This window comes from Lygodium microphyllum, chromosome 7 (genome assembly GCF_053477565.2).
Source record: "Lygodium microphyllum isolate KBCC chromosome 7, Lygodium_microphyllum_v1.1.10, whole genome shotgun sequence".
Taxonomy (NCBI): domain Eukaryota; kingdom Viridiplantae; phylum Streptophyta; class Polypodiopsida; order Schizaeales; family Lygodiaceae; genus Lygodium; species Lygodium microphyllum.
This window is the reverse complement of record NC_141141.1, coordinates 107,359,777-107,420,852: the sequence shown is the minus strand read 5'-3', so window position 1 is coordinate 107,420,852 and position 61,076 is coordinate 107,359,777. Positions and strand designations below refer to the sequence as shown.

The 61,076-nt window shown below is 38.3% G+C and overlaps 1 protein-coding gene across 3 annotated transcripts; it reads left to right on the top strand.

Annotated features, from left to right (window-relative positions):
• Positions 1–24,357: 24,357 nt before the first annotated feature.
• On the top strand, positions 24,358–46,285 carry LOC148033803 (Calcium-binding EF-hand family protein). 3 transcript variants are annotated; one of them, XM_087681801.1, is made up of 5 exons: positions 24,358–25,648; positions 34,214–34,260; positions 45,189–45,361; positions 45,638–45,656; positions 45,744–46,285. In XM_087681801.1, the coding sequence occupies exons 1-5, from the start codon at positions 25,225–25,227 to the stop codon at positions 45,846–45,848; spliced, it is 768 nt and encodes a 255-aa protein (XP_087537927.1). In that variant the 5' UTR covers positions 24,358–25,224; the 3' UTR covers positions 45,849–46,285. The 3 variants fall into 3 exon arrangements, with proteins under 3 accessions (XP_087537927.1, XP_087537928.1, XP_087537929.1); XM_087681802.1 differs by having other exon boundaries at positions 45,189–45,404; XM_087681803.1 differs by lacking the exon at positions 45,638–45,656.
• The last annotated feature ends 14,791 nt before the right edge of the window (positions 46,286–61,076 follow it).

Genomic DNA, 61,076 nt, shown 5'->3' with positions numbered 1-61,076 from the left:
TTGGTTTAGTTATTCCTACACCTACCCATAAGTTGTCCCAAATATCCAAAACTTGTTTTAGAGCTTGTTCTTGATTGAGCAACCTCTCCACCATAGTAGTTATTGGAAACCTAGCCTATATTACTTTGATTGTTGTGTTTTCATATTCTAGTGATCTCACTATTGCCTCAAGTTTGTGCAATCTTTCATTGTCCCCACAAACCTGCATTTTGTTTCTAGGAAGGCTCTACAAGCTAGCATGATCGCATCTTGCTACATTTTAATCATTTGATAGACCACCTTGTTGTTGTCCAGCTTGGTCATTCTTGGAGTGTTGAGGCCATCATTCTTTCAACCACATCTACATTTTTAGTGCATCAATTTACACTACTATCATCGTCATCAAACATAATTAGAGCATTGTAAATTGTTGCTATTGACCACACCACTCTGAAAAACCATTGTCTAGTCCTAGTGACTTGGATGTTTGAGGTATTGTATCATGTACATTCTCATTCATGCATTACCATTCCATTCTATAAATTGTGTTTTGAGAGAGAGAGAGAGAGAGAGAGAGAGAGAGAGAGAGAGAGAGAGAGAGAGAGAGAGAGAGAGAGAGAGAGAGAGAGAGAGAGAGAGAGTGTGTGTGTGTGTGTGTGTGTGTTGGAAGCAAAATAATTTTGTAGAGGATCTAGAAAAAGTATGCCCATAGTGAATGGAACTACATAGAAGGCTATGGAAAAAATGCCTCTTAGAGGAAAAAAAGTGTGCAATGAGTTATATAGGAAAATGCAAAGCCCAATGGAGTATGATCAATCTACAAAGGGGAGTAAACCCAAAGCTTTGTGAAAATCATAAGGCAAAGATTTTGTGAAAAGATTTGCAAGGTTATCTTGCATTGGTAGATAGGCCAAGGCTATCTCTCCTATAGACAGCCTCTCCTTGATTTTATGATAATGCACCTAAATGTGCTTACTACAAGCATGGAATGCTAGGTTCCATACAGGTGGAAATACACTCTGACTATATTGATGATGGCAGTGGCAAATGACTTTTCAACACCCAAATTGGCTAAAAGTAGCTAACTACACTAAATTTTAGCTATGAAAGCTATCATGTACTTAGCTTCACAACTAGAAGTGGCCACAATGGGCTACTCCTTGCTTAAGTGAGATATGTGTGAGTTGCCAAAGAATGAAGTAAAAACCACTTGCTGTGCATAAGTTCATAACAACAAACCTTGTTAGAATTTAAAAAATAGGTAAGTTTGGCAGTAATGATCCCCCCTTGGAAAAAAGTAGACTAAGGTATTGTGTACCACTCAAATAGTACCACTCAAATAGTGAAAGATATAATTTACTTTTTGCTAATTCTGAGTGCTTGGACTACACATAAACTTGCTTGTTTGTGAGATTTTGAATCAAATGCCAAGCCTTGTAATATATATATGAATCAAGCATGCAACATCTTGCTGATAGAGAAAGACATCAGAGGAGTCTCTAGTATCTTCAAGGCTCAACTTTAAACTTGTCTCCATAGGAATAGCAATAGGCTTGCAATCTGGAAGATTGACTCTCTACAATAATGTCTCAACATTGGCTCAAATCTGATGTGTCAAAAGAAAAAAATTCAATTGTGCCTTAAAATCACAATGTGTTTCATTGGGACTAATAAGTAGCAATATTATTGATATAACCACAATGATTGGAGGCACATCGCTCTCATGGCTAACATATATGGTGCTCTTAGTTGGATTGTTCTAAAAGCACATGCAAACAAGTGTGCAAGTATTTTATCATACTAAGCATGAGGTGCTTGGTTTAGACTATACAATGTCTTTTACAAAATATGCACTTTGTTTTCTTGTCCCTTTTGAATGGAATCATGAGGTTGAATAAGGTATATTTTCTTATGCAAATTACCATTTAGAAATGTAGTTTTAATATCCAACCAATATACATTTCAACCATTGTGAGCTTCTAATGCACAGATGTTAGAAATTTTTGTCATATGGCAAGTGGAAGTAAAGGTTTCATCAAACTCAACACCCTTTTGTTGAGCATAACCCTTTATCACATCTAGCTCATAGAGATCAATACAACCATTTTGCTTACATTTCAACTTGTAAACCCACTTAGTACCAATAGTCTTTTTACCATGAGGCAAGTAACATAAGAACCAAGTGCCATTTTTGAAAATAGCAACCATCCAATTTTCTATATTTTCTACCACTTCAAATAAGTAGGTTGGTCCTTATCACATATGCTAGAAACAACCAATGCATAACAATCTAATGCATATGAGGCACTATGAGAGCCAAAATGAGTGTGACTAGACAAGGTGCATCCAATTTACAATCACATAATGTTTGCACTAACCATTTTGGCCTAGTGCTAAATTGCTCACTCTAAACTCTCTCATCAAGAAGTGCTTCATTCACATTTGCATTAGAAATAGATTAATCTTGTGGATTCATGAGAAACTTGAATAAACTGGAAAACTCCCTCATTTGGTGGCACATTTCATTAGCCCCACCACTAAAAAGAGGCAATACATTGTCATATATATCTTGCAAGTGTACATTTGTCTCCTTAGTACATGAAAGCACATGCTTCATAGTAGCTTCCACAAAGACACCGATCAAAATACACTTAGTTTATGGATGATATAACCTATAACCTTTATTTTTGTAATGTAACAAAATTGATACATTTCACATGCTTGTCATCCATTTTTTTGTGTTGTCACATTGGTACTACTACATAAACTAGGCAACCAAAAACACACAAGTGAAAAATAGATGGATTTTTTCCATGTCACTCCTCATATGGAGTGACAAACTACAATGCTTTGATGGGACACATATTTAGTATATAAGATGCATGTGTAATAGCCTTAAGCACTATGTGTCAAATCCTTATTTTTAATCATATATCATGCCATCTCCATACGATATCTATTGTTTCTCTTAACTACATCATTATGCTGTGGTGTATATGATACTATACATTGGTTGTTTATTCCATGTTTAGATAGAAATACATTAAAATCTTTAGACAAATCCCCCCTTCCTACATCGGCCAAAATGGAGAGTGCCCACTTTAGATCATAACATATTTTTGACTATACACAAAAATTGCCTGAAGCATAATACTTTAGACTAAGCTTTCAAAGGATATATCCATGCATACTTGGAGTAATCATCAACAAAAGTCACAGAGTATATGCAGTTGTCAAAAGTCAGTGTCTGCATTGGATCATAAACATCAACGTATAGAAAATGTAGTTTGTGAATAGCTCTCACTGAACCATCCTTTGGAAAGGTAGCATGCTACATCTACCCAATATATAGCCCTCAAAAATATGATATGATTTGTAGCTGCCTCAAGAGTAGGCAAGGAAGACACCATGTTAGATTTCTACAGGTGCAATAAACTAGCAAAATTCACATGACCAAAGCATGCATGCCAAATTTTTGAATATGCAATTATAGGTGTCATATGTTCCGCACATTTACTAATTATACAACCCACAAGATGGTGAACGAAATGCAATAATTGTATCACCGCATGAGAGATCATGATTCATTTGTGATCCACAATTGATAATCAAACCAATCATGGTAAGTCCAAAAATTGATAGCAAATGCTTTTTTATCTTTGGTATATAGAAAGCATTTGTAAGTAAAAGTATGACCATAAGTATTCAACATAATTTTGCCTAGCTCTTTTAATAGGATAAGGGGAGTTATTTGCACATGTGATAGTACTTCCCTTAGGGGCAAAGTCAAGAGAAGCGAACAAACTATAATGAGGAGTAATATGCTTAATGGCACTACTATCAAAGCACCACACATTTGAATATACAATAGATATGCAAGAATTATGTAAAGAAGGGTCATAACTACATTGCACACCAAATGCCAACTTTGTGCCTTGCACAATGTTTGCAAATTCTAAATTAAAAGAAGATGATCTAGAATAGCCATACTAGCCTATTTCTTCTTAGCCTCTTTCACAACTAGTTTAGAGCAATCCTTAATGACATAATCTATTGTCTTACAATACCTACAATAGATTTCATATGATTTTTGTTTCCATTCTTATTAGCCATTTTTGTTTGAAGAGTTTCTTTACTAGTAGAAAATCTAGCTTTTCTTTTACTTTTCTAACTAGTTACAAAATCTTGATCTAAAACATGCATGATGGGTCTATTTTGCCAAGATTAGACTTCTTATAGCAAAAAGGGAACACACCCATCAAATGGCAAGGCATTGGGATTTCTATTCATAATTAAATAGAGAATAGAGACAAAACTTTGATATGAATGAGGAAGACCATTGAGAACAATTTGCATAAGGAAATTGTTCGGAAAAATCTCATGTGTTGTAATTAGGTGCTCCTTAAGATGTTTGATTGTTTTTAAAAAACTTGTTCATAGAGTCACCCACTTAGTGTTGTAGAGTTTCTACTTTGACACCTCTCAACACACTGTGTTGTGTTCTCTCAAGATTCTTCTTCTCTCCAAGCTTTGTGCATACATTTCTACAACCCTAAATACCAACAATTTCAATGCAAACTTTTTAGGATTACTCCCTCACTTTTGTTGTGTGCCAATAGGTCCATGCATTCGTTTTTTATCCAATCATATGCAACAATGTAAAAGGACCAACATTGCTGAGAGCAATGAAAAATCGAAGTCATTGGGACAATCAACTCCATTGCTTTTGCATTCAAAATTTATACAAAATCATTATTTACTCATAAAGACCTATTATCATCATAATGTAACAAATCAAAATATTTCTTCATTGTATTAATATGACTTTCCAATCCGGCATTTAATACAATTTTTGTGCAAGTGTATTCAAAGTATCTTTAGCACTCTTGCATGAGCAAATGTGTGGGGTCATGGAACATTTCTACTACAGCATGAAATTCTTTAATTCCCTACTTTATGTTCTAGATCCCTTTTGAAACCAACACATGATGCATCATAGAAGCCCAAAGTGGATAGTTGGTTCTATCCAACTTGTCCTCAATAGCTAATATACAAAATACATCATTGTTGCAAGCCATGGTCATTGACTACATATGACCCAAAAGTTGTATATAGGAAAATTTGCATAGAACTAACATGTGCTATATAGCACAACACAGTAGAATATAAGAGCCCTTACCTAGTGACGACCACTATAACTATTGTCAAAAATTTTGTAAAGAGAGAAAAATAAGCCTACGTAGCTTTGGCAATGGTGCAAATAGAGCCCAAAATGAACCTAAATAAAAAATCCAACAACACCAACCCCAAAATACTTCCTTGCACTATTTGTTGACTTTTGACTACTTGGGTCTCATCCAAATTGGAGGAGATTGAAGCAGAGGGTGTTGATAACTTTTCACAAGAGGGCAAAGCCCACTATGATACCAATTATTGGATTTAGGGCAATAAGAATGCACCCACAAACCTTGGAGGAGAACAAGCTTGAGAGCACACAACACAGTGTATTGAGAGGTGTTAAAGTAGAAGATTTACAAAACTAAGTATGCCCTAGAGTGAATAGGCATATATAAAAGGCCATGGGAAGAAAACCTCCCAAAGAGAGAAACAAATGCCCCGATATTCATAAGTGTATTCATACATATCACTATTGAAATATGTAACAAGAATATTATTCCATAAGATTGACACATGCAAGGATACAACTCCCTTAAAGTTTTTGGATTTTCAATACGCCAGGCTTAAAAATGATCTTGCAATGTTTTTGTTGAAAGTACATTCGAGTAAAATGTCTTTCAATGCTAGAATCAAACTAGGAAGTGCACAAGTGAGTGAAAGATCATTACTTTTCTCAATGTCCTCATATTCTATCTCAATATGTGCATCATCCTCATCTTTACTTCTTAAGATTTTATATAACTTTGTGTAATTGGGATAGATAGCCTTTCTCATTACAACTCAAGGTGCAATAACAAAGGGATTGCTTAATATATGCAAGTTGGAGAAATGGTTAGACCAAATCATTGACCCTAGAAGTTTTGAGCCGATTCCTTTTCTTAGAGTGGTCAAGTTAGATACTTAGCAATTGTATAGCCATATAGAGACATATAACCAAGAACTTAGCTTCTTAAGTGTGCCCTCCAACTCCATTTTTAGTTCTCTAGGTATTGTGCACACCTTACTACATTCTAGCAAAACAATTCTTATTTTTGCAGTTGAAATGAATGCATCTTGACATATACGGTTTTGAATACATCGAAAGAGATACCACAAGCAATGAAGGGTTGGGTCATTTTAAAGTTGAGGAATCGACCTAGTTACCCTCCTATAATCACTAACAACAGTGCAAGCTCAAAGCACAATATGAGCATAGTGTGTGATATAGAAGGGAGTGAAGCTAGAGAGGAGATCAGTAGTGTGCCAACAATTGTTAGCCATAAGTATCACATCTTTTCCATATGGCCCATCAAAATAGAATAGTCACTTGGCAAAACCAAAACTTGAGTGGCCTCAAGCACAGCCTGAGCAAATAGATCAAATCACAACTCATTGTCCTAGAAGTCCTCCCCCTATGATTGAATCGTAGATCTTGTTGCTTGCCTTACCCTAGACCTTGATGTTGATTACCAAACCCCGCAAATCTTAAAGGGATAAGTGAAAGACAAAGTAAGAAACTCTTCTTCTAGCAAATTAGAGTCATGCTTTAGGGTAGAAACAAGCTAGATTTGGTAAGGGCATCCCCTTTGCAACATTCCACAACATTAGGGGAGATCAAGGAGCCTAATGAATAGTTGTGATTTGCATATGGCTCGAAACTTGGCTCTTGCAACTATTAATAGTGGTCTAGCTATAGCAAGCAACTACAATTGATATCTCAATAGAAATGGGTGATGTCATAGTGTCTCTTGTAGCACATGAAGACACCACACAATTTGTTGGCAAAAGAAGGGAAAGAAGGGGAAGAAAATTGATAAGGCTTTTGAAGACCCAAATATTAAGGCCATTTTAGCAGGGCTGGAAGCTTACTCAAATCAAGTCGACTTAAAGTAGAAAGCTCTAGAGCTATACCTCTAATATCTTCTTCACATACTTCTTCGTCTTGGGATTTCACATCCTACCCTAGTTGGTGTTCTTGATGCTCAAGATGAAGTGGAGAGAGCCATGGCAACACCCATTTGCAAGGGAGGAGCAAGGTCTAAGAGATATGAAGAGATCTTGGCCTAGTACTCCATGGAAACTCCAAAAGAAAGCTTGTAGGGAAGGAGAACACCTCTTCTCAAAAGTAACTGTGATTAAAGCCCTCACTAACTCCCGAGAGTCCTTCGTGGTGAGTTTATCTCTAACATATGATTAGGTGTTGAAAACAAAATGCCATTATGGATAAGAAATAATGTGCTAAATGCCAAAAAAAATGTGGGAGTTGGTACCATTGTACTGAGGGAAAAAAACTAATGATTATAAGCGGATCATAAGCCAAAGCACAACATAGATGGGTCTATTAGAATGTATAAAGAAAGGTTAGATTTAAAAAGCTATATACTTACTTATGTTAAAGACTATGAGGAGATATTTGATCCCCTTGCTAGGATGCCAATAGTTGCATATGTGATTAATATGGCTACAACAAAAGGATGCTCTCTACAACAAATTGATGTAAAGAATGTTTTTTGGTTGGTGTTTTCCAAGAGGAAGTTTACATGGTACAACCATCTAACCATAAGAATCCCACACATCCTAATTGTGTTTGCATGTTGAAAAATCCTTATATGGCTTAAAACAAGAACCATGGGTAGGTGTGGCAATTTTCACTCTAAGTTTGTTTAGGTTTGCATGTTAATAGATGATTCATCACATCTAAAGAAAGTTCATATTGAAGTGCTTGGTATTGCCATTTGTGTTAATGCTTTAATCATTACACATAATAATAATCATACCATACAAGAGAAGTAGATTTTGTTGACATGGACTTGGAAACATTTTATGTCATTGGAATTGAGGTAGTGTGACAAACTCATGAGGTTTAAATTTTTCAAAGATAGTATGGTTTGAATATCTTGCTAAAACATGGGGTTTGAATTTTATCATTGGACTACTGAGTAAGTTTATGATGGACCCAAGGAAGCCACACTTTCAGGTGTAACATAAGGGACATCTTTACATATGTGTAACATAATATGAGATTTTTTGTAGGTTAGGAGACATATGAGTTGCATGGCTACACTTTTGCAATTTGGGAATGTAACTTACCAATAGACATGCTTTTTCTTTTAGAATGTGGACGTGGACATAAATCAATAAGGAAAACTTATACTTCAGAGATATTCTCATATATGGTGGTAAGAAGCAACCCATATTTAGTGCAAAGTATAGACATGCACTTATACATACTACAACATTGTAAGGAAAAAGTCCAACAAAGTGACCGTTCGAGTTGGTTTCTTAGAGCACACAAGATAAAGAAGGTGATATATTCACAAAGGCCTCAATTGTAAGCAACCTCCATAAATTTCACAACTTAATGGAAGCATACTACATGGGACCAAACATGAGGGGTGTAATTGAGGTGTCAAGCTTTATACCCTTGTGGAGGAACCTCCACAAAGAAGGCACTGGTTGCATTTGCCACCACATGAAACTGTGGTGATTCTAATAATGATACTTGAAAGTGAAGGCAAGGATCTAGTCTCATGCTGATGTGTTCTCTTGTCTAGTAGAGTCTATTCCCCCTTGACACCCTTTGGGAGAGGTAGGAACCCTTGTAGAAGGAAAAACTTATTTATCCTTCTACATCTAAAGAGATATTTGCTCAGTTCTCCCTTGAGGCAAGAGTAAAACACAAGAGGAAGACATGTAGATCCCTTTGACAAAAAGATCCCAGGTAAGTAAGACAAGGTCAAGAAGACACCTCTTAACATAATTAAACAAGCAAGAAAAAGTGGCTAGGTATGTCCAATTTATTACGGGCAATGCCTTAGCATTGGATAGAGCAAAATGTCTTATCGAGACTAACCGTAAAAGGTGGTCCAACACTACTTTGGTCCAAATGATAATATGTGCCATGTCACAGAGACCTACATGCAACAACTTCCTTATCACATGCACCATGTTCCCACTTCTCGACATATGAATCCATTGCCCCATCTTGCACACCAATATTTTTGCTCTAAGTGCAATGTGCCTACCATAATAGCCCATATGAAAGCAACCACTTGTAGCATAGCATCCAACAACCTTCAATTAGCTACCGATCCAATAGTCAACTACATTCCAATCCAAGCACCTAAAATGTGGGCTCATCAAGCTCAATTGGCTTGAGCTACAATTCGATTTTAGCGATGCATTATTTGGCTATTCATACACTGCACACCTTCAACCACCTCAGTCAGTGCACCATTTTGGGCAATGGACCTAATTAGGTACCACACCCACCTCTTCATCCTTTGACAACTTGGACAAGCGCATGCAATGTTGGCCATGGATTACCAAATATTAGATCACTAACCCTAATGATGGTTAAGGAGCCTTGTAGTTGATCACACCTACATGTTAGGGAAGTGAAGGAGTCCTTTAAAAGTACCCCATGGACACATTTTGTGCTACATATCATGTGATCATAACACTTTAGACTCTTGGCAATTATTTCCACATAGACACAATGGTGTGGGTTGATGTTATGTGACATAAGCTCTCATTGCTCCATGTCTGAAGGGTGAGTCTTTGGTTGGGACGTCAATTGGGTGTCCATTCCATTTTGTCTTGTGTCATGTTATTTGTGTAGGTTGTAGATCTATGTGGGCATTTCAAGAGGCAAAAGTGGTTGGGACAAGGCATTTGCTACTATGAAGATGAATAAAACTATGTGGGGAATGCAACAGAAGGAAGAGAATGGCACTAAGCAGTAGGTCGATTGGTACTTCCAAGGGGAATAATGAAGAGGCTTTTATATCTCTTTGATAGACTCAACACTATAGAAAAATGGATGGGACTGTATTTGAAACAAGAGGGCAACTATGGTGGAGTGTGTGGAAGTGATGTTTGATGCTGCTAATGCAGGATGTGTGCAGCATGGCTTTGAGCTAATGCAATGCAAGATTGTAGAAAGCTTTTTATTTGGTTGCAGGGGAGGTTGTCTATTGATCTATTGTTATCCTATGCCTAAATGGTGGAGCTATGGTAGGATTCGGTTACAAATTGTTGGACAAGATCTACTCTTTTGCATGTGTAGCACAGTAAGGTTTTGATCAAGAGTCAAGAAGCTAATTTACTAAGGCTTTACTCATGAATTGTTGGATGAGGTCTACTTCTTGTAGGAGTCGAACTAGTTAGATGGCAAAGGCAGTCTCTGCCTTGCCATTGTATTGTTACTAGAAGCCACATGATAGGGGAAGGTCACCATACTAGCTTATACGTCTCAGTTCAGGAACTGGCATACTTTTGTGTGGCTCACTTTCCAACTCAAGTCAAGCAAATCCTACAAGCTACTCAGTGCATCTCCTTCCAAAGTTAGAGATTCAATTGATTGGTAAACGTAAGAGTGTGATAAAAATTGTGTCCTATCATTGATTAGGTCAATTTGCATGATAGACTATAATCATGGATTCCTCTTCATCGAATTCAAGTTCCTCCTTAGCTCTGTCCAAAGTTGCATGGTCTCTAGTGTCCCTTTGAGATGCGATGGATGATCTATTTTGAGACTGTCCCTTCAGTCCTTTGGCTGATTGCCTAGCTACTGCTGCTTCAAGCTTGGCATGCAAATTGCTTATCACAACTTCAGTTTAGATGGAGCCATACATTCCAACAATAGTTGCCTCCAAGGCACACGGAAAATTAAGGCAGGATCCATTACCTTTGAGCTTGAAGGTAGCTCTGTCATAAGCAAGGGTTGCTCCTTGAGTAGTGTCAAAAGTGCATGTATATCTACATAGAGGTTTGTATTTCTATAAAAGGTGTTGGTATTGGAGACAAAGTTTTGATCTGGTCCCTTGTAGAGAGTTTGCAGGAATGCTTTGTGCCTTACAAGGGAGGTAAAGCTAATTCTCAAAGCTTTTGGCACTGCTGCAAAGGTTATTGAGAAGTGCACAGCACAGCTGTGTGTTCTTGCTCAAGATTGCAATCAACCCGATGCTAGTAAACTTGTGTAGGCTATACACTTAGAGCACAATGTGAACTTGATCTCTATTCCAAGTTCCCAAAAGCTTGGCAAAGGGGCATCAGATTCTTTTGATGGACTTGGTATATTTTGCGATAGAAGGTTGACCCATAAAGCTTTTCGTGGACTTGGTGCTCTTGATCTCTAATATGTAAGCTTTTCTGCAACAAGGGCATCGACCATCCTCCAAATTTGGTATATTCTGTAAATGAATTTGCAGATAGAGTACCAATGATAGGGTGTAGCCTTGATCTTAAGGGGCCTAGAATGAAGTGTCTGCCTTAAGGGCCCTGCAATGGACTGTTAGATTTTGCAACTTAGACTTTCTTTAAAGATATCTAATGATCTGAGAACCTCAAGGGGCAATCAACATCTTAATAATTAATACATCACACAATGCTCTTTCCAACGAGGGGACCCTGAATTGGCTACTTATCAAGAGGATACAGGGTCTGAACAAGAAAGATATGTTGAGGTAGCCTCCTATATCTCATAGTAGGAAATAGGTCAAGGGGATTATCTAACAAAGGGATCTTCAGCAACAGGACGACTTGCAAGGAAATTCTACATGGGAGCCTTCTATAATCCAAGAGCAATAGGAGATAGTTCACCACTTGAAGACTAGCAATTTCATGAACAGTCCACTTCGATCTGGTTTATACTGGTCCAAGAGTTCTGCTACTGTAGTAGGGTTGTGAAGTTGAGGTTCACATCAATCTCAAGGGTAGATTTATGATGGTACGGTCTTGATAAGTGACACTGATGCTGCATCACAAGGCTACTAAAAGAGACTGAAAGGTGGTGGGTCCATTGGAAGAGAAGACATTCACATAAATCACATGGAAGATGCCAAGTGCTAAATTGTTCTAGTTACATAAATAATCTGAGAAAGAAGTTTGGTGAATGGTGGTGAATCCAAATTGGTTTGCCCAAGGGTTGCACTGATGCTAGCAATCATCATAGTGTAGTAAAAGTTTTGTTCCCAAACTTCTCTGTGTACAGTTCTGGTTTTGAGCATTCAAGTCTTCCATTTTCTTTTAGTCATCTGTCAAGAGTCTAAGATCATGCTGAGCTAAAAGAATGGTGTGAATACTTTATGGCATTTGGACATTATCAGTGTTGGAGAGTCACTCTTGATACATTTACAAGTATTTGGTCTATGCTATGGAGATTTTTCGACAATTCTTTTTACTTATAGTGAAGTGATGGGAATTTATGTTTCTTTCTAGCTTACTCTTCTATACTTTTATTGTTATAGACATCATTGGAAGTGAGGGCATGCCAGAAGTACATTGATCCCTTGGGGTACCTCCATCTTCTATAGGTGCAGTACAGGGGCCTTGCTTGAGCCTATTTGCTTTGGGTTATCATTAACTGAGGTGTAGAAAAAATCCTTGCTATAGCCATTCTCAGGAAGCCCCACTCATGAGAATCCAATTAGTGAGTAGTGAGTAAGCAGCTAGATAAACTTAGACATGGCTCATAGTTCTAGCTCCAATTCTCAGTGTTGGCACCCCAAACTAAATGCATTGAATGCTACTCTATGGCAACAACAAGTTATTAGGGTTGAAAGATACAACGGATTAATGGAGGCACACAACAAACTTATGTTTAAGATGGACAAATTGATCTTAGCCATCTCAGCCCACTAACACTCAAGCCAAGGCAACCAATGACAAACTTGTAGCCCCCTTACAACTGCAGTTGCTCAAATGGCTACAATTACAAGGATGGATCAACATGATTATGAGCAACAACATGGGCATTCTCATGGAAATTATGAGTACGATGACAAGTTGCATGGGTCCAATATACAAAGGTAGCAACATGTGCTTGGTCAGCATGCATATGATGATTGTGCATATTATGAGCAATATCATGCTTTTGATAACTATGCACATTCTTATAAGCTTCATTATGGTCACGAGTATGGACAACCATTTGGGCAACCTCATGTCCACCACGGGCAGCATCATGCAAATGTATATGAGTATGTACTTGGGAAGCAACATCACTATCAGCAATGGAGTAATCAATATCAATAGCCACATAATTATTACTATGAGTAACATGAGCATCCTTATGCGCAACGTGAAGCCTCCCATGGACAATGCCTTGATGAGAGCATCTCACCATAGCCTTATGAGGAGGAGACCCTTCAGTCCAACGCTCTTGACTTTGCCTGCCTAGTAGTAGCCCATGCAACACCTAGGGGTTGATGTAGTTAATACAATGGTGATTGCAACCTCATCTACTCTAGCCCTACATAGCAGAGTGGTTCTTGATGAGTTTATAGACGAGTTAGTGCATGCTACCATCATGCGGGTCATTGAGGATCTTGCACCACAATTAGTGCTTGAGAATGATACCATGGATCACTTCTATGATACAGTGGATGTATTGAATCACAATTATCCTTTTGACCCCGGTGGTAGTGCGGAGACCCACGCTTATATGGATGATCATGATGCTTATCATGCAGGTTACCCATTTGATCCCGTGAAAACAAAGTAGTGCTCAGTCAATTCCATGCTTTTAGCCTTGTAATAAGTCCTGCTTTTGGTTTTTGAGGACAAAAACATTTTAAGTGGTGATAGAATGTAAAGAAGGGGAAATATAAGTACCTGAGGAAAATAGAGAAAACATCGACTACATGACCATGTATATAAGATATATGGGGTTTCAATTTTTGGACTATCAATTAATACAAATACCCTTTCATCTTTATCTTTTTATCCTTCAGCTTTCATGGCTTCCTCTCCCACTCTCCTCTTCTTGGTATTCTCTCTCCTTCCTGTCTTTCTCTCTCTTATCCTAGTATTTCTCTCTCCTCTTCTTGTCTCTTCTCCCTCTTTCTCTCTCATCACTTTAGTCTTCTTCCTTCTCTCTCTTTGGTCTTCTTCATTACAGAGAAACAACCAAAATGAGAGAGAGAGAGAGAGAGAGAGAGAGAGGAAAAAATCATATGTCATTAAAGGCCACAATTAACAAGAACTTGTTTTGTGAAATTAAATAATAATCTGATTGCAACAAATCCTTCTACTTATGAAATGATAGAGAAAGAGAAAGAGACAGAAACAAAGACAAAGGATGAAGAGATAGAGAAGGACAACGAGTGGCACATAAGAGAGAGGAGAGGCCCAAAAAATAGCTCGTGCACAAATAAGTTATAACTACCTTCAGAAGATTTGAAAGGTCAAAATTATTTCAGAAATTGATTTTTAAATTCGAAACATTAGTATTCCTATTTCAAAAACTATGAAAAATCATCAGTTAAAGTTATCAATATGGGCATAGGGTAGTCACAATTAAAACAATATAACTACCTTAGTGTAGAAGATGTGAAAAATAATACATGTAGATAATGAACAAAATAATTGACTATAAATAAGCACCATAAACAAGCCACTGCACAAATAATGTACACAATTACAATCTACTATGAAAGTGCTTATCATGAAAAATGATTTAGATAGTGACTTCACATGTAATGCACAAATGATGCATTAGACGCATACAATTGGCTTATCGATCGTACTTGGATCCAATTAAATAGGAAAATTAGCAAGCAAATCTAGGGTATTCCTATGGGCTTCTCTTGTTCACATTTATGGTGTAACCTATACTTGTTTTAGTTTTAATATAAATTGTACCAAAGACTAGCAATTCAACAAGGATGGGATATCCTAAAATGGTTCCCCCATTGTTTTCATTTCTACGACGATCTTCTTCTTATCAATGACGTTCCAAACCCCTTAATCTTCTTCAACACAACCATACAAATTATGGATTCTATATTCTATATCTATCCAAAAGACTTCATCAATCTTGATTACTTTGATACCATGTTCATAATAATAAATAATCATCGCACATTCTTATCTATATGTAATGGGAGCTCACGCTCAACCACTAAGACCCACGGACTGCTTATTGCTTCAAGTGTTTCAAGCAAGCACAAATGGCTATCTCTCACCTAGCTAACGCACCTTCAATCCTATGGGGGTGTAGTGAGCTTACCTTGATGCCCGAATGAGTAGCCTCCTCCCTCAAGCAAGCCGGTAGCTCCACGATTCAAGATGCGAGCTCAAGCAACGTCAAGCCTCCTCCTTTGAGCTCCAACCTCCATAACCACACGCGCGAGACAAGAGAAGAGAAGAGAAGAAGAAGAAGAAGAGAGAAGATGATGGAGAGCTTCTTGTTCGAGATCCCTCACCCTCACACACTCACTCTCTCACTCCCTCACTCCCTCACACTCCTCTCAAGGACACACAAGCAAGCAAGAATGAGAGAAGAAGAGACCACTTTTGCCACACACCAAAGAATGATCTCCTCATTCACTTTTCAGGTGTATGTACAAGCTTTAAATCCCTTGGGCACCCATCCCCTTTTTAACATGACGGGAAACTTGCCAAGGTCCTCTTTCCCTATTCCCTTCTGGTTGCCTTTATCCCTTCACCTATGTCCGTTTAGACTCTACAACTTGCACAAGAGAGAGCCTGGCGCTCTTATAAAATGAATTACATTGCGCCTTGCACTTTCCTTATGAGAGCCCTCGGAGGTTCTCCTTCATCCTTGAGAGAGCATCCTTCATCCTTTAGAGGACCTCCTTCATCTTTGAGAGGACCTCCTTGATCCTTGAGAGAGCCTTGCTAGAACATTCAGTGGTCTCCCATGTTTTTTTGAGCTTGCCTTATCCTCCACTTTTCCTGTATGGGCAAAATGAACTTCTTCATTCACTTTTTGACTTGGGCTTCCTTGGCAGAAAGTGTTTCATTCAGAAGGGCTTGGTTGCATGGTCTGTGTCTGTGACATGTCTTGTAACATTGTAACACTACACAACTTTTATCAACATGGAAATGATGATCTCCAAGGATAATTATCTATTAAACAGATTTAGCAAAAAATATCATCTCCCTTTTGAACCTATAAGATTTATTCATAGAGAAAGTAAGAAATCCTCAAACTAGGTACATAAAATCATTCTATCACAAATCCATTCCTATTTATACATGACTAACTCAATATGAAAAAAAAGCCAGTTCTACTTCATTTTCTCTCTCCTACCACTCAAACCAAACCTCTACCACTCTGATCCACTGCGAATTGAAGTTTCCAACAAGCATTTTCCATCAAATCAGCAAGGAGGGGAGAGATCCAAGCATCAAATCATCAAACACAAGTGCTTGAAAGCATAATGTCTATTGATACTTATCAAGTGTTATTTAACACTACATTCCTTGTGTCTCTTCACACAATTAAATCTTCTATTGCTCAAATCTAAGAGTTGTGGTGCTGATTTGATGCTCCAACATGGGCAAAGACTCTCCAACTGTTTGGTTGAAAGGGGTTGGGTTCCACATCTAGCAAACTCGCATCAAGCTCATCCTAATGAAGAAGGGTCTTTGGGCCATTACCAATGGCAAGGAGAAGAAGCCTCGGGATGTGGGCCTTGCAGTTCCTTGGCAAAATAATGATGACAAAGCACATGTCATCATTAAGCTAGAATTGGATGACAGCTATATCCACCATGTAGATACCTGTGAAACCGTCCATTAAAATGACAATAAAGAAATTTTATAATAATAGGTTTGAGAAAGCTAAAACATAGAGATTGGTGATATCTTACTTAAAAAAAGACTTCTCGAGACTCATGTTTGACATCTCCGATCTAAGCATTCTCCTCCAAGGTGCACATAGGAGGGACCATACTAATAGAGACACCTACCCACCTCTAGTTCTCCCTCCAGTTGTAGATTAGGTTCGATACTTTCATGCCTGTCTCTTGCTTGATTCAATTATTTTAAGTTTCCATGCCAATATTTTACAAAAAAGATGAAAGGAGATGGATCCTCTATTATACACATAAAGTTCCAATTCCATAAAACATACATCACACCCTTTACAACATCTTATGAGAAAATCCAACAAAATTCTATCCATCACTATAGGACTTAATTCTAGTAACATTCTAAACCATCCTACTAATTTTATATGACTATTATTCTAAATTTTACCTTAGAACATATTAGTAGAAATTCCCACAATTTACTCAAAGTGGTTTAACAATCTGTGCCACAAGAGCCTAGACTAGTTGAACACTTGAGCACACATAAAGTTGATTATCTCCACATTATCTACTAGCTAAAACAAAATATTCACTAGTTTAAACAACTAGTTCAGTATCCTTCACACTTGCGACTAGCTATGAAATTTTGTGAATTCTCAAAAATAAAAAGCAAAAGAAGAATCTAGAATAACTAACAATAACAAAGAGACTCTCAAACGCACATGAATATTAATATATTTATTTCCATACATTAAGCTATCTTATAGGGTAAGTGTAGGATGTTATGATAACTAACTATGTTTATATACCTATTAAAAAATCTCCTAAAGTTATCTAAGGGTGAACTTGTAATAGGATGAGGACTTAGAACTTTTTTTTTTTCAATTTGTGCTTGTATATCCACCCTTCTTCAAATCAATCCAACTTAGAAAATTTACTAAGCTAATCTATCGAGCAAATGACCCACCAACAACTAGGTGATTTTTGTAATCTCACCTATTTGAGCATGTGTAAAGCTAGCACAAGCATGAATGAAAAAAAGTCCCCACGTCGTATCCAATGTGAAGAAAGTCATATGGAACACCTTAGGTTTGCACGTGGATAGATGAGGCTTACTAGAGAAGATAGTGCAAATAGCCACACATAGATTATAATAAGGGGGTGGATATAGCCATTTTCTTAATGCTCACTTTAGCTGCTAAAAGATAGATAATGAGAGAATGTCCTACATGAATAGCTCACCCATAGAGAAAAAGAGGGCTATTTTTATGTAGTGAAAAGTGTGAATTATAAGGACAATATGTAAAGCTCGAAAACATATACATTTGACTTAGAAAAATGGAGTACAAGGGAACATTTTCTATATTTGTTAATTTAAAGAAGGCATCCAAACTAAGTCATACATATCAAAATCATTTTAGTGACAACCATCGTCAACACGAAGTCTTGCCAATGGAATCTACGAATCTGGCCATGTGCTCACCAAGACTACTATGCAGGGGTTACCACATAATGATGGACTTGTGTAACTATTTCTGACATCTAGATGGTTGTCTTCTAGCATAACTGAATATTCTTCATTATTACTCCATAACCATCTCCTTATTGTATACAACCTCTCATCCCTCTCTACGTCCCATCCCCCCTTGTTCCTCTCCATAATACTATCATCCCTCATCCCTTTCCTTCTTGGCATAGCTTATCCACTTCCTTCAAAGCATAGCTTCTCCTTCAATCAATCAAACCAATACATGGACTGCTTTGGCTCAGAGGGTAGTCTCTTTCTCCAAAAACAATGGAATTTTCCTTTTTAAGCAATGAAGCTCTTCATACATTTGTTTTGTGGCCTTCGATCCTAATTTTTTAAGCCTTTATGAACTAATTTTATCTTATTTTTTAAAGGTACAAATCCCTCCCATTCCCCCTTAATTTCTAGTTTTATTTGTAAATACACTTTTTCATTAAAAAGTTACAACCTTCCAAGTAGGAACTTAATAAATATTTAAATTTACCTACTAATCTTTATCATTTTTAATCACTAAGGATTTGTTAACTAATCTCACAACAGACTCCAAAGAACTTAATCAATGATTAAAATCACTGTTGATGATTTCAGTGATGAGCGGAAATTTTCAAAAAGCCAAGCTTTCAAGCTTGGGCTATGGCTACCAGCAGGGTACACAGTTAGGGTTTTGCTCTATGTGAGTAGTAGGGATAGAATTAGTCCAAATCCTTTTAGAGTTAAAAGGCCCACTTGGGGATCTACTAAAGCTCCATGACAGTCGCCATCATTGCATCGCTTACAGATCATGCCAGGCCACTTAACTTCACGTTGCCTAGACTACACCTATTTTTGGGAAGAGCTGCAATGTCATGCTCCTCGTTGCCCAATGTTGAGGTCTTATGTGATGTCTTGAACCGCCTTGAGTTGGGAAGTACCTCTCGAAAAGAAAACAAGGCAAAATATGCTCTCTTTTGTTCTTCCTAGGTCCTTCAACAGAGGTGGGTATGGCAAGCAACTATGGAGGTGAAGAAGTATGGTGAGAAGATGGCATGCTCATGTGCACTCTTGGGGAGGTCACTCATGAATAATACATATGCATCACATGGGTTCAAAATAAGGTATTTTTAATTACCATTTTTATATATTTTTAACATACAGAAAGGTGTAATATAAAGGGATTATTTACAAATTCAATAGAAAAGGGTTGTATTTTATTCAGGAAAAATTCAAAGATAATGATATTTATAAATAGATCTTGAACGCATGTGATATAGATGATATACACATAGTGAATCCCTCGAGTTTGCACTTAGTGGAAAATGGAGTTCACGAAAGCTTTTTGGATCAAAGATGGCTCTGATACCATGTTGCAATATCAGAGTGAGAGCAAGAGAGAGTGTACACAAGAGGGAGAGAGAGAGCTCAAGTACAAGAAGATCTTACTTAATGAGTTGTTCATAAGTACAATTGGTACACTCTCCTCTACATTGAGAGTGACCTCTAGGCTGTTTAAATAGCCTTTGGATGGCTAGGGTTAGGGTTGTCCCCTTCCCTTTGGTTCATTCACACCTTGCTACCCTTATCCACCCTTGTACACATAGGGTTCACATGCCTATCTCTCAACACAGGAGAATGATTTGGAGTTCAAAGGAGAGACAACATTAGAAAATGTAAGGGAACTCAAGATTCAAGTTGAAAAAGCAAGGTGGAGGATCAAAAAGTTAACTTAAGGAACCAAAATAAAGCCAAGAGGAGGCAAGATCTACCATGGCTATAGTAAAAAACAATCTAAAATGAATTTTGAGTCAAATATTCTATACATAGTTCCAATAGACATGTAGAGACCCTGTTACACTTCAACAAAATTCTATATCTTTGGGTTGCTTTGTCATCCAAATAGAGACATAAAAGCTTTATATGTGGTAAACTTTGTAATCTAAAGAAGCCAAAGAGCTAAACATCTTGCATTGAGATGATGTTTTAAGTTGCTTCTCTTGTAAATATAACTAACTTTTAGGTAAGGGCAAAATAAGCTGGGTGGGTATACATTGATGTTGTCACTACGAAAGCCTTAGAAATAGGCAAGGATATGCACGTCGAATTTGCTAAATTAGGATTGGACATTTAATTTTGTGTAGGTAGCATCCTGGTTAATATGCATGTGTTGAATGTAGCTCAATGGTTGAAGCACACCAGCTCTTTGAATGGTTGCCAAACTCCATGGCATAGGATTTCTCAAGTCTACTCTTATAAGAATCTTCACCTCATTCCCATAAGGATTAACTTGTAAAAAGGGTTCCTAATTGACTCTAAGTTCTTCTAACAAGGTTTCTAGCATTGGTGATGGGTAGCTGCTTATGTGAGACAACTTGAGTCAAAGTGGACCCATGTTACAATTGATTCAAAGAGAGTGAGAAATGAGGGAGTGTTAGATGCATCAACCCCTCTATTCATAAGGTAAAGCCAGTGAGTATGCCAAATCAAAGGCTTTATAGGATGCTGGCAAAATGCTTTTTGAGATGCCATTTCAAAATATTGTTTCATGGACTATGATGATCTCCATCATAGGCCCAAATTTGGAACAATGATTTATGTGCTAAAAGGAATTGGTGCATAGGAGCTCTAGACCAAGCTGGAAATGTTTATGGCCAAATAGTTGGAAATGGTGTGGATGTTAAGATAGGGATAGGAAATGTCATCACTGATATATACATGAGGCTAAAAATCTATTGAATAATGTGCACTTAGTAGGTTGAACATCACAAGATGCCAGCAATACTATATGAACCACATTCAAACACGAACTATATCCAATTCATATTACCTTTGCCACATGATGATGGAATAAATATTTCTTTAGCTAAACAATTGGCATTGAGCATTAGATGCAAAAAGCCAAATGAGCTTAGTGCATTAGGTTGGCATTGAGCACCAAGAGCAAAAGACAGGAGCTTAGCGCATCAAGTTCCACCATTGATTATTCTCTCACGATGCTCCAAACAAGGAGCTATGATAGAGGCTCACCATGGGCATAGAAGTTCATTATTTGTGTAGTGATTGTGGATCACTTCATGAAATACATCATATTTATGATTGGTTAAAATACAAATTTTGGAATGCACTAATCTTATGATACAATGAACATGCCCTAAGTGAAAAAGCTATTGACAGGTTTCAACAAATGCTAGTGAAGGACATATGTCTTGAATTTATTTATTTTATTCAAATTTTCAAGGCTATTGACACTAGAAAAGCTTCAAAAACAAGCCAAGCAATACATGTTGAGGTAGGCAAGCAAGGGCTGACCAAGACCTTCATGTCAGTAGTGCACTTTTCTATACGTATTTTGAGGAGATTTTGAGTGCAACTTGCTTGTAGAAGTATGGCACGTGGTTTGATTGCCTCCTAGATCATGCAAGGATTCTTACCAAATACAATCAGGTAATAAAAAGTGATTACACAATTCTCTTCAAATGTAATCAATAAGAAATGAAAACACATACACACACACACACACACAGAGAGATTTAGTCCATACCATTCTTCTAGAAAGAAAAATCAACCTCATGATAACAAAATTTTAACATCCTTACACAAACAGAGGCATATTTCACTTTTAGAAAGGAAAGTCGACTTGATCATACCAACTTTTTATATTCTTATACAAAGGTACACAGAGAGAGAGAGAGAGAGAGAGAGAGAGAGAGAGAGAGAGAGAGAGAGAGAGAGAGAGAGAGAGAGTGTGTGTGTGTGTGTATGCGTGCGATGATACGTTATATTAAATACCTAGGTTGACATGTGCAGCTCAATAAAGGAGTTAGTTATCATCATTCTTCGCAAGACATGATCGACAGCTAGTTATCATCATGTTGACTTCATGTTGTTGGCATGCAAGGATGAGAATAGTGCTTGACAAAGCCGTTGTAACTTGTATTTCTTCTGTAGATGGATCGTTCTTTTGCAAGTTGACATCATGGTGTTGCATTGTGACTATACTATAGAAAACACACATTGTTAGTCTTCCAACGATGCTTTTACATTCTCTTGCCCAAGATGATTCAATTTTTTGTAGATGGATCGTTTTTTGTGAGTTGATAGTGATGCTGCATTGTGACTATACCATACGATACGTGCATTGTTAGTCTTCCAATAATGCTTTCACATTTTGTTGCCCAAGATGATTCGAATTTTTCTATGTCGTACCAAGTTGCAGCAAAACCGTTTTAGTGATATTTTTCTAGAAGCCATAGTTTTCCTTTTTCTAGAAGTCCTAAAGAATGCATTGTGACTTTGTTTCTTTGTTGCGTCCATTGATGCTGATGAGAACAATATGTTTTTATCATAAAATTGCAGTACACTTATTCACAAGAAAACATGCTATACTTTGTAATTCTATTTAAAAAAACATAGTTTATTTTTTCGACGGGCAAGGATGATGATTTTTTTCTTCTTAATAGTAATTCTAATTCTAATAAAATAAATAAATGAAATCAATAAGCAATAATAATATTTCAAAAATAAAAAAAACTAAATGAAATGAGAAAACATGCTATATAATATGCCAAAGAGTTTGCACAAATCTCTTTGTAATTAAATAATTATGGGAGAAGGTACCATTCTTCCATCCATTTAAAATATCTGATTTGTTGAAGTTTTATGTTTTCATTTTTTTCAATACGTTCAAAAGTTCGTTACACTTTTGTTTTTGCCATATGTTCAAAAGATCATTTTCTTTCGTTCTCGTTTCACTACTATTTACTAATCCTAAAAAAGACTAATGACCAAGATTTGAATCTAACCTTAATAAAATAAAAAGATGAGGGACATAAATAACCAACTATCTGTGAGATAGGCAGCTCTAAATTCGAACTAAGTAAGAGAAAACAAGCTGACATATCTTATGAGTCTTATGGAGACATGTCGTTGCTTTTTAAGTCTAATATAGACTTCGGAGGTTGTAAGATTTCTTTGTAAAGTTTGAGCGAAATCAAGCATATGAATGCAATGCAGACAAAGCACAACCATTGACTAGTTAAATTCAGGAGAATACACACTTTAGTTAGGATATCCCTCTCTGCTTTCATGTAACCCCCTGATTTTTCTCCATAATCTTGTCCTTTCTCATGACTTTCATTGCAAAAATTCACAAACGTGCCTTGGCCAACCACTCTCAGAAGCTTGAAATCCTGAGGCCCAAGCTTCTCTACATCAGTGCTGATCGGAGCTGTTGATGAGCTCGCAGCTGTTCCTGTAGTTCCTCCATCAAGACCGCCATCGCTGGTGCTTTCATCTGAGCCACTTAAGGAAATGCGTGGTGGTGATATACTAACATCAGGCTTCTCCTCCTTGATGAAGCGCTTGGTATTGATCAGGGATTTTTGGGAATCAGAGTCATCCCATGAATGAAACAATGATGATTGTCGAATGATGCTGGACCGAGGGGATGGTCGGACAAAGGAACGAGAATGAGTGCAAAGCACAGCATGATCTCTGCCTGCAACCATTTCCGAGACGCATCATGTAGAGGAGCTCTCTGACTCCGAGATCGCAGAGCTGCGGATGTGGGGCAGGTGTGGGTCCCCGAATACATCATTGAAGTCAAATTCTCCGCCATGGCAGGCATGTCTCGGTCCATTATCGTCTCCATATGATTGAGGAGTAAGAATTGTGACTTTTGTGAGGTACGCTGGCTTCAATTTGCGCTCCCGAGCAGGGGCAGTCGTACCTGCCATAGCTAGAGGAAAAAAAATGCAGAGGGTAAGCTGCGGAGGGCGGCAACGGTGTGCACGATCCTTGCAAAGAGGGGGATGGCGCCGGAGGATGCATGCGAGAGGAAGGGCAAGGCGTAGAAGAGGTTCTTGAGGGAGGACCCAAAGAAGGGGGAAGCGGAAGGGTGTGGCAAGAGAGAGAGAGAGAGAGAGCTCGGAAGCAGATCAGACTCATGAAAGGGTTCTGAGATGAGAGGAAGGCAGTGGTGCGCAGGAAGAAAAACAGGGGAGGAGTGAAAGGAACGAGCAAGGAGGAGAAAGCCCAGACCCAAAAAGCGAGAGAAGAAAGAACAGAGAGAAGAGCGTCTCTGAAATTTTACCCCAAGAGGTTTTCCTTCTTTAACTTTAAAAAATAAATAAAAAAGATAATTACAAAACGTCACATAGCTGCAGCTGTACAAATTACGTTTAAATCTTTGGTCGAACCGCCCAGTGTGGAGCGACCCTTACGTTTTGCGCACATGGGAACGTGTGGAGAAATTCCAGTGGCGGTGCGATCATCGATGATCGATGAGAGAGAGGAGAGAGAGAGAGAGAGAGGTGTGTCGACTTGCAAGTTGCAAGAGGGAAGGCGAGAAGTGAGAGAGTATACAGAGAGAGAGAGAGAGAGAGAGCTTCGTGTCCCTCTGTGACGTCGCTGTGATGTCGTCGTCCCGGCAACTCATGGACTTCCTGCGATCCGCGTTCCGAAGCTTCCTGCGGGCTGCTCAACTCTGTGCCCTCGCCTGCTCCACCTGCCTCTTCCCAAGAAATCGGGCGCTCATCGCTGTCTGAGAAAGAGACTCCACTCCTGAGAGACATACTCGACAACACCATTTCTTCGACAACAGCATTTCTTCGTAACATCCAATCCATCCATCATCCATTCACTCACTCCTCCGCTCCTTTTCTGGCTGCGTAGTCCACGATTCTGGAGCATTTTCAGCGAGGATCATCAGGAGCCTGATTGCTTAGGCCCTGCAGGGGTATTTACTGCTTCAGGCCTCTTACTGAGGTGCTTATCGAATGCAATCGGCTACTAGGGTTTTCAGGAGCCACTGTAGAGGCAAAAATTATTTCTTAGCACACGAAAGGCTTCCTTTCCGTACGTTCATCTAGTCAGCAAATAAGTGGGCTAAAGTCACATCATTGCTAGGAGAAGTACAGTTTTGGACAGCTGATCGCAGGTTAAGGATCGCATCCAGTTTTGCAGGAGCTAACAGTCAAGCACACCCACCAAGAAAATAGGCAATCAAAGGACCCTACAGCCGAAGCCATGCATAGCCCTAATGGCTACTCTCCCGCTCCTTCTGCCCCTCCCATGCCATCTAGTTATGTTGAATCTACGTCAAGCAGTTACTCGGAACCTGCTAACTTCGACGGGAAATTCTCATACTCACAGCCATATTTTGCTCCTTACCAGCAACCTACCAGTATGCCGTCCAATACCAACGTCCCTGGCTGCTGTTCTATGAGCTATCCTTCTCATCAACAGTTCTATGGCAGGCAATCACCTTTCCCAGCTGGAACTGATCCAGAGATCGTACAGGCATTTCTATCTGCTGACAGAGATGGAAATGGTGCAGTGGATGCATTTGAATTGCAGATCGCACTATCTGCTACACAATCCTTCAGATCTGTCAGCCTGCGGACTGTTCGCTTGATGATTCACCTGTTTGGTTCAAGGAACTCCACATTAGGTAAACTTGAAAATGACTGATGCTTCTTTTCATGAGCTAAGCTCTCTTTGTTTTCAATGTGTTACTAAGAGCTAGGATACTTTGTCAATGAGCTTTGTAAAGATAATTTGCAAATGCTGCTAAAGGGTTTGCATTATTGTTTCTTTGACCTTGTCTACTAGTATCTTTAGTAGTGGTGTATTGCCATTGAAATTTTGAAGGGATTGTTTGAATTGTGTAACATACTTGTTAAAACACTCTTCAGTTCAGAAAACATTTCACAAGCTGGTAGTTACTTTGCTTGATTTTTCAAATGTATCAAAGGGTTTGTATCATGTTTTGTTAGGTTCAAGTTTGATCTTTTAATTTTGATTTTGATCTCTAGGTTGTTCATATGTTGTTAGTGGCGCTTTATAAGATTGAAGGGACAGTTGAACTCTTCAAGATGTTTGTTGAAATATGCTTCAATCTAGAGATGATCTTATTAGTATGATCATATATTGGTGTTGAAGCCCTTTTGAGATTAATAGATTCTCGTTGATGATATAGTGTTGGTTGGTTCCATTATCCAAGAGTGTTGGGATTCACATTTTAAGTAATGGCCTCAAGGTTTTCCACAAACCAGAGAGTTCACACTTATCAAAAACCTTATTGTGGAGCTCATAATTTATGCAAGTTATTTAAGCTAGGTGAATGAGAACTTTAGATTGATAGTACAACATAGAATATACTAGTAATATTATATACCTTGGAGTTATTTTGGTGTGAATGTACCCTATCATTGGACACTTTGTAATTCTCTTGTTTCGAGGGGGTTTTCAAATGTCAACACCACTTTTGGTGCAGATTATAACCTTAGGGCTTCTAATTTTATACATTTTGCACCAATGAAAGTACACACTACAGGCAAACTATGTGGTCTCAATCTCTGTTCCTTCCCCCCCCCCCCCCCCCCCCCCCCAAAAAAAAAAACCCAGAAAAGACAGCCTCGAATCCTATGTTTGGTATTGGAGTGGAAGACACCGATGCATCTTAAGTCTTTTGCCCACATGCTCTCTCTCTTTCTATTGTTTCTCTTTTGCTGCACACAAATTTGGAAGCACTTTGAAAAACACTGAGAGGGAACAGGTTTGTGGGCAATTGGTAGAGTGGAATCACTCGCATGCCATTTCCATATTTTGCATGCTACAAAAGCATCGTCAACCAAACCATGGTAGCAACGAGATCCTCTTCCGTCCATTCTATTAGGTGAACCGTTGAACTTAGGGTGTTTTGTTAAGAATTCTTGAGTGGCATGGTTTTCTTCTGTGGTCATCTTGAGGATCTCCTTGTTTGCTGGATTTTCCACCCCTCCTGGCTCCCTTCGCCTCATCTGAAACCAAGTAAGAATATAGTGTCATCTTGCCTTTTCTTGCTCTAGCTTTTATCTTGTCAAAATTTTTTGCCATCTTGTTAGATCAACAAGTCATTCTATTTTTAGCTCGTTAAACTAGATATTAAATTCAATGACAAAAATACGAATCCAATAGTGGAGATAGAATGCTCTGTTAGCATAATACATCTTATTGGTTGTGCAAGCATTTCAGTGGCCAAGCAATTTGACACATTATTATGGTATGTGAAACCAGCCTTCCTTCTTGGACATGGTGGTAATTCCCTTATTAGACACTTAATTACAACAATAAAGACATTGGACATTGACACTCCTTTTGGTATTTCTTTAACTTCAATTGCCAGTGGATTGATTACAAGTCAAGATTCTACAGGTCTTCCTACAGTCGCCAGCTCTAGATTGGTTCCTATCTGTTGTCCTAGCCTACAATGGTTTGTGTTCTATGTAGAAAATTGACTAGCACCCCCTTCTCTCTCTCTCTCTCTCTCTCTCTCTCTCTCTCCGTCTGTCAAGTGGTAGCCTTCTAAATCCATTTTTTAGCATTACCCAGCCATTAAATTAATTTTGAAAATGAAATAATTCTAAAAATTAATTTAAACCCTTTTGACCTTGTCTAAAATTAAATGTGCCTTTTGCAACATGGAGTAGTCCGCAAAATTTGTTAATCCTTAGATTGGCATTAGTTTATCAATTAATGCTAGTGCCTTGTGTCACCATTAACACTTATTGGCCAACCAATTGTCCTAGGGTCAAAACTGACACCAACTGACCACCAAAACCCAGTTGGTATAACTTATCACAACTTTTGGCCGTGACACCCATTGCATCTTGAGGGTCCTTGGCGTGTTATCATGAAATAACTGCCATGTGCTAAACAACATTGAACATTTGATTAATAATTTAATCAAATGTTATTAGCAAGATTAAGACATCTCAAAATTTCATGTTCTTGTGATAGACCTAATGAGGTCATTATGCCTTGAAGGCCTTGTATCTTGCCCAAGAGCAATATTTTCAACTTGCTCTCCATGATTTGAGACTTCTCCAAGATCAGACATTGCATTCCCTTCTTCCCCATATGAATGTCCATACTAAGAGGTAATACCATTGCTTAAAACATCTCATTGTATGAAGACATATTGCTGTAATTTCTTAGTTGAGAGCGAAAATCAGCACTAGCTCAAAGCTTTGGATTGCCATTAGGTGCTTCGAGCCCACCAAATCAGAGGATTGAGTGGTATCTGGACAATGGAATCATGAAACTAGCCTTTCTTCTTGGATAGGATGGTAATTCCTTGATGAAGCATTCAATTATAACAATCAACGAACAAAAATAAATTGAAATGCACAATTTATTTCGTGAGGGCATGTATTTTGAAACCTCACTTAATATGTGGATTAATTTTTAATCACATGATTAAGTAAATGTTGCACATGTGAGGTGCAACTGGGGTTAGAGTAAATTTATGAGCTCGAGATCTGAGAAAATCGCAAGATGTTAAAGGCAAAAGTTGCTATAAGTTATGTTGCACAGGTACTTGGTGGTATCTGGTGTCAATTGTTGTCCTAGGTCATTCATTTGGCCATAAGTGTCAGTTGGTGACAATAGAGATCTGGCGTTTAATGGTACCTAACATTGATCTAATGGTCAAAGATGGCACAGAGAGATTTGGGAGTGGAAGATGCCTAGCCAATTTAATTATTGACCAATCATTATTTTTTTGGGCACCGTAATAATTATTAGATTAATTTTCAGTAATTAAAGGATGAAAATTAATATTTAATGATGGATAATGTTGGAAAAACCATTTGGGAAGGCTGCCACTTGGCAAACTTGCCTATACAGGTTGGTAAAAGGCTGAAGAAGAGGAAAAACGAGATGATTCTTGCTGTAGCAAAGGAGGGGAGAGCTATGAGCAGCCATGGCCAGCCTATTTTCAGCCATTGCAGCCAGCTACGAGTGAGTTTTGAGGAGGCGTTTGCAAATTTGGACCCTCCATAGCTGGGTGATTGCATCCAGGTACAAGGTGACAGTTGATTTGGATGTCTCAGCTGTAGGCGATAGCATTTAATGCTGTTGTGGCAGGGCAGTAGCATTTGATTGATTTTCAGTCATTCTTTGGGACAAAACTCTGAATTTTCTCTCTCTATAGCTTTCTCTCTCATCTTCCAGCCATTTCACAGCTTTGCTCTGAAGATCTCAACATTTGGACCCTTGGAGGTTGAGAAATTCCAAATTTCTTTGCCGTTGATCCTAATTTATAGTAGAAATTAGGGTTTAGCAGTAGCCTTGGGAAGTGTGCTAAAAATTGGAAGCTCCAAGACTTGGATTTTTCAAGGCTGAAGGTGAATTTTAGCTAAATTCAGGCGGAGGACTAGCTAGCCATTGAAGTTGGGGCATTTCCATCGTCTATGAAGTGGGTGAAGGCCAATTAAGTGTCCAAATCAGGGGGCAAATCAGATTGAAGACTTGCTAGTTACTTTGGACAGCAAGGGGAGTTTGGATTGCGAAGCGGATCAGGAGAATCCCATTGTAAATCAACTTTTTCTTCAATAAAGCTAAAGAAATACCAAAAGGGGCACGAATTTTGGGGCCAATCGGGTGTGCATTGTTTAAGATCAGTAGTTAAATTTGTATTTTCAGATTTGCATTTATAGTTAGTTGCTCTAATTAAGTTGTAGTCAGGGATTTACCACCCATCCATGGAAGGAAGGCTGGTTTCAATTTACCTTAATGATCTTGGACATTGGACACTGCGTTGGCCCCAAAACTGGTGCCCCTTTCGGTATTTCTTTAACTTCAATTGCCAATGGATGATTACAAGCCGAGATTCTACAATCTCCTTGGCTAATCTAAAGACCCTTTGTTGTTCCAACTATCAGCAAATAAATTGGGCAATTTGCCCGTTGAATTTCACCCAGGACTTGGTCTAATTGGACCCCAATTGGCCAAACATTGCCCCAAATTTACAATGGATGGCTTGGCATATGAAATCCCTAGCAACACCATAAATTGCAGGTGTTGATATCAGTGTACGATGCCTTCTACTGATGGCTCGGCTCTTGAGGTGACTGTGAAACCCTAATTTTTGCAGAGATCGAGGGTCTACAATAGAATTCTCTTTGCTCTCTACCAAATCTAGTTGAGATCTGTGCCAAATGGTTGAGAAATGCTAAGATCTCTTGAGAATGGGCTGGAATAGGTGAGAGAATGGTAGAGGGGGAGAGAGAATTCAGAATTTAAGGCAAGAAAATCCTTGAATCAGCTTGCAGCCTGCACCAATCAGCATTTAATGCTGTCGCTTGCTGCGCTTGGAGCCTCTAGAATGCTGTTGTCTATTGGTGAATGCTGTCACCTGCTGCTAATGAAGGTCTTCGTATAGCCACCAGCTCTAGATTGGCTCATTGTCTGTCCTAGCCTCCAATGGTTGTGTTCTATGGCATAAAATTGACCAGCAGCCCCTACTCTCTCTTTCTTAGGCTTCAAAACCAATTGAATGGTTGAGACCTAGCGCCCAAAAACGTTTTCTTAGTTTGCATTGCCATTTTTGCGAAGTGGCAGTCTTCTAAACCCCATTTTCTAGCGTTATCCAACCATTAAGTTAATTTTCAAAATTAGATATTCTAAGAATTAATTTCAACCCTATTGACCTTGCCCAAAAATACTTATTGGCGAACCAATTGCCCTAGGGTCAAAACTGACACCAATTGACTACTGAAACCTAGTTGCCATAACTTATCACAACTTTTGGCTTTGACACCTACTATATCCTCGGGTTCCTTGGCTTGTTACCATGAAATAACTGCCATGTGCATCACATGTGCCAAACAACCTTGCACATTTGATTAATTACTTAATTAAATGTTATTGGCAAGATTAAAGCATCTCAAAATTTCACGTCCCACTTGATGATCTCATTATGCCTTGCATATTTTCTAACAACAACATTTTCAGCTTGTGGTCCATGGTTTGAGCCTTGCCCAAGATCAGACATTGCATTTTCTTCTTTCCCATATGGATGTCCATACTAAGAGGTATCATCATTGCTTGATTCCATCTCACTGTATGAAGATATTCCTGTAATTTCTTAGCTGAGAGCAAAAATCAGCACTAGCTCAAAGCTTTGGCTTGCAATCACGTGCCTCGAGCCCACCAAATTAGAGGATTGAGTAGTATCGTGGCAATGGAACCATAAAACCGGCCTTCCTTCCCAAATAGGGTGGTAATTCCTTGATAAAGTACTTAATTACAACAATCGGCGAACAAACACAAATTGAAATGCACAATTTATCTTAATAATCTTGGACACTAGACACCTTGGTGGCCCCAAAACTGGTGCCCCTTTCGGTATTTCTTTAACTTCAATTGCCAATGGATTGATTACAAGCGAGATTCTCCAATCTTCTTGGCTAATCCAAGGACCCTTTGTTGTTCCAACAATCAGCAAACAAATTAGGCAATTTGCCCCTTGAATTTCACCTAGGATTATGATTAGTTGGGTTTGAGCTTTTGCCTTGATTTTGAGATCAAATTCTGATCAATTTCAGCTCAGTTTTTGATCAGTTTGAGAACCGTTGATGGTCACTTTTGGAATCGGTTTTGTATTAGTTTTTGCATTAGTTACTGGTCAATTTTTGCAATCAATTTGTTGTCACTTGCAGCAGTTTGTGATCAGTTCTCAGATCAGCAAGTGATTGGTTTATGATCAGATTATGGTCAGTTTTCAATGGTTTTCAATTGGTTCTATGGACAACAACATGTTAGTAAATGCCACTTGACAATTTCATCCATGGTTTATGTTGACAATACCCTTTACTAGGGTTGTGGAGTTAGAACAGTTGAGAAACATGAGTTATGGATGCATCCAATGGGTTTCTAGCAATAGTTTTGGGCTAATTCTTTGTATTATCTGATGTTTATGCTGGCTGAAAATCTTCAGCAAGGTTTGGGGCATATGGTATGGTTGGACAATAGTGGCTAATGTTGTGACTATGATGCGGTATGGAATTTCTAGTGCAATATGCTTTTTCTTTGGCACGATGCAATGCAATCAAGGACAATTGCAGGGATTTCAAGGGGAGGTCTGTCATGCGGATGTGTGTCATGAGGACATGTATTTTTGAAACCTCACTTAACATGTGGATTAATTTTTAATCACATGGTTAAGAAAATGTTGCACATGTGAGGTGTAACTGCGGTTAGAGTAAATTTACGAGCACGGAACTCCAGGAAATCACGGGATATCAAAGACAAAAGTTGCTACAAGTTATGTTGCACAGGTATTTGGTGATATCTGGTGCCAGTTGTTGGCCTAGGTCATTCATTTGGCTATAAGTGTCAATTGGTGACACTAGAGAAGTGGTGTTTAATGGCACCTAACACCAATCTGATGGTCAAAGATGGGGCAGCGACACGTGGGAATGGAAGTTGTCTAGCCAATTTAATTATTGGCTAGTCAGATTATTTTTGTGGATACCAAAATAATTACTAGATTGATTTTTAGTATTTAAAGATTGGCAATTGATATTTAATTGTGGATAATGTTGGAAAAACCATTTGGTAAGGCTGCCATTTGGTAAACTTGCCCATGAAGACTTGTGGGAGGCTGAAGAAGAGGAAAAACATGACCATTCTGTTGTTGTGAATGGTGAGGAGCTGTTGGAGCTGATTGGGATTGTTTTTTCTACATTTTCCAGCAGGAAAGAGCACGTTGGCTGCAGGCGACAGCTCTTGGGGATCTCCAAATTGCAGTTGACAGTATCTAGGCTTCTGGTGGCAGCATTGATTGTAGGCGATAGCAAGGAGAGGGTTCCCAGCAACAAGCTACAGCATCTACAGGTTATTGAGACACGGGGGCAGTAGTAAATGACTGATTTTCTTTAGTTCTTTGCGAAGAAAGTCCGAATTTTCTCTCTCATCTCCAAGCCTTTCTATAGCGTTGCTTTGAAGATTATAGCATTGAGATTACTAGAGGTTGAGAAATTTTAGATTTCTCCGATGTAAACCCTAATCTGAACAAAAATTAGGGTTTAGTAGTAGCCTCGAGAAGTGTATTAGAAATTGGAAGCTCCAAGACTTGGATTCAACGGGGTAAATCTGTTTTTAGTCAAATTCAAGTGGAGGGACAAGCAAATCAATGAATTTTGGGCATTTTTCATCTCCATCAAAGCGGGTGAAGGCCAATTGATTACCGAAATTGAGGGGCAAATCAGTTTGAAGACTTGCCAGTCATTTTGGACAGCAAGGGGAGTTGGAATACCGAAAGGGATTGGGAAAATCCCATTGTACATCAACTTCTTCTTCAATTAAGTTAATGAAATATGGAAAGGGGCACCAATTTTGGGGCGATAGGGTGTCCATTGTCCAAGATTGTGAGTTAATTTGCATGTCTCAGTTTTGTAATAAATGTTGTTGCTGTAACTAAGTTGTACCTAGGGAATTACTATCCATCCATGGAAGGAAGGCTGGTTTTAACGTGAAATTTTGAGATGCTTCAATCTTGCTAATAACATTTGATTAAGTTATCAATGATGTTGGCAGGAGAACAAAGATGACTCGTTTCCATTTACCACATTTCTAGATAGTCACAAGGGTTACATAGTCGCTTAAAATTTGAAAATAGGAAGATGAGACCGATTTGGTTGATAATGAGAACTTGATGAAGTACAGTTGATTCTTCCCTACTATATGGTGATAACACTTGAAGGACTAGGATTTAGGGACACAAACCAAAATGTATCTTGGGTTATCAAGAGTGGAGTGGCTCTTCAAAGGATGTACAGCCAAGTGGAAACATGAACTTGAGGATGGCTCTGATTGGGAGTGAGTGAGTTTGATGCGATGTATTTTCAGATGAATTTTAGATTTTCTTGTTGTTTAGTGGTTTAGGCTAGCTTGGACTTTGAATACAGGCATTGAACACTGACTAGGATGATTCCATTGTTAGGTAAATGCTTAAACCTGGTAAATGCTGCTACATTGATGGTGTCTGCCTTGTTTATTCATGTGCCTTTTATATTCTTAATCTGACTTATTTAGAATGTTCATTAAGTGATTTTTTCTTAGCATTCTTTGATTGTGCTTATAAGAATTTCAAAAGGGAATTGTAATATGCATTTGGATATGCGATATAGCTTTTTTATGGGATTCTTACTAAGTTTTCTTGTGGACTCATCCATTATTTAATATGCAGGACCAATGGAATTTGTGGCATTATGGAAAGCTCTGAAGGAGTGGAAGGTATTTTATGTACAATATTTATCATGTTTCAAATTGTTTTCCCCTTTATGCTGTTAGCTATATGTCTACATCATGGCTCCTCCTGAATGTAGGAGTTGCTGAGCCGCCCTAATGATGCCATGTTATAAACAAATGGGCACACACTTGTAGGTTCTCCACTTGAGCTTTGGTATATTGAAACCACTCAAAGCTTAGGGTAAGGTGCTTCCAGAAAGATAAATGTAGCTAGTAAGGCTCAGAGTCCCTTACTATCTTGCCTCAGAGTCTTTTGGTGACTGTGTCTGAACATGTGGTCTATTTGCCTATACTTTCAAAGAGCTCGTCTACTGTAGTGATGCACAATCCAGCTTTCAACAGATTTTACACTGCTTGAACAGATCTCCAGAAGAAATAATGCAATGGGTCACCTGCTACCAGCAGCAATTCGTAAAAAAATAGGCTTTCAAGATACTGAGATTGAAAATGCAGTAAGAGAAACAGTTGTGTAGGGTGCACATGGTTTTTGTGACAAATATGGAGATGATAAGAGCATGGAAGCTCAAAATGCAAGCTTTGATAGCACGTGGGAAAACTAGGAAGTAGTAGACTATGCAAGAATTGAGGGATTGATGGGTTCACATTCACACTTTTGCAAGAGAAGGCAAGATGTGAGCAATGTAAGAACATGCCTGATTTTGAATGTAGAAGGTTCACGAGAGGGTTATGTAGGAAACAATGATTGAAACTCTATGAAACCCTATCTATCAAGTGCTAGGATAATGACTGGGCATCCAAATTTAACCAATCCATGCTCAAAAAGAGGCTAGGATATTCCAATGTCCAGCCAAACTTTGGCTCAGTTTGCATGTTGATTGTTAGCAGATCGTCCCTTGGACATGCATGTGGCAGGCAGACAGCCTGTTGGGCAGGTGGAGTGCAGTGCAGGCAGATCGGGCAGCAGGTCACAGGTGGTGTTTTTATGGCAGTAGGTCGGGCGTTTTCAGCAGGCCAACCTGATTATTTCTGCTGGCTATTTATAGCCTGCCTGGCCATGTGATCATGTACATTCTTGTCAAAGAGATTGTTGCTATGTTTGTTGTGTTCTTCTATTGTTTTGGTGTGAAAGCTTCCTTATCTACAGGCACATTTCACCTTCTAGCTGGAGAAGGGTTTTTCCCCATGTGTATGCCAACCTTGGGTGTGGTTCTATAGTAGCTTAGAGATTGTACTATCTTTTATTCATTCTCACATAGTGGATGACATTCTAACACCCTCTCTCTTCTCTTGCTACTCACTGTGCACGCGCACAAGTAGCTGAGTATTGACCTGACAGTGGTACAAAGCTACCTTCTCCTCTGCCACGTAGCTCGTGTGCTCCTGCTGCCACTACCACCATTGAGTATAAGCTTGGCCCTTAATACTTCCATCTTATGCTAGGTGTTGCAGAAGTTTACGTGGCACCTTCAGCCCTGGCTTGTTGTGGGGAATGTACTGGTTGCGTTTGCCTGTTTGTGAGTTGATCACTTGCTTGCTTATGATTTGATGTTGCCTGCATCGTTGCTTGCTTGTCATTCCTTGCATTGTACTTGCTCTCACTTGTTGATGCCATCATCGTCACCTGCCCTGTGCTTGCGTACTTCTCATCACATGCCACCTTGCCTTTCGCCACATCTGTTAGCCGATAGGAACAAATAGACCTTCAAATCATTTCTGCCGCTCATTTGATGCTACCAACCTTACTTGCCACATCTCCAACCATTGCCCTCAATCAGCTGTTGACAGTCTGACATCACTCGACAGCTCTCCTCTTGCTATTCACCGTGTGTATGCATGTGTGCATGTGTGTAGCTGAGCGTTAACCTAACAGTGGTATCGGAGGTACGTTCTCAGCCGCCACTTAGCTCTTGTACTGCCACTACAAGAGCCTCCATTGAGTCTCAACTATGCCATTAATCTCTACTTCCTTCCTACCCAACTTGTGGTAGAAGTTTGCGTGGCACCTTCAGCCTTGCTTGGCTGTGTAGAATGTGCTTGTTTGCTTTGTTTGCTTGCAGTTGCTCTCTTGCTTGCTCATGATTTGATGCTACCATTATCGTTGCTCGCTTGCCATTGCTTGCATTGTTTAGTTGATGATGAAGGCTATATTGGAGTCATATGATCTTGTGGAGTTGGTGACGAGAAAGATCAAGTGTCCAATGGTTAAGGATCCCAAAACTCTTTCTACCTCTAAGAAAGTTGATTTGGAGAAGACCCAAGCGGCATTGGGACAAGTTGAATGCGCACATTTGCTCGTTTATCATTCTCTCATGCACACTGGTAGTCAGTACAAATGTGAATCATATGATGGATGCATTTCATGGTTGCATTTGGAGTAACTTTACAACTAGGTATAGATACACACCATGGATTCCAACAAGTTTGTATCCATGAAGGATCACATTAACAAGTTGCAAATAATGGGCTTTATTCTTCTTTAATTTCTTTTGGACGGACTGATGCCATCACATGGGAAGAGTTGGTGCCAGTGATATTGGATAAGGAGGACAATTTCAAGCTACACTCTCCATCAAAGGGGAATTTGAAGACTTTGATTGGCCAAAATTCAAGCATAAAGAAGAAGAGATAGGCTATTGGAAGAAGAATTTTTCAGATAAGGACACGAAAGAGGACAAGAAGGAGACTTCCAAGAAGGATTCCGAGCCTTCAAGAGCAACAATTGCTCCAACCTTATCAGCATTTCTTCATTTAGAGGTGTTAGAGACATCTTCAGCAAAGGATTCAGCATTGATGGTACCCATGTTGAGTAACCAAAGTCATTACAATTTACACGCAGTAGCAAATAATTGTACCATGTTAATTCGTAAATTTGGCCTCCATTTACAACCCGAAATGCTTTATTTGTATTTTATGGTTTGCTATAGATTCTACCTTTAAATAGGGCATGGACATTATTGTCTTTAACAATCACACTCATTCTTTAGTCGGTCTCCCTCTTCACCAATTACTGATCACCTTTACCTCTCCAATGCCTTGTGGATGCTATCCCTTGGGAGTGGCCTATGTGCTGCCTTCTGGAGCTGATTTGCTGCTGCCTATCACACATGGATTTGCCACCTTGACTCCGTTGGTTGTTGCCTAGCCTACCATCCTGTTTCAGGAGCTGCCTATTGCCCGTTCTTCAGCCTACAGCCCGAGGTGATTTGATCATTGCTTGTTGATATGCGTTTTGTGTAGCCATAGTTATTACCTTGTTGTCTATCATCATCATCATTGTCTTTTTCATTAGGTGGCCCTTCTTCTTGTTGGCGATTTGCATAGTTGTTAGGTATGAAGGTACGATATGATAAAATATGGTACTAAATAGTACCTTATGATTTTATAAGGTACGGTATGATATTAGTACGAAATAAAACTTATTAAAAAAATCATTAAATTGTAATAAATGTTTAAAGTGGAAATAGCCATTTCATTACAATTTACAAAATAAGATGAATACATGAGGGTGGCCCTTGCAATTGCATGCACTGTGTGTAACATACGATGCATCATATAACTAGAGTCTAAAGACTAGTATATGCATGGATAATGGATCATAGTGGCATGATAGTTGATATAAAATAGAGAGAGACCTATGAATCTATAGACTATGAAGAGGCATTACTAAAGTTGACTCCTCGATGTCAGATGATGAGACACTCTCATACTCATCCTCATTGATGAGGTTACCATCATCATCAAATGATGGCTCCCTAGGTGCCGATTGTGTAGGCAAGGGGGGATGTCGTCATGAGGCACAGGATGGGAGCTACTAGAGCCTCTCCTTACATATGTTTGCAAGTCACTTGAGCCACCCTCCCCGATGTCAAAGGGTGCAAATGACCACGCCCTTGCTACCACCTACTCGAACTCCTCGCCCATGAGCATGCTAACTGCAAGTGTCACAAGTAACTGCTGCTATAAGCTCTCTATAGAGCTCTGCAAAGATTATCTCCTTCTCATCCATCTTTTGATGTATACTCGGAAGAGTGTTACCCATCAAGTTAAATGTATGAACATTTACCTACACAATGTACATATGATTGTAAATGCTAAAGTCTAAAGTGTAAAGTATAAGCTTTAAAGTTTAAAACAATAGATTTCATATTTTATAGTTAAGTGTTTACGTGCTTTGGACTACCGATGCTCATCATAGCTCTCATCGTGCGTAAGTTAGTACGGCAATAGACTAGCCGCTCTAATTATCGTGTGCTAAGTTTGCGAATCTTTGTATGAATGAGAAAATAGGCGCTCCAGTTTCTCTCACATGTACTAGAAGAGCAATCTTGAGGAATGACTCTCATGGCTAAGGGTTGAAGGGTCTCCAATGCGTATCCAAAGTTTTGCCAACAAAAATAAAGGCTTCACAAGTGACTTGCACATACACTCCTCCAACACTACATTGTGGTCATCCACAGGGATCACACGAGTCAAATAAGTAAGCTGGTCCAAATTGAGCTCTCTATCATCCATGACCGTTGGCGACTTGTAGATTGGATGTACCAATGCAGCAAAACCATAGATGGGCTTATGCATCCATGTCCATCTCTTCTCTGTTATCTTTGGAACTTATGCACGTTGTGTCTCTATGATCACCGTGGAAGCCATAGTTATCTGGAACAGGGAACGGGAACGGGAACGGGATCCCTTGGAACGGGGGGAATGTCCAAGATTGGGGAACGGGAACAGGGGGAACGACACATGTCTTAAGTGTCTCAAATATGCTTTGCATGACACAAATTGCCCCAAAGAATGTCCCTCTAATTGCCCCAATACCCCTCAATGCTTGAAATTGATCCAAATGTCCTAAAATTGACTCGATTACCCCCATAACTCCAAATTGCCTTGAATTGCCTCAATTATCCAAATTTCCCTTGAAATTAGATAATATAAATGGATGAATACCTTGGAATTGAGGATAGGCTGAAATTTGATTGTGATTTGCAAGAGTTGATAATGCATCAAATTTGAACTTTGCATAGACTCCTAATTGTCTTGACACTTTGAATCTTCAACCCGAGAGAGAGAGAGAGAGAGAGAGAGAGAGAGAGAGAGAGAGAGAGTAGTGTGTGCACATTAGGCAAGAAAAAACCAGAAAAAACGTCAATTTTTAGTCAACAGGCCTGGAACGGCCGTTCCAAACTGGGAACGGTAGGGAACATTCCCTGGCCGTTTCACCTCCTTGGAGGGTTTGGAACGCGTTAGGCCGTTCTTACAGGCCGGAATGGCTGTTCCTTGTTTCTATGGTGTAAGCACTTGCCTCCACTAATGTTGCTTTAAAGAAGTGAATGAGAAAGCCCATAAATGGCCCTTGGCAATCACTCATATGTAACACCCTATAAAAGGGAGTGAGGACAATGACAATGACAATGAGATAGACTTTCTGCCAAAACTGCTCATTAAGGCACAAGCGATGCATGGCTTTGGCCTCTATCTCATACTCATCCCACTCATTCCATAGAGTGGACACCACTATGTGGCGCAAGGCAGACGACACCTCATAAAGATGTTTGAGCAACCACCATATGTAAGTAAACCGGTTCGAAGAAGGCTTCTTCAACTCAAGTGTACTATGCTCAAGATACATTGCAAGCACCTTTACCTTTACCGTGAAGAAGTTGACAATTCATGTAGCTTTGTGGACCACTGCCTTCACCCACTTGAGCTTCCCAATATCTTCCATGAGCAAGTCCAAACAATGACTTGCACATGGAGTCCACAAAATCGTGGGAAACTTGGCCTCAAGTAAATGGCCCATGCTTTGATAATTCGATGCATTGTCGGTAACAACTTGCACCGCATTCAAGGGGCCCACCTATAACCACAAATTATAGATAGGTAACAATACTTGGAGGTTAGAAAGAGAGAGAAAGTTGAGTCTTTCAAGTTTCAAGATTCAAGAATCAATACTTGGAGGCTAGAAAGAGAAGGAGAGAGTTGAGCCTTTCAAGCTTCAAGATTTAAGAATCAAGAGAGATAGAGGTTTGGGGGGAAGAGAGAATCGAGATAGGTATTAGAGAGAATAGGGAGATAGATAGTTCTGCATAAATTATAATGAAAGAAAGTGAAACAAATTTAAAAGGCAATGTATACCTCAAGGATAGCTTGCTAAATGTGGCGGTAGATGAATGTGCCTATCGTTTTCCTCCCCCACTTGCTGGTGTCTATGGCTTGCAAAAAGTAAGTGCCGAGCGGACATGAGACTAGTATGTTGATGATACCTCGTTTCTTATGATGACTCCATTCGTCGGTGAGAATGGAGCAACCATATTTTATCCATGCGGCCCGAATAGGCTTTATCAATCCTCTCCTCCTCTTCATCAATCTTTTTCATCCTCATGTTGTTAGATGTGACACCGATCCATCCTTCACATGGACCCACATTGACAATGGCTTTAACGATATTCTTCCATTGCTCTTGCTTTAGGACATTGAATGCAAGATTGCACTCAATCACTGTGTGTAAAATTTCAATGTCCATAATTCTCTAAGAAAGGCAACCGATCCACGCACATGTTCGGGAGTTTGAGAGAGAGGATTGTCTCACAAGTGCCAGATGAGCCTTCACTCTTTGTCTTTTGCTAGCGGAGCTAGATGCGGACTCGGAGCCCCCACCACCAATGGTAGAGGCCTCTCCCGCATTGGTTGAAGATAACGCTCACATTCGATGCTTCCTCATTAGTAGGCATAGGAGTTGGTCGTGATACACTACTTCCTCCTCTTGTGGATCCACCTCTCATCTTGGCGAGAATCTCATCCACGATACTTTGAAGAATTTTCTTGCATGGAGCAACTTGCCCCCTTGTCTTGAAAAGATGTTGGAGAAGTCGGGTTGCACCACTTGTACAATGCTTCTTGCAATATGTGCATGTCCAATGGTGGGAGTTGGACTTCTTTGTGTCCTTCTCCACATGAATGGTGTGAAGGCCTCGTGCTTCTCATGAGTCATGGTGCCAATGTTGGATGGAGAGGCTTGAGAGAGAGAGAGAGAGAGAGAGAGAGAGAGAGAGAGAGAGTCTTGACTTGAAAGTTAAAAGAGAGGGAGAGGGTTGGGGTAAAGTTGAAAGAGCAAGAGCGAGAGAGGGGATGTGAGAGGCTTGAGCCTTGAGCCTTGATAGGGTGCGGGAAAGAAGAGAGAGTGAGAGGCTAGAGCTTCACGAATCACAAATCAATTCAAGATCCAAGGGAGGGAGATGAGAATGGCAAATGCTTTGCTGAATTGGTGTGGAAGCATGGAGGAGAGGAGCACCTTTTTTAGAGAGAAGGGTCAAACAGTCAAAGAGGGGTCAATAGTCAAATAGGGCTGCTAGCTGGATGGAATCGAAGGGGGGCTAGGGGAGGAGTGCATAGTTGGAAAAGGTGGTGGGCTGAAGTATCCAAGGCTTCCCACCCCACTAAAGTGCCACACAAGATGACATGGGCCTAGAAACACATAGGTAGGATGCGCCAGACACGGTGGCCAAGAATGGCTTGTTTTATTATACGATTTTGTACGGATACGTATCGTATCATACGGTACAAATTGTAGTACTATAGGACATATGGATGCAATTATGGCGACCTGTTTTCATATTGGACAAACTTGCATTTTGGTGCTCCAGCTGCTGCCTATCTCCACATGTGGCTCATACCAGCCATAGTATGTTGAGATGGCGTTTCGGGCAGCTTGAAATGGAATGATTTTTTCTGCCTGAAATGAAAATGCAGAAACATGTCCATAGTGTTTTTGGTCTCCTCCACTCTCTCTTGTCCACGTAGTTGTTAGCTCTCTCTTGCTGCTGCTGTTGCTCCTTATTTTTCCTCCTCCTCTTCCCTATTACTCTCCCAATGCTCATTGTTTGTAACTCACTATTTTATGTACTTCAATCTTGTAATGATTATGTATGATGCTAGTTGTAACATGTTTAAACTTCATGAATTGTGTGACATAAAGGCTTGAAAACACAAGCTAATCAAGTGCTATGATGACTTAGCAGATGGAGACCTCCAAAACAGTAAAGTGATAGCTGAAAATAGGCCGCTTAGGGTTGGATAGTGATGGGCTATAGTCGGTGATAGTTGGACAACAAATTTGTACGGTAGAGTGAGTGACCTGCACAAAAGGATGAGACTGAATGGTGGGCAGTCTTGTCTATTGATTAATTAAGTGCAGGATGAGACTGAATGGTGGGCAGTCTTGTCTATTGAATTAGGACTGAATGGTGGTTCCCCAAAATTTTTCATTAATTAAGTGCAGGATGAGACTGAATGGTGGGCAGTCTTGTCTATTGAATGGTGGACACTTAATTAATGAAAAATTAGGGTTTTGGGGAACCACTAAAACTCTCTTGAACCGTGCATAAAATTTGTATTTTTCATTAATTAAGTGTATTTTAGGGCTATTTAAAAATGCTAATCAGTTTTAAAGCATATTTTAGCTTAACACTCTCTCTTAGGCTCAAAATTGAGCTTGAAAGGGCAGGCTTGCAAGGTTTACCCCAAGGCGTCCCACCCCAAAGCAGCCAAGGCATTGGACAAAGGGTGCAGGTTAGTTGCCCAGTGGCCTACCAAGACTACAGAGGCGATGATTATCTTACCAAGGGAGTCCAAGTAGTTACCCTAGAGAAGATAGGGCATCGGACAAAGGGTGCTCGTTGGTTGCCTAATGGCCTATCAAGCCCTACAAAGGCGGATGGAACCACATTCGACCTTTTTTTTTTTTTTGAAAAGTTAATTTTAGGGTGGTGGCTGGTTAAGTAACAGTGAGCTAGAAGACGAGAGTAGGGATAGTACACCCAACACACCACAAAACAGTGCAAGCTTATCCAACCACTTGAGGATGTCCTTGACAAGGAAAGATAATAAAGTATCATGGGAAGAAGGATGGTCGTATAAGGTGTCAATTGAAACAGCCAGTGGTGCTCCGCACAATGGGATGCATGATATGCTATATGCTGAAGAATGCTTATGTAGTAGGTGCCACCTGGATAGTGTCCCTCTTTGGGAAATTGTTCACTTGTCCAAGTGCCCTAGTACAAAGATGATGAAATCATGCAATGCATAGAGGAAGGTACAACCAAGGGGGGGAGGGCTGATGTCGAAGACGATTCAAAACATGTAGAGTACCAAGAAGGGTAGGAATCCTCGCTCAACCTGGATGTCGATGCTGAAAGAAGGAAGAGGAGCCTGAGGATGTTGGTCTTCATGTGGTGCCAAGAACCATATGGATGAAGATGATGAAGCATACCTACTGGAAGAGCAAGGATAGGAGTCACTACCATGATAGCAGCGAGAGAGATGCTGTACGATCCGTCGTGGGAGGGGAAGCCTCCATGTTGGTAGAAGAGCAAAACTCTAAGTAGATGGAACCATGAAAGGAAACAGTGCACACCTTTTTTCTCCAACTCCGAAAGGATTGGTACAAGCTTGCATGTTAGCTCCACATTGAAATACAAAACCTTGCAAAAGAGATTAAAAAATCTGTAAGCACTGAGGTGAGTAGTGAGATGCTCCAAAAACAAAACTGATACTGGTAGGACAGAGAGTGGGCATAGACTATGCTGTAGCTCATGATGTTGCAGGTTTGTGGTGATTTGTTGTGGCTGGGGCTCCATGGATTAGTGCACCTTGGAACACATTAAGAATCCCCAACTCATCATAATGCTTGTACTGTGGTACAATCTTGCTACGGCATGTCATACATATATTCTATAATCGTAAAAGTGCAGTAAGCGTTTTTATGAATGTCACTTGCCCTCGTTCTTGTAGTATTCAACTTTCAGAAAATTCAGTGTCCTTCATAACACCAGATAACGTGACCAGAAAAACATCAACTTTAGTATTTACTTTGACGAAGTTTTTGTAGTCTTAAGGATGGCTCAAGGGAAAGGAAAGCCTAAGAAGTGGTACATCAAGAAAGTGGAGATCATTAGAAAGAATGCAAAATGATTATGCCATGTGCAGATGAGATGTAGCCTATTTTAACATGTTTTGAGCATAAAGCAATCAGCAACGCCCCATCAAACATTTGGATTTAGATCTTTAGAACCATAGCTATGATTTATGTCAACTATTCACATGAAGCCACTTGCTTTTGTTGGATGGAGGTAGCACCTACTATGTATCTACAGTTACTGGCCCTTTGGGCACAATCACTCAAATTGATGAATTTAGCTGATTATGGCTCATATTAATGGAGAAAGTCTCTATCGCATGCTGATATCAGAAAGCATACAATTAAGTATAGATGCTGCTTGTGGCAGACATGAGATTATATGAACATGAGTATTGGAATAATGATGGGTATAAGTAGGGAATGGAAATGAGTGTGTATGGGAATGGGATAGGATCGGGATACTTAGTACTGCTGTGACAGCCACAACAAATGAATTATTACAATTTTGTGCTCTTTCTAGCTACATAATACCTTTAGTAGTTCATCTCACGTCCCTCCAGTTTCTAGTACTCGTTTTGCAGTACTCGCAATGTGAGTGTTTTGTCTGTTGTGGTTTGACTCCTGTCCCAACCACAACAGATCAACTCTTAGAGTGTTCTTTGTTCCTTAATACCTGTAGTTCATATCTCATCCCTGCAAACTTCTAGTATGCATGTTACAATGCCAGTGGACCATCAAAAAGTACAATAAGTGTTTTATTTTAAGGAAAAAAACAAAAGGGCAATGTTCTTGTGCATGTTTGTGCACCCTTTTTCTTGTTAGGGTTATCTAGTGAGCAGTCATTGATGATCTTTTTTAATGAAACTACAATCAGATGGAAAATTGAAACTGGGCATCTACATTTGAGTTTTCAAGAGTTGTGTCACTTAATTCTTAGCCACAAGAGATGGGAGAATTTTAGGGGCATTTGCATTATTAGAATTATAATAGCTGGGAAGACCTTTACCATTGTTCTTTACTATGGTTTTTGATAATGCAGAACATCTTTGAGAGATTTGATCAGGATCATAGTGGGTCTATTGACAAGATTGAAATGCGAGATGCTCTTCTAAGTCTTGGTTATGCAATTCCGTCTCCAATCCTGAACTGCCTTGTTGAGAAATATGACAGAACTGGTCAAGCCAAGGCGATGGACTATGACAGCTTTGTAGAGTATGTCAAAACCTTATTTTTACCAAAAGTTTCTCTTATCAGTGTAAGATGTTGGCTTTGTCCTCCCTAAGACATCACAGAGTATCTGGAGCTTAGCTGCATTGTCAAGCATTATTTTTATCAACAGTTTCTCTTATCAGTGTAAAACATTTGGATTGTGTCCTAAGATTGTATGCAAGTCCTTGTCTACTAGTGGGTTTAAGATTAGTAGTCTCCAGGCCTAGAAGTGATGGAGAGAGGTGGAATGCTAATTGTGGTTTTTGTGTTCTGTTTCAGATGCGGGCTTGTTGTCAAGGTACAAAACAACAGTTCAAATAACTGTTTTGCTTAAGAAAAAATTCGTGCTTGTTTTTTACTTTTATTTGAAACATAATCTTTGCAGGGGTTGACTGAGAAGTTTAAGCAACAGGATAGACAACTGACAGGCTACGCAACGCTGGATTATCAGACATTCATGCTTATGGTGCTTCCTTTTATAGTTGCATGAAGGCTGGTGAGAAGGTTCAGATGTAGATGAGGATTTCCAGTTCTTTGTAAAGTATTGCACCAATGAATTTTAGAGGGACTGTTTTGTGTGTGGAATTTATAATTATTTTAAAGATCAGGATACCATGATCAGGATCTATTATATCACTCAATGACCACACAGATCACTATTTACATTCACCGTTATGTTGACTCTTGAGGCTCTGGCTTGGATCACTGTCATTCTGCATCTTCACAGTTCATATATATGAAACATAGTGGTTGTACAGCTCGAAATTTTTCTTTGCAGTAAAGACACTGGGCTTTGCTTGATGCAACTTTCACCCAGCCTCACTGTCCCAGACAAGTAAGCTTTAGCCAATAATGTCAAAAAGAAAGATAGTGGTGCCATCCATGAAATTGCTTATGGTTAGCTACTCTTTCTTCTCTTGTGATAAAGTTTTCATAACAAGTGCTCCCATTTGGTGAAACTGTATGGCAGGTACAGGACATCATGATGTGTTAACAAAGTAAAGCTCACCTCTTCTACCCCTAAGGAATTGCCAGTTTTACCACTGTGCAAGAATCTAAAGTTTTACATTAACAAACCACAGTGGTAAAACTGGCAATTCTTGGGCTATGGACAATTTAAAGTGTGTGCTTTGTTAATGTAAAACTTTAGATTCTTGATATATGTATTGAGTATGGCTACAAGCTAAAGTGTGGGTTTGATCTTGATGTTCATATGAATTTTGACTTGGGTAAGATTTGTACGAAGTAACAAATCTATTTTTACCTAAGGCGAGCCACTTGCAAAAATTGAATCACTTGTTAGTGCAAATATCTTGGTGAGAAATTGAATTCACCAAAGCATAAGGTTTGGTATACAAAACCATCTTTTACTATTATTAATAGAAGGTTTTGTGGGTGGCCATGTGGCGCACACAGAGGGCCCCTTGCAAAACCTCTTGCTTGCTCCACGTGCTCAAAGTTTTGCTCTTCCCATATTCGTTTATGGTTCTGTGTTGCTCTTCCTCCATTTATCCCATAGGCAGAAAGGCAGTCAAAAGAAACCAAAGGAGTGAGCATGAAATAAAGCTCTTGGCAGCTAGATTTCACACCCTCTGCCTTTTGGCTTCGTGAAAAAGAAGGTGAAAACAAAAATGGTGAGCGAGGTCATGCATTTTCATTTTGATTTTTGAGGGAATCGAAAATCCAAAATGAATGATATTGCATGATTGTTGGAGGGACGAAAATGTACATTTATGATATAATTATGTTGATAAATTATATAATTATGTTTAAAATAAACAATGTTATATATAATTAGTCAAATATAATACTAATAATAATAATAATAATGTCAATAATAATTACTTATGTTAATATATATTTAATGCAGTATCTAATGTAATACCATTACATAATAATAAATACTTGCTTATTAGTAGTATTATCATAAAACATAATATGTATGATTTATATATATAATGAGAGAGAGAGAGAGAGAGAGAGAGAGAGAGAGAGAGAGAATAAAACACTTCAGGAAGATAATTTCAAATTTAATGAGGGGGAGAAGGAAAGAAAAACACGCTCGCGTGTGTATGTATGTATGTATGTTAGGAGAATAAAACAATAGGGAGAGAGAGAGAGAGAGAGAGAGAGAGAGAGAGAGAGAGAGAGATTGTGTTAACCAATAGTAATATTGGTGCTTCAAAGTTTGGCATAAAGTGCCAAACTTAAGCTAGCGTGTAGCATGGGAGGAAACTAGGAGGGTATATGCTTATACATTTGTAAAAGTATATTCCACACTCAAACAATTTATAGCTAGGATTAAGAGTACTTGCTTATATGCCTTGTTACAATAATTGATATGGCCAAATGTTGGCACATTAGAAAAGCCAAAATTGCTATTACATCCATGAAGAAAATGGAGGTTTTGATCTCACGCAAGAAACAAGGAACATGGTAGTAAATAAGCAGTATGACTAAAAGTAGAGGTCCATGACACTCTTGAGAATTGTTCACGTATTTCACACAATAATGTCTTGGTCTAGATAACTTGGGAGAGAGGTCTAGATAACCATGGTAGTTAAAAGTGACAAATTAAATTATGTTGTATTTGTTGGTGTACTTTTGGTAACTTCTTTGCTTAGAGGAGGACTAAGTGTCACAGCTTGTTTTGTGCAATAAAAAAGAAAAAACCTTCATTACTTAAAAGTCTTCAAACCTTATATCAAACTTTTGAGGGTTTTAAGTTGGTGTACTTAATTATTTAAAAGGCATTTGAGGGTTTTTAGTTTCTTTAGATGCATTGAAGGTGTTAAAAGTCTCCAAACCTCACATCAAACTTTTGATGTTCATTTGAATGGTCTATCATTTTCAAAACAAGTTGTACTAGCACAATGTGTTCCAAGCAAAAAGAAAAAAGAAATCTAGAAATGCTATAGAGGTTTATTTTTTGTTGATGTTTATTGATGAACAATAGTTTTGTTAGGGGATGGAAAACATTGTCTAGCAAACTTTGTTAACTAATATTAACAAGCTCTTATGTACCATGTACCTTTTATGCTTTACTTGCCAAGCCTACTATGTGATATCAAAGTTATAGCTTTATGTCATTATAGCTCTTATGCATTGTGAGCATGGGTAATTCTTGGGTTGTTTATGATTCGAACAATGCACTCTTTTAATGTAGGAAACTTTAGATTCATGGTGCATGCTCGATTCTTTTAACCTAGCCCTAAGCCCAAGCATGCATATGAGCTTATTGATGCTTGTACGGAAGTTTGGCTTGAATGAATTTTGTAGAGAGTTAAGACTTCATTTGTGACTTTTAGGAAGTAAAGATTTGTTTTTCCTTGAGGTGGGACACCTCCCCAAAGTCAATAAATTGTCCATGATACTAGATAAGTCAATTGGAATGGAATTCACCAAAGCATTAGTTTGGCATTAAAAAAATATGTACAAATACCATTCAAAAAGAGTGCTCACTATGTTGAAACAAGTTATAGTTTGGATTATGACATACCAAGAGTCCTTATTGCATTATATTATAATGGCTAATTTAATTGCATGTTTGCACAATATAAGAGGAAAAACACAAATACTGGTTTTGAACTCTCATGTAAGTAACAAGGAGCATGGCCCAAAGCCTTTTTTTTTTTGCCAATGTACCACTTTTCATTGAGAGTAAAATTTGAGTTAATCAAAAGCTATTTTGGGGCTTTTAGTTTCTTCAAATATATTAATAATCTCAAAGAACTCCAAAGTCTCGGTCAAAATTTTATAGTAGCTTTCATTTCCAATAAAAGTGATGTTGAGACAATAGGTTCCAAGCAAAAAAAAAAAAAAAAAAAAAACCATAGAAATACTACAAAATGTTGCATTCTTTCTTCACGTTTGTTAATATTCATGTTGATACATGATTGCTTTAGATTGTTAACAAGCAATGCAATGAAATTCTTGGTCCTCCTTAAGGGGTCTCATCTAGAGAAAAACATTGTCATTGATGATGATGACAAGTATGATTTGTCACCAGTAATTGGATATGGTTTGATGGATTGAGTCCTCATGATTGTGACTTTGTATCTCCATTCAAAGCTATACAAGGTTAAACTAATATATAATGGTTTCATGAAATTGCATGGGTGCTTCAATTGCAACAATAATTGGAAGTTTCTTGCATTGTGACCTATGTTTTGGTGGATTTCACTTCATTTTTTATTTGCTTGAAAGCTCTAACTTGAAGCAATAGTATGCACAATATTAGTTTAGAAAGAGAGCAAGAACCACATTAGCATTATTCATATTTGCAAATAGCATAACTCACAAGTTGAATGACTAGTGGAGCTTGATTACTTTGGGGCTCTCCCTGATGGGCCTACCAAGGAGGAAGACCAATCGTGTTCAAATGGACCAAGGACTCAATCATACATGAATGCACATGGTGAATACGAATGTCCAACCAATGATGCGTAGAATAAGACTTGAACCTACCATCTCATGATTATGAGCTTATAATGTTGCTAATTTGATATCAAAGTGGATTAAGAGACCACTTGAAAGGTACACAAGATTTAGATGAGAGGTCATTCGAGCTAAGCTCACTTGTTTATAAAGGGAATCTTATTGGGATGTTTTAATAACAATTGGAAAGCTAGAGCATTAGCAATTAGCTACAATATTTTGAGAGTAGAAAATAAGGTATTGCAAATCCAAGATAGACATGAAATGCATATGCATAACATATACTATCAAATGCTCTCATGTGCAATATCACACATAAAGATAAAAAACATGACATTCTTTAGATGCTTTAAGAGATTCTCCAAAGTTTTTGGAAAGCACAATCAACACACGTGCCATAAAGATTATACGTAGAGAAGCACATCATGTACCTTCCTAATGGGCTTCATTATGCATTCCTATATAGTTGTTGTAGGATTAATAAATATCATAACACCTAAAATGACTCACTCTTTCTAATGAGTCAAGTGTGCCACATGCCATATAGATTACAGGTAGAGAAGCACATCATGTACCTTCCTAATGGGCTTCATTATGCATTCATATATAGTTGTTGTAGGAGTAATAAATATCACAACACCTAAAATGACCAAGTCTTTCTAATGAGTCAAGTATGCTCGTTTTGCAAGACACTTGTTAGTCCATATTGTGGTTAATAGGATACATGAAATTTTTTGTCATTTTGGTTGTTTTGTGGCATTTTGCTTGTTAACATTTTTAATGCATTTTGATAGTTTAAAAAAGGTTATTTTACACAAATTATGCTTAGTTTATGCATGGTAATTTAGTAATACTTTGATTACATTTCGATTATGACAATATACATGTGGTCATTTAGTAGGTAGATTACAAAGGTGCATTTGATTGTGCTTACCAAAAATTTTGGCCCTTTTGAAAAGCCAAATCTTGTAGAGAGTAAACTTCTACTTGAAACTCATTCAAATAATTGATTCTAGGATTAAACATAGTCAATAAAGTTCCATCAAGTTTTGCTGTCATATGCACATGCTACAGTAGCTCCATAACTCCTTTTTGGTTTGTATAGATTGTAACCACTACACATTAGCATGCATATAGGCTAATATCTAAAGTGAACAACTTGCAATTCTTATTCCATTACCACTCAAAGAAAAAAAAATTGCAACTTTTACACACACATCTAATAAATACTTCGTTTTTCCACCCATCATTTGTATTATGATAACAAGTCACCACGTCCAACATGTAAATCACCTATCTCAACGTGGTTAGTCATTTGGGTTGAAGCACCCAAATCAACATCCTAGAACGAACACACACGCGCACGCACGCATGCACATGCCCACGCCTATGCACACACACATACACACACAAAATTTCCTATCTTTATTCTATCTATGATCTCATCCACCTCAAAATCTTTGGCTTCCATTGGCTAATATTGCATTTCTTCTTCTTTCTTTTTGAGATGCTCACCATATGAAACTTTTGGAATACCATCATGTATGATGACTATTCTCTATCTTTATCAAAACCTTAGATTTTATTAGCTCTTGTGTTAGTTGAATCTTTACTACTTCTTTATGTAACTTTACTTTTAATTTAGCAAATCTTTCCTACTTCCTATTTTGCTAAAGAACTCCTCTAAATTGTCCCATTTCTTCTTCAATGAGCTTATATCTTGAATACGACCAAGTGTATTTCAAATTTTAATTTATCAAATATTACCTATTTATATGTGTGTTAAACAAATCTCCTACACTATTTCATGCCTCCTTAGGTGAGCTTACCTCTTGAATATGGTCAAACCTGCTATTATAAACAACCAATATGTGAGTTATGACATGACAAGCATTTTAATTCCAAGCCCCCCAAGTCTAAGATCCCTCTATGTTTGGTTCCCTATCTACATGGCGCTTTGGCTCTTCTTATCATGTTACATACACAAATCTCTATCATAAGAAAAGTTATGATCTAAACTTACATTAGCCACATTTTCTTAAAGTGATTTTTCCTGAATCTTCTTTGTTGAATACAGAAAAATTTTGATGGAGGATCCAAATAGCTACAAAAGTGCATTTTCTCTTACAAGACTAGTGAAGGATTGCATATGTCATGTGCAACATGTTAGTTTGAAAAACAACAAAGGCATTATTTCTCCAAAAGAAAAAAAAAAGGAAGCTCAACAAAGTGATTAGATGTAATTGATTAGCATGTATGGGGGCATTAAAAAACCACTATTAAATGAAGCTCATATAAAAAATAAATCCATACATAATAATGAAAGTGTGGTCCACTAGATTAAAGGCAATATTGGATTGTTTACATAGTTTCAAAGCTTTAAAGGCTACAATTGTAAGTGAGACGTGGATGAAGGTAAATGCCTTGTTTAGATGGTGTAGGGGCATTTTTAAACTAAATTTAATGATTTAATGAGTAGCCATGGGGCTAAAAGGCAATTCACACGCAAGTTTATGCCACAACAAAATGGTTTTCTTGGTATGAAACTCATTAGGAGATTTCTTAGGTCTGAAAATCACCTTTTAGAATGTAGATGGAGAATGCTCTGGACCCATAGGAGCAAAGCATATGTTATGGAATTTCTATTTAAAAATCAAAAAACAATTTTCTAAAAAGACATATACATTTAAAATTACAAATTATTGATGTAAATATCTATTTTTAAGCTTATATAGACATGGTAATGCCACTCTTTACATTAATGGCACAGGGTCTAGTTGAGTCTATGTTGAAAATTTTATAGATATCAAAGAGAAGGGAGAAGAGTACATAGTATGGAGTTATTGAAGCAAAGCTCTCTTTACTTTTAGTATAGTTAGAAGCATTGCTTGTGAATGCAATCTGTGGCATGCAAGCTCCAATGAGAGTCAATCTATGTAATCAATAAGGTTGGCAATATGAAAATATTTTGTCATACTTGTATACAAAGTTGATAATAATGAGAATGAATATCTACAGTACCCACTTGGGTAAACTCTCAACTAGCTACAAAAAGTAGAAACACAAAACTAGCACTTAGACTAAAAATTCGAGAACGAAAGGTAAATGCTTGGTTTAAGGGCTTGATAGCTATGGTTGGTTTCCTCAAGGGCAATTATGTAGTTAGCAAGGAGATTGTGAGAATGTGTGTGATTGGGAGGCTTGCCATTGCGCGTGACCCCCTATGTGCCACTACCCTCAATTCCATCCAACCCTTGACATCCATGTGGTTGCTATCATAGTGTCTCATGGCTTCTTCTTGCTCTTGGATAGCCCTAAGTTGGGCTTATTTGCGGAATCCATCTTTTCCCTATCTCTCTCTCTAGAAAATTTCTTTGCTCAAGTCATTTTCTCTTTATGGTGATGGCCAATTACAAATCCAAAATGTTGAATTGTAGTGATTTCAAATTTATTTAGATCAAAATTTGATTATGTGTGCAAACTCATCTCTTGCATAAATAAAAACTTGTTACCCAAAATGCAAGCGTTGATTAACAAAAGAAGCTTGCACCACAATAACCACAAAAATATGGTTTAGAAGAAGTGAGCTGATGCACATTCTCCACCTACAATTTTCACCATTTAAAAGGTTTGGCCCCATTAGGAAGTGCTCCATACAACACACAAATTGGTGAGTAGCTCTAAAGCCACTCAAAGTAACAACTGCTAGCAATATTTGCAAAATAATGTACATTTTCTTACATATCATACAAAATAAAACTCTAGTGTTGCCTATAAAAACAAAGAAAATAGATTATTGTTCTAGAGCAGTCCTACTAAAACTTGAATAAAAGAAAGTACTATTTGAAGAAGCTAACTTGCAATAATACCCTTGATCATGTACTTACTTCTCATTTGTAAGTTGTAAAAATAATTTGCATGTCATTGTTGTTCACTGATGCAAAAAATTCAAAATTCCCAAAAAAGAGGTTGCATGGTTTCGCAAAGGTCCCAGTATCAAAGGCTCTTTGCAAAAAGCAACCATGTGGACCTCCATTGGCTCTGCAAGAAGGTTGGTATGTCAAAAACACGAGAACATAGAACTTGAGCCACTATACATAGAGAGAATGAAGGATAAACATGACCAAAAGTTAAGTAGAACAAAATTACAATGGATTTGGTGAGTTCCTCCACATTGGGGTGACAAAGCCTCCTTAAGTTGAGTGTGTCTCCTGTCTTAAGTTTAAAACTAGCCGAGGTGGGGGACTCCACTTGCTTCAAGTTCAATCACATGTTAAATGTAGAGTTGAGTTTCCTCATCCAAATTATTATGCTTAAAATAGGTTCATGGGGTTTGGAGTAGGCTAGTCCTCATTATGCTTAGGTGGAGGTAGATGTTGGAGCTTGTGTTGTGGTGATTGGGGTTGAGGTTGGGGTTTAGGTTGGGATTGGGGCTAGGCTTGGGTTTTAGGTTGGGATTGGGGTTGGGCCTAATGTTGGGATTGTGAACTTGGGTTCTAGCCAGGGTTATTGAGTTATTTGTTGTTGTGAGCAAGTATGCATGTCATGAGAGATAGGGGTAGCCATAGTATGTAAAGAGAAATCGTGAGGATGTCCCATATATGATAGTTTGAGATGATGACAAGGTTGAGAAACTTTTTGTAGTGGAGAAACAAAAGGCACAAAGTGTTGAAGTCGTTGTGCATGATTGTGACTCTAAGGGCGTGGGTGACAAAGAAGTAGGAGTCTTTGAAAAATTTAATTAGAAAGTCCTTGACAATCTCCTAAAGAGTGAGAAGTGCTAAGATGGTCCAATGCATGTCAATGCCCCATCACTCAGAACATCACTCACAAACAAGCCTTTGGAATGGAAGGTGTGGTATAGTAGGCTACATGTGGGTGATGTGCATGGTATCTTCATTGCCTTCCATGGGATTAGAGAGACTAGGGTTTTCTTTGCTTGGAACGAGCTACCTCGAAAGCAAGGAAGGGATAAGTTAATGACAAGAAATAATCAAGAAAGCATCACCACCAAGTGGTAGAGCCCCCTCATGACACAAGGAGGCCCTGACCACCAACAAGGGTCAACAACAAATGGACAGCCCGTTTGTGGAAAAGGTACCGGGAGGGGATATTGTTGGGGATTAAAGGCTGGCTATGCCTAGCCGCTTACATTTACTTGTATACAGACCTGCACACATGTACACTATAGGTGGCAAGTGCCCATCACTATCACTTTATTCTTTATTTTTTAGTGACAAATAGAATAAGGGAAGGAATGCCACACATTGACTGTTGGAAGTTCCCACACACTGGTCTCTCTCTTCTTGATTAAACCTCCATAGCTTGCGCTTTCTTCTTGCTTTTGCTTCTCCTTCCACATTTTTCACCCCTTTCAACTCCAGACTTAATGTATGCAAGTTTGGGATAACCATTCCTTCACGGTTTGAGTTTCATTTATGCTCATATGCTCATGTATTGGTGTTGGGATCGCTAATGGATATATTAAAGTGGTTCTTGAGATGTTTTGAGCTTTCTTGGCACAAATTTGAAAGGGTTTTTCACTACTATAACAGTGTGGACAATGAGATATTGTATAGGGGTATTTTGTGTCTAATGTGTCTTGATGCTATTCAGGTATGCACATATATATATTGATTCTTGGCATTCATATTTGAGCTTTTTGATTCCTCCAAATACTCATCGAACTATTTTTCAAAGATTGCAGATAAATAGTGATAATATAAGTTTGTTACATGAAAATTAAATTGCTTCCTCAATATAAATGGGCCTTGTTGAGAATACACTTACTTTGGGCTTGCAGTGCCTTGTTAAGGATATGGTTGTAGAAGAGAAATCAAATTGCTTGGAACAAAAATTTGCATAAGCACGAGCCTGAGTTCTTGTATAACAGTTACCATGCATTTGTTCAGAAAAAAACCTTGCATTCGTTCAGAAGAGTTGTATTTATAGTGAAAATGAAAAGGCTAAAAGTTCTCTTTTACAGCGAAAAGCGGTGCCATAAAAGCACCATCATGTCCAAAAACGTCACTGACATGTGGCACGAGTTTTGAGGCAACAATGGTCTATGTGGTGCATGTGCCAAGTTAACTGCATATTATAGCAGCCACATGTGTGAACAAAGGTCCTTTTAAAACCAATTTTTGGACCACAAAAGTGTTTTTTTGAAGAGACCGAGTCCTTTCCCTCTGAAACACCAATACGATGTGACTTTATCACAGCCAAAAATTCTTCAGCACCCTCTAGGACAAGGTAAGATTTCATCACCTCGCACAAAACATGTTAAAGTATCAGAAATGTAATTTTCTTAAAAAATCTTAGTAAGCTCAATAGCAATGTTTATTTTGCCGAAATTATCTTCGAAATCTTCTCCGAACCTGCCGAAAAAATTTCTTCAAAAAAGCTTGACAAGTGAAACATGACAATGCATAACTCTCCCCCATGCAGATTTGCCATCTTACGTTTCATATGTCGGGAAGGGCTCTACAACTCATTAAAATAGCTCAATCTTATGCTAAGATTGGTTTAAGTAACTAAATGTATTGATTACTATGCTTCTGTGTTCAAGAAACAACAAATTTAAAAGATCTTAACAAGTCCAGTAGCAAAATTATATTCTACTTGCTTATGGACTTATTTTTCAAAAAATTTCCGAATTTGACCAAAATTTTTACAAAAAAAGTTGACGTATGAAACGTGAAAATGCATATGTCTCCCTTACCTAGAAGCCCCAAGTCGCGTTTCATAAGTCAGAGGGCTGTATTGTTCAATAGAAAGTCAAGTTGGAAGGTTAGCAGTACTTTGATGAATTATTAAAGTTTAATTTTATCATTTGATAAATTAAGTTATTATCAAAGTGTGAAATATGATTGGCTTGGGATTGAAACTATTTGAGTAGTGTTTGTTTACCACTAAGTGATTGCAAATGACATTATATTAGATTTTGGGGATCTTTCCTAATCTGAGTTGTTTTTTGTTTTATCTGGAGCTTTCAGATGGCTAGAACTAAGGCTACTGCAAGAAAGTAGAAAGTTGATCCTAGAGGTCTTGCTTCAAAGATCCATCACTCCTGTAAGCCTTCCAAACTCATTAGGAAATCACTGCTCTAGCCCAAATGAGGTGATGGAGATTGCCACTAACTTCTATAGACAACTTTTTCAACAGGAGGTAGTCTCAACCAGAGTACAGCATTGTAGATAGTAAGTCTGGGATTGCATTCCATCCCTTATCACAGAGGAGATGGAACGCTCCCTCTTGCTGAGATAGATGTGTAATGCATGAGCTTCCCTTTAATATACAATAAAAAGTTGAGGTTCTTGATCCATCTATCTCATACTATATGAGGAGTGAGCTTGATGCAAGTGCATTTGACCATTGGTTCAATTCACATACAATGAAAAGTAAGTAATTTGATATTTTGTTAGATTTTATGAGATCTTGTTTTGCTAGATTATTTAAATATTTTTACTTTCAGTTCTCATTGGAGTTTAATTGGAATAGACTGTGTGGAGAGGCAATGTTTCCTCATCAATTCTATAAAAGGAAGCCATGGAAATCCAAGTTATAAGTTATATAATCCAAGGTCTCATTGATATTTTGATCGTTCTTTTTGTAACTACTCTAAATTTTATTGTCTTTTTGGTATAGAGCTATAGAATAATTGATTGAAGTGCTAGAGAAATTTTATGGTCTTTCATAGTTTTACTTTATATTGTTGATTGCAGTGTCCTCATCAAGATGATAGTCACTCTTGTGGTTGGAGAGTAATTGCAAATGCCAAAAGATTGGTTAGGTTTATTTATCTCAATGAAGATAAACTTATAAAGGTTTGTTGCAAAATAGTCCATTGATGATAATAATATAGTTCATTGTAAAAAATAACAATAAACTAAAAATCTTTTCTTACAAATGTATGACAATTGCTATACAAGTGAGCATGTTTGGTATATAAGAGCAAAGATCATGAAGTATATAATGGTCTGTTATATGCAATTGACAAGAATGGACAATAGTGGGGGCTTGGACAATGAAGGAGAGGAGGTGCATTTAACTACAGCAGGTGAAGCTATGCTTTCAACACCCAAGGCAACCAAAGCATCAAAGAAAGGCGAAAGGACTCCTAAAAAGGATGTCCCTTCTCCTAAGAAGAGTTCTCAAAAAAAGTAGTAGCTTTGCCTCATTGCTTGTAAGCCTATGTGTGTATAAGTCATGGAGATGACTGATAAAAATTTACCACAAAATTTGTACATGTATTTTATATTGATAGTAAAGAGATCTTTTCTACAATATCCTTGCATTGTATATTATTCTCTCTCCTTGTTGATATCTGCAAAAAATATGTTGCAAATGTGGTCTCTTCATTGAAAGCATAGCCATTGATCTTATTATCTCAACATTAGAAAAGAAGTTAACAAATATATTAATAGGCATGAACAAAGTAACTTTACTTAGCCTACTTAAGATATTAGGTTTTAATGCTCTCTGTATCTCAGAAAATATTTTACATCTATAGCCCTCACTAGTAGTTGGACTTGGCAAAGGCCACTCAAAGCTTGAAAATTTAGGCAAAGGAAGGGGCGATATTGATCCACATTGGCTGCGCTGTATGGGGACAATATAAGAATGATCATAAAAGAATATTCCATTCTCTACAAGCTCTGTCTTCTTTCTACCTTTGTACATTTCTTCTCCAATTGAACCATGCATTACATCAATAACATCAACAATAGACTCAACCAGTTGCCATTCCTCAAGATCAGAGGGATAGACATCTACAAGACAAACAAAAAAATGTTATAATGGAAAAACTTAAACCAAGCTCAAGAAAAGAAAGACTTTAAGAATCAAATTCTTACAATTCTATACATTAGAAGATTTGAAGTTTCAGGTTCCAACGAGAGGGACAAAAGAAAGGAGGGAAAAACATATGTGCCAAGCTTTTTACTCATTTGAATTTAGAGTAAACCTATCATTATCATTAATCCAGACATATCATTAAATAAAAGTGGCCGGGACTATATATCATTAATGCAAAGAATATCATAATCACAAATATAAGAGGCTAAAAATAGATATTGATAATACAAATTTCTATATATATATATATATAGTAAAATAATTTTTACATTTTTTAAAATATAAGTTCCGTTACGGAGGCTTTGCTCCTATTGGTCTAGAGCAGTCTCTTTCTATCTCCTAAAAGGCATTTTTGAGACCTCAAAACTCTCCTAATGCGAAGCTTAAGAAGCCTTCTATCATCTTTCAACAACTAAGACCTATCCTTGGGTAGCTTTTCTTGCCTAATCACTACAAGCAAGCTTAAATGGGCTAGACAAAACGAGAAAAGTAACTCCAAAATTACTTTCTCTTATGCTCGCTTTTTAACTTATCTTATCCCATACCTCTTTTTCCTAACACCACTCATATCCAACCCCTCTTCTTCTCAAATAAAAAATTCCAAGTATCATCCTTACAAATGCAAATCCAAATGTAGCAAGCAGTCCCAAACCTGCACCACTACATCTATTCCCTGTGTGATCATTATCCCATCACCCCAACTACCTCTCCGACCATCTACTTTCCCTTTTCCCTCTTCATCCATAACTTATACTTTTAATTCCCTATCTTTTGTACCCCCCCTCTTGTCATCAAGCCCACCTTATCCACGTGTAATTAGCACCCATTTAACTCTCCTTGATTCTTAGTTCCCCTCCCATGATCATCAAGTCTTCCTCATGTAGATCGTCATGCTTCCTCTCTAGAAACATCAACATCCATAACCCTAGTACATGTTCTTAGTGGACCTCCCCTCATGCAACATTATTACTCCAAGCAACTGCCCTGTTTGACTAGTCTCATTTAGCACATGGAGCCAATGCAATTTGTTCTTTACATTTTACTTCAAAGCCTTCCTACCCTTGCCACATGATGACACAACTCTCTCAGGAGATGGATTCCCTTAGGGTCAAACTCATCGACTATCATTAATAAATACAAGCCCGAGACTAGAGATTGAGCAAGCTTTAACAACCACTTCTTTAGAAAGATGTAGAGATTTTCAAGCTACAATAGTGCATCCACCCCTAGAGACTGATCATTATCAAGACATGGAAATGTTACAATAGACTCAAGATTTCTTTCGATGCCTAGAGGATAGACTTACTAATGCTCACTAAGGACAATGAGCCATCTATATGGTGGGTGACTTGTACACCATATGGGAACACTATACATAAGCTCTTTTGTATAGCATAAAAATTTGAGTTGCATTTCACACTTGTATACAACGGCAAGTATTTGAGTTGCACTCACTTTGTATATAGCATGGGAATACTCTTTTATCATTACAAGGGTTAATGCTTTTTCAATGTTGATTGGGCTTATTGTTACAATATTTGTGTACTCATATAAGTGGTTTTTGGTTCATTCTTGTGGTAGCTCATGCATATTGTAGTTGAGCAAGAAGTAGGCCAATGTGGCCACTTCAAGTTATGAAGCTGACTATAGGGCATTTTTCATAGCTATAGTTGAAATTGTGTGGCTTAAATGCATTCTAGTTGATTTGGGTGTTGGATAGTCACTTTCTATCACCATCTTCATTAATAGTCATAGTAAATTGATAGTTACAAAAAATCATGTGTTTCATGCGTGTACTAAGCACATTGATGTGCATTATCATTATGTTAGGGAGAGATTCTTTGCATGAGAGATCTACTTGGTCTATTTGACACCAACATATGATAACCTTGCATATATTTTCATGGAGACTCTATCTCATGTGAAGCACAAAGATTTTTGCAAAGCTTTGGGCTGACTCCCCTTTTTGGATTGATCTAATCCATCACGTTTGGCACTCCCCATATACGAGTGCCACCTCTTGTTCATTGCATCACTTTGAGAGGGAATTTGTTACCATGTCTTAGTAGTAGTGATCATCAGTATATGAACACACTTATGACCATTGGGGCACTCTTTTCCCTCTTTAGGAGGCTTTTTTCCTCACCCTTGTATATATGCCTATTCACAAAGGCAAAGTAGCTAAGACCATGCTAAAAATCTAATCATATCTGTAGGGGTCTTTGTGTTGGTGCACATATGAGGTGTAGGGGGAGGGGGCATAGCAATATGCTACTTTGTAATCAATGCACATGCCTCTGAATTCCTTAATGTTTTTCATGATTTTTAATGCAAAGCGAACCGAGGGGAGAAGGTTTGGTGAAAGTGGGGAGAGAAGTCTAGGAAGGGAAAGGGGAGTTCTGAAGAGGGATAATGAAAAATGCTA

Coding starts and splice junctions, on each gene's coding strand:
- LOC148033803 (XM_087681801.1), top strand. CDS start 25,225: ATGCATAGCCCTAATGGCTACTCTCCCGCTCCTTCTGCCCCTCCCATG. Junction 25,649..34,213: donor TTCAAGGAACTCCACATTAG/GTAAACTTGAAA, acceptor TTTAATATGCAG/GACCAATGGAATTTGTGGCA. Junction 34,261..45,188: donor AAGCTCTGAAGGAGTGGAAG/GTATTTTATGTA, acceptor TTGATAATGCAG/AACATCTTTGAGAGATTTGA.